The sequence below is a fragment of the Cydia pomonella genome, chromosome 5, assembly GCF_033807575.1.
Source record: "Cydia pomonella isolate Wapato2018A chromosome 5, ilCydPomo1, whole genome shotgun sequence".
NCBI lineage: Eukaryota > Metazoa > Arthropoda > Insecta > Lepidoptera > Tortricidae > Cydia > Cydia pomonella.
The window spans coordinates 18,195,952-18,267,858 of record NC_084707.1 but is presented as its reverse complement, the minus strand read 5'-3'; the positions used below and the strand labels follow the sequence as shown (position 1 = coordinate 18,267,858).

The 71,907-nt window shown below is 38.0% G+C and overlaps 5 protein-coding genes and 1 long non-coding RNA gene across 7 annotated transcripts; 3 read left to right on the top strand and 3 right to left on the bottom strand.

Annotated features, from left to right (window-relative positions):
- The first annotated feature begins 2,130 nt into the window (after positions 1-2,130).
- On the top strand, positions 2,131-8,234 carry LOC133517945 (uncharacterized). The gene is made up of 3 exons (XM_061851429.1): positions 2,131-2,405; positions 3,463-3,591; positions 6,148-8,234. The coding sequence occupies exons 1-3, from the start codon at positions 2,199-2,201 to the stop codon at positions 6,211-6,213; spliced, it is 402 nt and encodes a 133-aa protein (XP_061707413.1). The 5' UTR covers positions 2,131-2,198; the 3' UTR covers positions 6,214-8,234.
- A 3,942-nt stretch (positions 8,235-12,176) lies between these two features.
- On the bottom strand, positions 12,177-27,804 carry LOC133517943 (uncharacterized). Of its 2 annotated transcripts, none has more exons than XM_061851427.1 (5): positions 27,684-27,804; positions 21,206-23,803; positions 20,880-21,115; positions 20,276-20,799; positions 12,177-14,046 (listed from the first exon to the last, which is right to left on the bottom strand). In XM_061851427.1, the coding sequence occupies exons 2-5, from the start codon at positions 23,794-23,796 to the stop codon at positions 13,711-13,713; spliced, it is 3,687 nt and encodes a 1,228-aa protein (XP_061707411.1). In that variant the 5' UTR covers positions 23,797-23,803; positions 27,684-27,804; the 3' UTR covers positions 12,177-13,710. The 2 variants fall into 2 exon arrangements, with proteins under 2 accessions (XP_061707411.1, XP_061707409.1); XM_061851425.1 differs by lacking the exon at positions 27,684-27,804 and adding an exon at positions 25,542-26,132.
- LOC133517944 (ATP synthase mitochondrial F1 complex assembly factor 2-like) lies at positions 27,413-32,181 on the bottom strand. The gene is made up of 6 exons (XM_061851428.1): positions 31,951-32,181; positions 31,590-31,783; positions 31,062-31,172; positions 30,535-30,715; positions 28,234-28,349; positions 27,413-27,837 (listed from the first exon to the last, which is right to left on the bottom strand). The coding sequence occupies exons 1-6, from the start codon at positions 32,027-32,029 to the stop codon at positions 27,691-27,693; spliced, it is 828 nt and encodes a 275-aa protein (XP_061707412.1). The 5' UTR covers positions 32,030-32,181; the 3' UTR covers positions 27,413-27,690.
- A 3,693-nt stretch (positions 32,182-35,874) lies between these two features.
- LOC133517941 (uncharacterized) lies at positions 35,875-37,368 on the bottom strand. Its single transcript, XR_009799428.1, has 2 exons — positions 36,505-37,368; positions 35,875-36,217 (listed from the first exon to the last, which is right to left on the bottom strand). It is a non-coding gene; the product is annotated as an uncharacterized LOC133517941 (long non-coding RNA).
- A 13,046-nt stretch (positions 37,369-50,414) lies between these two features.
- Positions 50,415-51,772, top strand: LOC133518234 (ATP synthase mitochondrial F1 complex assembly factor 2-like). Its single transcript, XM_061851866.1, has 2 exons — positions 50,415-51,314; positions 51,501-51,772. Exons 1-2 carry the CDS (start codon positions 51,233-51,235, stop codon positions 51,770-51,772), a joined length of 354 nt encoding a protein of 117 aa, XP_061707850.1. The 5' UTR covers positions 50,415-51,232.
- Positions 51,773-54,779: 3,007 nt separating this feature from the next.
- On the top strand, positions 54,780-64,823 carry LOC133517940 (uncharacterized). The gene is made up of 4 exons (XM_061851423.1): positions 54,780-55,415; positions 61,470-62,699; positions 63,404-64,134; positions 64,433-64,823. Exons 2-4 carry the CDS (start codon positions 61,478-61,480, stop codon positions 64,733-64,735), a joined length of 2,256 nt encoding a protein of 751 aa, XP_061707407.1. The 5' UTR covers positions 54,780-55,415; positions 61,470-61,477; the 3' UTR covers positions 64,736-64,823.
- Positions 64,824-71,907: the final 7,084 nt, after the last annotated feature.

Sequence of the window (71,907 nt, the reverse complement as noted above, 5' to 3'; positions counted from 1 at the left end):
TTTTCACGCCGCGCGCGCATCCCAAAAATGAGGCGCGGAGGGCTATTTTTAACGTTAAATTAAAACTACAACGAATAGAGTTTAGAGTACCTAGAGTTGGTTTTTTATTGGAAAATTTTCTCTTCTTAATAGTATTTTTCAAACGGGAAGGGTACGCTGATAGATATCATCTCCATACAATTTATATCCTAAAAGCTCCACATCTCACAAAATTGTATTGAGATGACATACAACTTTGCGAGAATGAGAATCTATCAGCATACCCTTCCTGTTTGAAAAATACTATAGGAATCTAACTTCTGCAATTTTTTGTGCTAATAAACGATTCGAATTCGAATACCTTTTTTCTAGACATTGTTTCAATTCCAATGAGGTATTTTTCAAGTATTTTTATTTCTTTTTTTTGACATTTTGAACTTGTCGACTAATAGTTAAAAAAAGTTAGTCTACTAATAGTTCCTTAAATGAAAAGATTACTCTGCCAAACGAAATTCATACAATAATTGTTCTGCCAGTGTTCTGCTAATTAACACAAAAGCGAATTGAACGGTATGTGAACCAAGACTAGCAAATGTCGACTAAAAGTTAGATCTACGAATAAATCCCTCTATGAAACGTTGACCTGCGAAACGTTGTCTGAGAATCGGGTATCTGCGAAAAATTTATAAGGTAGCCCCCTAATAGCCTTGTGACGTCACACTTTCAGTCTATTGAGATCGGTAGTACGATCGTTTAAGACTTGCAAGAGTCATGATTGTTCATGAACGAGTTCGGACTCCGACTCGCACTTGGCCGATTTTCGAGTGGCTGTGCTGTGACCACAACCTTTTTTGAGGGCTGGATCCGCGCCTGACACAACCCCGCTATAAAAGCACACGTACATAGCTGTCTCCACTTGCAATGCGATAATTGTGACTGCCCTTCTATCGATTTTGTAGAGGAACATATGTACATTGGTCATTTAATTGACTGTAGATTTAATTGGCAACCGCATATTGAACACGTAAGTAATAAACTTAGATCAGTATTGGGACGTCTAACTATTCTGAAACATAAATTACCGTACAAGACATTGAGAATGTTATACCTAGCTCTGGCTGAATCGGTAATACGGTACGGTATCAGCAGCTACGGACGATCGTATAAAACTAATCTTTCTAATATCTACAACCTACAGAGAACTATTCTAAAAACAATAGTTCCGAAAAATATAAAAGTAGCATGTAACAATAACTACTCAAACCTCTTTGAACACTGTAAGGTGCTTCCCGTACAAAATATAGTTAAATTGTCCATTCTTAAAGAAGAACACCTACACATAGATAAATTAAATGAATATCACAGAACAATGGATTAAGAAATATCCCTAATGCACCTAGATTCATACTACCATCATATAATAATGTCTACGGAACGAGAACTAATAATTTCATACTTACGAAAATAATAAATAGCCTTCCGAAACACATACAAGATTTATACCTATCTAACTCTTAATCAATTAAAAAAGTTAAAAATTATTTCATATCAAATAATTACGACTATATTTTGTAAACATATATTTGCTTTGTTATATAAATTAGTTTAATAAGTCCGAACCCTTGCTGTAATTAAGCCATTCATGACATTAGCAGTAAGTAAACATGGAACTCTGTGAATTTTTTTTAAACTAATTGGAACTTTAATAAATAAATAAAAAACAACTATAAATGATATTGCGTAACAATTGCGTAACACACTAATATAGTGTGTCACCTATGCCTGTGTATACACAGACGCTAAAATATGATATGTGATGAATATTTCACTCATTAAAACCATTTAAGTCAGCTTTAATTAATCTATCTGCGTCTCCTCAGATACTGCTCCAAAAAATACCTACTTAAGTAATACTTGAAACCTAACAAGATTCTATTACGCCATGTTGCGGATTTTCAGTGGTACTAATTTATTTTACTGGCTAGGAGTACTCTTTGCAAATATTACTATTACGCAATTATACGATATTTACCAAAAAAATGTTTACCAAACATACTATATATATTATAATGATATATATTTACATACAAAAGTCAAGGATTGCATAGCATTCCATTTAACATTTTTTTTTCAAATTAATTGAGTGATATGGCCGGTAGATATATTTTATTTGTAAAGACGCTATCTCAGGGCAAATAGATTCTTGTCAAGCTTTATCTATGGAAATCAACATTCTAAGTGTAAAGCGGATGGTGAAAATTGTCGCAGCTTCCGGATACCGCTTGGACCGCGCCATGGTGACGGCGGCGGGCATACTCGCGCTGTGCCGCGCCGCGCCCGGCCTCGAGCACCTCGGCGTCGCCGGCAACGGGGACGTCACGGATGCCACGGTGGCCGCCGTGGCAGCCGCCTGCCCCAAACTCGAGGTAACATGTATAAAGCAAGATCCCAGGGGCCCCAGACATTAATTATTTTCTCATGTACAAAATGTATGGGATAAAGTAAAAGTGGGGGGGTCATTTCTCCGGTACCAGATGTTAAAGTTCTTAGGTAAAAATAGTACCTACTACCTTTAATTCTCAGAGCTGATTTTTATGTATATTTTAGAAAATATTGTTATAAATTAATAATCAATATTGTCAAACAATTTTCGCTGGCGGTAACTTTTACCAGACGCTTTAAAGCTGTCAAAAATTATTATCACTTATATTCTCACGCTTGATTTATATAGGATACTCAGGGAACTGTTACAAAACAATTTGTAAGCAGCTACAATTATTTTGTAGCAAAAAAGAGTAAGTGTAAAATAAATAGAGCATAGACGCTAGTTGCGACACTTGCGACAACTGCGGGGTAGTTGAACTTCAATATGTTGATGTGGTGCGAGGGGCTTGATTACTGACACTATCTTCGGAAATAGAAATCGTAATATAATTTCCACATTTACGACCTTAACTGTTACCAGGGGGGTGACACTGGCAATGTACATAGTTAAAGTTATTAAAGATAGTGGTGATTTCTGTTATTTTATTCCAGACAACCTACATTTACGTAAAGTTGTCTTCCGATTATGTAAACTACGTCACTAGATGTCACTACAAATGGATATAATTTGAAAGCATGATACAACATTAAGAAGGTTCAAAAAAAGAATGTTCTAATAAATTCGTCAGAATCTTTACGTAACTTCACAGATTACTTGGAGACTATAAAACCGAAAACGAAAATTCTTATACGAATATACTTTCTACTTGTTAATCTTCCTAGTGAAGGATCTGATGTCGGGATCCTGGAGGAAACTCCTCAAATGTATACTGGTATACCTACCATACGTACCTATGGCGACTTTTTTTACTTCGAACCCCGGCATCCGAACACCAGCCAGCCTTTGTCATCTCGGACATATTAATAAACTATAGTCTCTGGTATCCGTGTTTAGCTTTTAATCTGATTCGTTTACTTATATGTTATCCCTTCTTTCAGTCTGTGGACTTGCGCGGCTGTGCGCAGATAGCGCAGAACATCGACATTTTGACGGCGCTGGCGGCGCCACAGCGCCGGGCGGGGCCGCTGCGGCTGCGGCTCGCGCGCACCGCCGCCAACACATACCAGGTAACGTGACGTCACCTAGAGTACTTCTGTGGGCTACACTATACAGACGGAGGTAGTACAGGACTTTAACGTGTCGACGGCGCTGGCGGCGCCGCAGCGCCGGGCGGAGCCGCTGCGGCTGCGGCTCGCGCGCACCGCCGCCAACACATACCAGGTATCGGTACCTTAGCTCCAGTAGGTAAAGGACGGATTAGTGCGGCTCAGATACCAGAATGGAATGAAAATATAACTGGAACATTTTTTCCTATAGGTTTGAGAGAGACAGAGCAAGAGAGAACGACGAGCGCGACTTTGAGTAGAAGAGAAAATATGAAATATATTACAACGGGTCACTCCCGTATTTTATTCCCCGTGCCACATTAAATGTCCTGACTTTAGACATAACTCTATTGCTTCCATGTACACGGCAGGCAAATTAGTCTGACTCACGAGGTTAGAAATAATCCCAATAGTCTCATCCACCGGCACATTGAACAGAGACGTAACGTCAAAACTCACCATGAGTTCGTCCTCCTTTAGTTGGATACCCTGTAGCAGGTTGACGAAATGCTTTGAATCCTTTACATAACTCGCAGACTTGCCTGTGAATTCCACGTGCAAGCTTATAAATTGGCGAGTCAATCTGACTGACTATAGGTCTTAATGGCCAATCAGGCTTAATGGATTTTAGGTAAACCATAGATTTTTGGAGATGTCGGGTTCAGAGGACGCAGTCGGCTACCTAAGTTTTTGTCCGGTAAGCCTAGCAACAACTTGTTAACCTTGGCCATCACTCTAGACGCAGGGTTGTATTTCACCTTCTTATAAGTGGATCACTCAACAAGTAAACCAACTTATTTTAAAGTACGGGAGGCTATCGAAATTAGTCGTCATCCGAATTTTAACCGTGATGATTGTGGTTGGTCAGTGCCTCCGAGCTGGAAAACTGTGTTGGGTACTACGTCGGTGGACAGTGTGGACGAACCATTAGCGAATGACGTGGTGAGTGTTGTGTGCAACCCATTATTTAATAATAATGCCGTAAACGAGGGTAGTTTCTCGCCTCCCTGCCGCCACCGGCGCCCGCGCCGAGTCATCGGGCGCGAAGGGCTGCGTCCCGCAGTCTGCGCCGGTCCGTCAACCCAACCTCCTGACGACACTACTCGGAACGGAGTGAAACATGTCGAGCGTTTTTCGACTTAAAATACGTGAATTACCCGTTGTAATATATTTAATATGTCTGTGTCTCTCGGAAATTTTGTTATTAGAAAAGAAAATGTTTATAATCTAAGGAAATAACTGCCGAGAGGAGGGTGCGGGTGAGGGACGATTTATAGACGAGCCAGGAACAATTTCTATGACCAATCGCCTCCCGGCTAAAAACTCGTGTAGTGGTTAACGGCTAGGTATGATGAACCCTCGTGAACGTCAGCTCGTCAGCCGGTTATATCGCGGTGGTAAGAACATCAGCTGGTCGCATGAACATGTGAAAAATAAGCGCTACACCTTTTATGATAGCAAAAAAAATCATGAAACGTTGCATGTAGCATTTCATCAGGCGTAATCGCCTAAAAAGCCATCAACGGATTACGCAATTTACACATTACACATACTTTGCCGCACATAAAGTGGTAGGCGCATATTTTTTACATGTTCATTTTACAGCTGACGGTAAATCCACCGCGATAGAACCGGCTGAGTTTTTTAAGTTTAAAACAGCATCTAAACTATCATCTGACAAAGTATCAGCCGGGAGGCGATGACTGATGAAATGTGCTCCTGGCCCGCGGTCTATTATAAATAGAACAGCCTAGCAGCCTACTCCCTACTTATCCAGTAACTTTATACATCAAATGTGTTTGCGTCAAATCCGGTAGTTCTGATGTATTGCAGTCTTGTTTATGATGTTGGCCCAATGAATAATCCAAGTTTGTGACCTCGAGCGCCGAACGCAACTTAATCAAAAATCGAAAGTACCGTGAAAATTTCGTTTTCTTTTTGATCGATTATAACCCTTTTTGCTAGTACCTTCTCAGTAGACGGAGACGTCTACTTTTTAACGTTGACTAAATTTCCTCTAATTTAGAGTACTTTTTAAATTAGACTAAATTTTCTACAATAAGTGACTAGAATTGTCTCTGTTAGACGTAATAGTTTCGGAGATAAAGCGTTTCCAAATTTATAATATTTTTGAACTTGTAAGTGCAGTGAGTATGGATTGGCTCTCCAGGTCCAATCTATATGCGATATTTCTTCCTGCTCTTAGCTACTAGGACAAGGTGAGCCTCCCCCCCTCCCCCCTTTACTGGGTCAAATCAGCTTTGTTTGACTAAGCAGCACCGCCTGAGACAAAAGTGCATACTCACTGCATTTACTTACACTACTAATTCAAGATCGAGAAACTGTTAGGTCCACAGAGTCAATTCTAGTCTCGTATTGTAGGAAATTTAGTCTACTTTAAAAACGCCCTAAGAGTGAGAAGGTACTATTAATAACTAGTCCTTTAGGGTTATAATCGCCCAAAAAAAACAGGTTACAGTTTCCATACGCAAATAAGTAATTTTTTTTTGTTTTCAGACACAGGCAACACAAGGACTGATTTTTGACTTCGTAGACGCTCCGAGATTGTTCAGATTAGTGTAAACAATACACAAGAAACTGTTTCAGGGAATTTTCCCAATGCAAGTTATTAATAAGATATGTACCTAAAAGCTGAAAGTCGATTTTAGAACTATGATACTATGCGTTACATAACTTTAGTTTTATAGCGTAGATAGGCCAGGCAACGAATGCTCAAAAAAAGGTATACACAGAAAAAAAATAGTTCTCCAGCCAAGTAAATACTCTTGTCAAGACATTTTGTGTTTCCTATATAAGGAAAAAATAAAATTCTTGCTTCATACCCATGGGATATGAACTAAAACAAATATGTAAATAGTCATATAGTTATATATTGCCTACTTGATATGTTTAAATTTTTTATGAATGAATATTGTTATTGAAATAAATAAGCTCTGTATTTATTTATTTATTTAAACTTTATTGCACAATATATGAAGAGTACAAATGGCGGACTTAATGCCGGAAGGCATTCTCTACCAGTCAACCATGAGCCAAACCGAAAGATCCTAATTGGTGCAGGGTCAGAATACAGAGTAAAATGACAAAAATAATATCACAAAATTATACGTACATAAATAATATGTGAAAAGGAATTTAATTTTAGATTAGATTTTAGTTTACAAGGGGTCAAAGTTGTTGTTTAACCGCTCGTGATATATTGATACCCGAGCTTAGCAAGTGGTTCGAAAAGCGGAATCTTGAGCGTTAGGAGGGTTTCTAGGCACGACGGTTAAACAGATTTTGCCATGGAATGAAACACAATTTTTTTCACCACACCAATGCGAGGAAAATACTAACTGTAAAACATCAAACAAAATCAAACCAAGTTAAATCCATCATTTAAAAGTCAATTCAACCAGCCAACATGAGGAAACTACTCAACATTTTCATCAAATTACTTTGCCACTCATGGATAAAATGCCACTATCTCATCAGTTTTTGAACAAGCACTAGAGACACTTCTTGGTGTGGTGAAAAAATACTTCAAACCATCTGTCATATGCATCTGTCAGACTGGTGGCCAAAAAATTAGTTGACATCAAGTTTTTTCACGCGCAAAAAACGTTCGTGTAGATCCCGTAATTCCCGTACATCAATTTTTTTATTCATTAAATATTTTGATTTGTGTTTTCTAAGTATTCACACTACTACCAGCCTCCGCGACTGGGGCTTTGGGGCTGCCAGTACATAAATCTAGATTATACAGTTCAACGTTAAAAATTATACGAAATTCGATTGCATTATACGCAAAGGATTAGGTATACCCGATTTTTTTATTAATTACTTCAAAAACCGACTTGTATTTAGTAAGTAGTAACTAAAATCTCTTAATAAGTAGGGCCGAAACACAACACAAAAAAGTAAAACACATCTCACAGATTAACAAACACCTGTCATATAGAACACCAAACCGATCAAATGGTCAGAGGGTCTACCGCGACCCACTTAAAATCGAAGTTCGTCAATTGCGGGCATTTTTCTCTGTCACTCTAATTACGACTTAGTAAGAGTAAAAGAGATCCCCGCAATTTGCGATTTTCGCGGTAGGCCTCCTGAGCCTAAAGAGGAAAAGCACTCAAACCGTCACCGTATCATATTATCCCGTTGCCCATAGATTTATAATTAGCATAGATGCCTAGTCTGTAAATCCCTAGTGAAGCCATTTCGAGTACGACATTATGTCGCACTCGTGTCATCGTAGACGCGAGTTTGTTTGTGTACACCTCCCGGTTATAAATTAAAAAATACAAAAAGATGGTTTTTTTGTGCGGTGAATGAGTGTCACAACACATCAGTGAATAAAAACAAACCGCCTGATATAACATTTCACGAGTAAGTATCGAGTTTAATGTGATATTTTTACGTAATTGTAAATACAAAACTCCAAATTTTCATCAGCCGCCATTACTTATAAATGTTGCCAGGTGATATTGAATATTTTTTTCCTCGAAATGAGGCATGACGATTACATTGATAAAAAAATTAATATGCTTACTTTATGTTCCTTGTATGACTATAGAAAATTATATTCTTTTGCAGGATTTCATTTTTTTATTTCAAATTATGTTTTGTCTTTTATAAAATTACAGTTTAAATTCATATTTTTATTTTGTGTAAAATTCATTTTAGATTTCCGACTAATCTGCTTCTATCTGCGAGATGGACGGAAAGTTTCAGCTACAGTTTCAGGGCTATTGATATGTTGCTAACCGAATTTTAAGGTCACTCTTTATAAATAGGCTCAGAAAATTATTATTATTTTGTGCACATTTGTAAAATAAAAAATAACATTTATTTATTTAAACCATTGACATATATATGTAAGGACGGGCCTTACGGGCACTAAGAATGGCGCTTGTTCAGTGGTGTCACTCTCGAATTCGAGCCAATCGTGCAGTCTAACGTAACTAGTTGCAACCAATCGCGCGCGTGATGCGAACTCGTCAACCAATCGCGTTGCGGCGTTAGACTGCACGATTGGCTCGAATTCGTGTGCGTGACACTGCTGTACTGGCCCCATTCTTAGTGTCCGTAAGGCCCGTCTTTAGATTTATATGTCAATGATTTAAACCTTATTTCACAAAGAACAGAAATGCAAAGTCCATAAAAGAAACCTTGAAAGCTTTTGCTACAAATTTAATATCTACATACACACTTCCAAATGATTGATAGCCAAGTAAGGATGTGGTTAAAATCCCTCTACTTTGAGGGGAATAAATGAACACTGGACAACCCATTTTTGTATATATGTGTGTGTCGCTGAGCGTAAGACACGAGCGTCGCACACATCGACCGTGTTTCGGCTTCACTTTTGGCAGATTAGCCTTATGAGGACTAACTGTCTATGTATGATAGGTCAGTGCCGTTGGCAACCCGTCTCTGTTAATCCCGTGTTTAAATAAAAAGGCGAAATAACCATTCGTGTTTTTTCGTATCCAATAATACCGAACGACTGCCTACACATAATAGATACGAGAATCAGTACGAGTATACAAAATTCGTATCGAATTAAACGATCTGGCAGCCAAAGAGTAAAGTATATCACTCCTGGCACGGCACGTCACCGAAGTGTCAAAACTGAATTTCAATTTTATGCATGCCTTCCCGTAGGTCTATATTGCTCCGTGGACAATGACGGATTAATTACGACAAACACACTTGTACTTTGAAGTTATGGAGTGGTTCGTATCAAAATAATCTGCATACTTTCAGGATCCTAAATTGAGTAAATCATATCACAAAGCTTGGTAGTTGGAATGTCATGTTCGCCTAAACATAAAAATAGAAGGAAAAAATCTCAATGTGCATACCGAATTTTTTATATAATTAATACATGATTGATACTCTTTTTTAGGGTTTCGTAGCCAAATGGCAAAAAACGGAACCCTTATAGATTCGTCATGTCCGTCTCTGTGTCCGATTCTGTCACAGCCACTTTTTTCCGAAACTATAAGAGCTGTACTGTTCAAACTTAGTAAGTGGATGTATTCTATGAACCGCATTAAGATTTTCACACAAAAATAGAAAAAAATAAATAAATTATGGGGGTTCCCCATACTTAGAACTGAAACTCAAAAAATCTTTTTTCATCAAACCCATACGTGTGGGGTATCTATGGATAGGTCTTCAAAAATGATATTGAGGTTTCTAATATCATTTTTTTCTAAAATGAATAGTTTGCGCGAGATACACTTCCAAAGTGGTAAAATGTGTCCCCCCCCCCCCCCCGTAACTTCTAAAATAACAGAATTAAAAATCTAAAAAAAATATATGATATACATTGCCATGTAAACTTCCACCGAAAATTGGTTTGAACGAGATCTAGTATCGTAACGTCGTTGTGGGGTATCTATGGATAGGTCTTCAAAAATGATATTTAGGTTCCTAATAAAAATTTTTTCTAAAGTGAAGTTTGCGCGAGAGACACTTCCAAAGTGAAAAAATGTGTCCCCCCCCCCCCCCTGTAACTTCTAAAATAACAGAATGAAAAATGTAAAAAAAATATATAATTTACATTACGATGCAAACTTCCACCGAAAATTGGTTTGAACGAGATCTAGTAAGTATTTTTTTTTTTAAACGTCATGAAATTTAAAAATAATTTTTTTTTTCATTATACCCATACATGTGGGGTATCTATGGATAGGTCTTTAAAAATGATATTAAGGTTTCTAATATCATTTTTTTCTAAACTGAATAGTTTGCGCGAGAGAACCTTCCAAAGTGAAAAAAGTCTTACGTGTGGGGTATCTATGGATAGGTCTTCAAAAATGATATTGAGGTTTCTAATATCATTTTTCTCTAAAATGAATAGTTTGCGCGAGAGACTTCCAAAGTGGTAAATTGTGTCACCCCCCCCCCCCCCCCCGTAACTTCTAAAATAACAGAATGAAAAATCAAAAAAAAATATATGATATACATTACGATGCAAACTTCCACCGAAAATTGGTTTGAACGAGCTCTAGTGAGTAGTTTTTTTTAATACGTCATAAAATTAAAAAAAAAAAATTGTTTCGTCAAACCCCGTATGGGGTAGCGGGTAACGTCGTTGTGGGGTATCTATGGATAGGTCTTCAAAAATGATATTTAGGTTCCTAATATAATTTTTTTCTAAAGTGAAGTTTGCGCGAGAGACACTTCCAAAGTGAAAAAATGTGTCCTCCCCCCCCTGTAACTTCTAAAATAACAGAATGAAAAATGTAAAAAAAAAATATAATTTACATTACGATGCAAACTTCCACCGAAAATTGGTTTGAACGAGATCTAGTAAGTAGTTTTTTTATTAAGTCATAAAATAAAAATATTTTTTTTTTTTTCATCAAACCCATACGTGTTGGGATAGGTCTTCAAAAATGATATTTAGGTTTCTAATATCATTTTTTTCTAAACTGAATAGTTTGCGCGAGAGACACTACCAAAGTAGTAAAATGTGTGTCCAAAGTGGTAAAATGTTGAACGAGATCTAGTAATCATGTAAATGGTCGCGTACTGTTTAAGAGGAATTTCCTCCCGCGAACGCTTCGGCTGTGGAATGAGCTTCCTGCCGAGGTTTTCCCGAGGGGCTACAGTATGGGGTTCTTCAAAAAAGGAGTGTACAGGTTTTTAAAGGGTCGGCAACGCGCATGTAATGCCTCTGGTGTTGCAGGTGTCCATAGGCTACGGTGACTGCTTACCATCAGACGGGCCGTATGCTTGTTTGCCACCGTCGTGGTATAAAATAAAAAAGTAAGTAGTTTTTTTTTAATACGTCATAAAGGAACCCTTCATGGGCGAGTCCGACTCGCACTTGGCCGCTTTTTTTTTCATTTAAGTTATATTTATACATGTATTTTATAGCCAAAAGAGTAAAAATAAGATACATACATTATTTTAATTAGTCATTGTATTAGAATTTTTATATACCTACTCGTAAATATATTTTGTAATAAAAAGTACAAAATTCATAAGTATTTTAATAAAAATCATAACACACGTTGCAACGATATACCTAATATTTAGTTCTTTTTTTATAAAGATAGTTATTTTCTTTATTAAATGTTAGGGAAGGTCCCATTTTGTCGCATTATTAAACTTTAGTAAAATTAACGTGTTTGGTATATTATTTTATTTTTAGCTTTGTTATTATTAATAAAATAAGCTTTGATACTTTTGTCATTAGTTTCTAGTTTTAATACGGTATCAAAAGTGTACTTTTTTTCAACTTCAAACCTAGGGTCCCACTTTGTCGCTTACATGGTCTATACACTTAAAATTGAGAAAAGATATAAAAACTAGGTTACAATGTGTAGCTGTAATGTTTTCTGAATAAGTAATGACATGAATGTTAATCTATAAGGTGTATGCGGGTAATTTCGGAAATTGGGTAATCCATTAAATCATTACTCGTTGTAATAAGAGTCCCTTTTCGAAAATATCTGCGACGTTTTACTATTTATTTTCCTTTAGGAACTACCCGAAATGAAGAGAGTAAAGAAAAACGTAACTTAGATTAATTATATTTTTATTACAGATAAATTGACATTATTAAGGTATTCAGAAATTATATTTGAACATGAATAAGTATTAGTTAATGACTTAGTCCGACCGAGATCTCGGTCTCGGCATTCTCGGCCAAAAATCGAGCCGAGATCTCGGTCTCGGCTCTCGGCCAACATGGGCCGAGATTCTTGCCGAGACCGAGACTAGGCAATGAGTTATCATTCGTGAATTTGAATTTTCCGCGCACGAGCGCCCCGCCGGGGTCTAAGCTACCCGCTGGTTGCATCGCCCGGTTGGTGTGACGTTTTTTGTGATTTTGATTGGTTTCGTACCCACATTTTAAGCCAATTACTTATCAAATAAAAGTGTTGGGATCGGATAGGCGCGGTTGCAAGTAATGACTTGTTCATGGGTCTTTTCATTTTGTGGTTGTTGTTATTGGTGAATCAATGAGTGTATATTGTTATCGGGATGTACAGGGCCGGATTTAGGGGAGGGCAACTGGGGCTACAGCCCGGGGCCCCCACAATAGAGACTTCGGAAAATTTACCATTTTATTTGGAAAATAATTTGGGGCCAAGGGGCCTCCACTCCTTTATTGCCCTAGGCCTCCAAACCTCTAAATCCGGCATTGGGGATGTAACTTAGATTAACTTGTTGTAAGTGGAAGATGACACTGGATATTTTGATACTAAATATATTTGTGTTAACGGGAAAAAGCAAAGCAGTACGTAAGTACAAAACGACACCTGTGGCGGATATTTTGGGTTACAATATAGAACTCTTTAATATTTTGATTATTATTGTTGTTCTTCTTTTTGTCCACATCCGTACTGAAAAAACCGGCCAAGTGCGTGTCTGACCACGCATAATGGAAGATTCCGTACCTTCATACAATACAAAAAAGCCGTACAAGCAAAAGAGCTTATGTTAGTGGCACTTTCGTGGTTTTAAAAAGATCAGGTTTTTTTTATAACTCTTAAATGGCTTAACCGACCATACTCAAAATAATTTTCCTGAAAAATTATTTGCTTATTAAGCTTTAGGGCCTACGCTAGCTGACGCGAACGCCCGCCGCGTGCGCACGCACGCGGGTGCTATTTGTAGGTGAAATCCGCCGCACGCGTCCGCTTCAGTTAGCGTTGCTCATACTATTTTTCGTTAACCCGCTCGTCCGCTCCGTGCACCCGCGCCAGCTAGCGGAGGCCCTTATTATTTAGATATTTTTTAATGGTTTTGCTCTCCCGGTTTAAAAGTTAGAGGGGATCACACTATTTTTTTTGGAGCGTTTATTTCCAAAAGTATTTACTTAATCAAAAAATTTTTTTTAGCCAACTTTATGTATTTTCAAAGACTTATCTAATGACGAGCCACATGATTTTTTTAAAACTTAGTTACACTTATATGGAGTATATATTTAAAAAAAAATCTTTCGTCTTTTTTTGTATTTTATAAATTCTCGGTCTCGGCCGAGAATCCCATTGAATCTCGGTCTCAGTCTCGGCCGTGACAAAAAAAGCGTTCTCGGTCGGACCTTAGTTAATGACAATAGCCACATGAAGGATGGCACCGCTTCCCGTCGACGCCGCAGCGGCAGCCGGCGCTGGTGTCGCCGCGGCCGCCCGGGCCCCAGCGCCGGCCGCGCGTCACCCAGCAGATCTCCGTCTTGCAGGCCGAACATTTGATCCAATCGCAACCCCACTTCTTCGTTATTATTGCACTGCACTCCGGACACTCAAGAGCTTCCCCGCGCGATATCAGCGTGTTGAGGAATGCCCTGGTTCCTTCGTCAGTTTCTTCCGGCTCCCGGTTGGCGGCTTCGACGGCTTGCTGCTTTGCGCGATACTGTTCACAAGTGTCGCCCTCGTGAATGGCCTGGAAATAAAGTAAAAATAATGTGAGCACAGTTGTCACCTGTTTCAGTTTGTCAAAAAATTTCGAACGAGTCACTAATATTTATTCTACTCGTCGACTGTAGGTAATGGTTGAATTAAGACTTCGTGAACCAAACTGAAATCGCATCGCATACCTAATACTTTTCACTATGGGCACAGACTAATAGTACTACCGTAATGGGCTCCTGACTCAACTGAAATATTCATAAGCCGCTGTAGTCAACTATAGTTCAAATTGATTATTTATGAAACGGGCATATGACACCCTTAAAATAGCTATATCCATAGAATACGAACACCTCTTAGTTCATGTTAGTCTCCATAGGCTACTGTGGCTAAAATCGAGCAAACAATCTAACCAAAACTTGACTTTAGCAAAGATCAAGTAACAGAGCCTCATGAGTTACGAGGTGTCGTTGACGCCGGGCGTCTATGAAGGTATCGCGGCTGCTCGCGTATCTTAGCTGTAATCTTTTTACTTTTAAGTATTAGTTAGTTGACTCATAAAAAAGGTATTGTATACAATAAGTGATATACTTAGTTAGGTCATAAGTTCCGTCACACAGGTTTTGACTGATAAAATGTAATACAAAGCTTTTAATAAAAAAAGTTAACCATGATTTGAAAGCTTGTTTTATACTGATCAAAACGTAATATAATTAGTTTAAAATTTAGATCGCGTCTTTATTTACTATTTGTTTACTTCGGGATTTTCGTTAGACGCGAATACGCGGCTGGATTGTGAAAAATTATACTTTTCTCCAATATACTCGGAAATGTTCACCTTATTGTAGCAAAAGTAGTACGGGAAGTTCTTCGTTATGGTCAAACTCAAATTAAAAAAAATTCAAACCATTATTGTCGTGTTTAAGCGGACGGGAAGTTATTACTGGGCTATAACCGCGAAAATCGAAGGTCGTCAATTGCGGGCATTATTCTCGGTCACTCTAATTACGTTTTAGTGGGAGTAAAAGAGAAAGATCCCCGCAATTTGCGAATTTCTGTTTTCGCGGTAGGCCCCCTGTATTGTTTTTTACTTTTTAAAAACATGTATCCACTAAGAAACACGCAATCAGCCAATTAATTATATAGCCGCGGGCCGCGTCTACACTCTTGTTCACGCCAGCACTGCGTGAAGACCGGATGACGATTTCGGGCTGCGGGACGCGGGGCGCAGCCGGCACCGGCGCCGCAGCGGCGCGGCTGCGGCCGCCTCCCACTCCACCAACGACGCACACAACAACATGTCGCGTCCGCGCATCAAGCGCCTTTATTTTTTACATTTTTTTAATATACATTTTTACTGTTTTCAGGGTTGTTTTTGTTGCTGCTCCGTCATCAGCCCCAATCCTGGACACTCTACAACGGTCTTACTGTAAGACCGTCGTGTATGATCGTGCAATACTGCTTGATAAAATCAAAGACTATATAACTTTTATATTTTTTTAAAGATCTCGTGCGTGCTCATACAGCTTATATTGCACAATTATATTGAATGAACGAATATTGAATGGTACTGAATGGCAGATTAAGTTGTGCCTTTAACTTTAATAATTGAAGAGAGAAATTGTTTTGGACGTTTTTGGTGTGAAGGTTCGATTTGAGTGCTGGTTGATGCTTAAATTATGATTATTTTACCTTATTTCCTCGTATGTTTGGAGAAAAGCACTATAAAGCCTCGGCTGGAACAGCAATTCGTGGATTCGTCTTCTTTGTCGGACTCCGCGTCGCGTCATCCGACAAATTCGAGACTCATCCTCGAATTGCTCTTTCCCGGCCTCTGCAATAATGTACTATTATAAAAGGCAGTAAAAATCAGTGTCATATTAATGACATAGGTACAATTGTTTATTTGTATGAACCTACTTTAATAGAACGTTATTTTGTCACCAGCATTTAGTTCTCCGACAAGTCTGTATTTCAGCTATTACCCTTCAAACTTAAGGTACTTTTCAGTGACACGCTAATTTTTGACTGCCATCCAACGAGTAGGTTTGGTAAATCACGTACATGCCATTATGGCAATACAATATACATGAATTTTATTGTAAATAATTCAGCATTAAATACCCTTTCAACCCATATATATCTTATACCTTTAAACGAGCAATTCTTGTATATATATATGTATATATATTTCTGTGATCTCGGAAACGGCTCTAACGATTTCGCTGAAATTTGGTATATGGGGGTTTTTGGGGGTATACAATCTATCTAAATTAGTCTTATGTTTGGGAAAACGCGTGTATTCGAGTTTTCATGCGTTTTTCTTTCGACGCAGAATATGGTCGCTAATTTCGTGTTGCCGGCCTTTGTTCGTCTGGTCCAGCGGGTTAAGACGCGGACTGCTAAACGAGTGTTACGGCTTCGAATCTCGCCCGGTGGCTAACTTTTTTTTTTATATGTTCAAGTTTATATATAATTTTTTAATTTTTATTGTTTTAGACAAGTTTAATTTAGTAAAAAAATGACCTATGTAATAAGAGAAATTGACAATAGATGGCGTTACTCTGTGACAAGTGATGTAAGGTTAAAATCGATTGTAAATAATAATAATTGTCAGTTCACATTTTACTTTTTAAGTTTATGTAGATTATCACCTATACACCACCATATTACAATAAATAGTTATAACCGAGCAAAGCTCGGTCGCCCAGGTACTATGACAATAAGGGATCTGTACCGATAGCTTTTTAACCGACTTCAATTTCATAGAATAGAATTTCATAGGTTCTGTATTCGGTTGTGGCTATTTTTTTTTATGTACGTTCACCGACTACTCCGACACCCGTGGTCCGATTTCAGTAATTCTTTTTTTGTTTGAAAGGAGTTACTTCCAAGTTGGTCCCATTTTAATTTGGTTCTGATCTGATGATGGGATCCATGAGGAATGGAATGGAAATGGATGGTATGGTGATTTTGGTGTTTTTCTTGCAAATCGAGCAGTTCCTCTCAAATACCATCAATTTGATGAAATGGATCTGATGATGATGATTTTGTTTAATGACAATGATGAAGATTTTTTTGTATGTACGTTCACCGATTACTCCGACACCCGTGGTCCGATTTGAGAATTCTTTTTTTGTTTGAAGTAAGTTACCTTCAAGGTGGTCTTATAATATTTTTGGTTCTGATCTGATGATGGAATCCATGAGGAATAGAGGGAACTCCTCAATGTTTAAAGGCACAGGTATGGTGATTCGACTGTATTCTTAAGAAACTCAAGCATTTCCTCTCGAAAACTACCAATTTGATGTAGTGCAACTGTAGCCTTACCACGAGTTTGACTCTACATATTAGCTGACGTGTTCGTAACATACTTTCCGATACATCTCGCTCGCACTAATAGGATGCCAGTATGAGCGAGATGCATAGAAAGTAAGTTACACTAGCGAATATGTCAGAGTCAAACTCGTGGTAAGACTAATTACTGATTATGAAGACCACGGGCGATATGTGGAACTTCCCTCTTATAATTGGGTATATTATGATTTCTGATGTAGGTAGTGTTGGAAATAAGATGTGAGGGGTAGATGTGAGAGGTTTGTGAGGTAGACGGTGGTAATAAAGGTAGACGAGGGTCTGAGGTTGGGGGTTGTGGGGTTGGGGCTCGAGTCAGAGTTTGAGAGGTTAGGGGGTTGAGGGGGCGGTGAGTTGATGAGTCGGGGAAGGAGGGGTTGGGAGTTGAGGAATCGGGGGGTAGGAGATGAGTGGCCGGAGGTTGGAAGTAGAGGAATTGGGGGTTAGGATTAGGAGTTAAATGGTCAGGGGTTGAGGGGTCGGGGAATGGTGGTTGAATGTTCGGTGGTTCAGGGTCAAGGGTTTCAGTGATCAGTGGCGAGGGGGAGGATCGATTTAGAATAGTAGTAGTAGGAATGAATTCCCGAGGAAAATCCTGATTATTTATGAAAGTTAACGACTTAAGTGTAAAACATGATTGTGATTTTCATTCATGCGTCACGCGTCACTCATAATCTTAAAATTAACTAAAAATGGTAAAATAAAAACTACGCAATGCAACTACGGCAAAAATACGATCTATATCCATTCGGATAGCCAGGCGGCACTCTTAGCCCTAACCTCTGATGTTACTACATCAAGGCTGATCGAGAACTGCAGGCAGCTACTGAACAACCTTGATGGAGCCAGGAACAAGGTTGTTCTACGTTGGGTCCCGGTCCCGGGGCATGCGGGTATCGCTGGAAACGAAAAGGCCGACGAACTCGCGCGAGCAGGGGCTAAGGGAAAGAACTTCAGTCCTGAGCCTTTTTGTGGTATTCCCAAAAGCCTAACGCGCCTCACCCTAAAGACCTATACCCTAATTTATAATTAAATTCCATCAAATCTACCAAGAAATGTCACTGTCACAATGACATCTGTCAACGTCAGTATGACAGACCAGATGTCATCAACCTTTTTGGAATCATAAAAAATATTATTACGAACATAATAAACCGTTTTTGTATGGAATACAGAAATTACGTCAAAATATGTGACCGAAACCCGGTTTCACCCGGTCACTCCATTTTCTATTCCTTTAAGGAAACGCTGCCAACTACATAAATGAAGGGTTTTTGTTAAATGTGTCGCCTATATTTCGACTCCTAGATGTTTGTTATGTTAGTTATGTATATAACTAAATATTTATTCACTATACGTACAAAATTACGCACTTAATCTTTAAGCACTTATAATTTATACAGTACAAGCCTTACTCAGTTGGGGACTAGAGTATTTTTAAAACATGCTGGGTGAGGTGGTATCTCCATACAATTTCTTTTTAAAATGCCAAATTTCGCAAAATTGTATTTAGATGACATCTGTTCTTTTCTGATTACCCTTTCTGTTTGAAAAATACTACAAGTAACAGACGTCAGATGCCAAATGAAGTGACAACTTGACTTGACAAGTGAGTATCGTGGCCGGCGTAAATCTATCATGGTAACTATGGAGTGTGGAATTAAGAGGAGTGGCATCTCTTATGGTAGAACTGTTGCAAAGGTGTCCAGCTGTCAGCTATAAATAATAGTTCCAAATCTCTCCAGAGTAGCGCTAGAGTAGCTAAGAACCTAGGCTCTATTGACGGAGTGAAGTGCGCTGTCTATGGTTTGATTTTATTGTTCAAGTATTCTAGGTATTGTAGCGCCACCTATTTAAAGTTTTTTGATGACTCTTTTTGGTATATGGAGATTTATTTCCTTACATCCACCTTCCGTAATGGTAACCATAACGGCGTATTACACTATTCTATAGTTGTCGTTTTCGAATTTACGTTTTAAGGTATAGAAATAATACTAATACTACACATCTTAAGACGATAATGTTATTATATTAAAACGGAATACCTAATGTTGTTTAGACCTGAAGTATTGCCATTTCAAAACGAACATTTCTACCTCAAAATAGTTTAAATTCAATATTAATTTATGGGACTGCTTTTTTAATAAGTCTAATTATTTGAGCTTAGCATTTAAGTGTTGTATTTCAAATTAGTAGTAAATGATTTATTTACGTGCATTCTTTCGCCAATAATATATTTAATATTTATGGACCGTTTCATTTTACTGGCAACACAGTGGTAAATATGATGGAATTTAATTATGATTCAGGGTATACTGTCACTACAAAACCATTCAACTCTGGAGAGAAACTACAGGCTTGAATTATTCCAAGGCGCTTATCAAGGCCTTTAGCAAAAAGGCGGCCTCGAACGCCTTAGCGCCGTCTAGAAACCAACTACGCAACTTGGTAAGGGTGCTTACTAGGCTCTGCGGCCTAAATAAGCACATGCTCACTATGGGGAAACGTGACATGGGGCGGTGCAGACTCTGTATGGAGGCAGAGGAGACGCTTTTGCACATCCTCGCAGAATGCCCTTGCCTAATGCGCACTCGTGACTCAATCCTGGGCGGACACTTATTGCGTCCGGAGGAGTTAGGGTCTCTCGAGATCAAGATCCTGCAGCTGTTTGAAGTTGCAGGTTTGGATCGAGAGTTGTAGTAGGTGGCGACCACAATAGATCAGGAATGGTCGTATATTTAGGCTGTAGAGCCTTACATAGCCCCTGACAAGGAAGAAGAAGAAGAAGAAGGCCACTCAGCTAGCTTCGTGTACATAACACGGTACTATAGAGCCACTCGATGAACTCACAGCCTAAATCGATTGCACGAATTGAATTGATTTATATAAATGCAATGTTTTGGTTATACCTGACATGAAACGCAGTTTGTCCGCTTGCAAACAGGGCAGGGGAACCTCGTAACACCCGGTTCACACAGCGCCCATCCCTGGCAGTCGGCTGTTCGACAGTGGAATGCGTTTCGAGTGCCGCTCTCCGCGGCAGCCAGTCCTCTCGCCAACCATCGCTCATATTCCTCTAGAGATACAAGTGCACGGATTTCCCGCTCCTGCAGAAACCCAGGGCAGCCCATGGCGGGGCATGAAACTGCTGGCTCCTCGGAGTGCTTCACGACGTCTGAGAGACACTCCATGCAGAACATGTGAACGCATTCTCTTAGAACCGCCCCTTTGCCGGGTTGGTAATTCTCCATACAAACTCCACACTCAAACACTTCAGCATTCGGAACAAGAGCGCGGCGCTCCAGAAGGACTAATTCGGCATATACATCAGTTGCTTTGTTTTCTCCATTTGGTTGGTCTACGTTCTGATTCTTTCCCTCTGTTTTATTATTTGAAGAAGATCCCAGGCGCACATCACTTTGCTTATTTGTATCTGAAAGAGAAAAGTAAAAATCTTTGAAAATCAACAGAGGAAAGTTATGAAAATTCAATTTAATTCAATTATTTGCTTACCTGGCTCCACCAAGCAGAGATAAAACGGCGCGTCAAACTTCGGGCCAGCCAGCGTATTGAGGGGCGTGCTGTCGTCGGTGCATAGAGTCCTTCCCACGATCCACCGTTGTAAGTGGGCCGCCAGACCAAATGACGCGTTCGCTTGACGCCGCAAATCGCCCATTACGGATACCCGGGGCATATTAATCCGTATAGGCCCCCTAGCCGCTTCTCTATCTTCAATCCATACTTCTATCCTAATTAATGAAATAAGAGTATCTACTTAGGTTTATTTAATTATCTAGGTACCTTATCATTACAGGAAAAGCAGGCACAAAATAACTTACGAAACGTTATCATTTCCGGCTGCATCCTTTTTATTAGATGTTGAGGGTTCGTTTATTTTACGTTCGTTATAGACTGGTATATTTTCCAATACTTCAGATTTAGGCTGCATAGGGGCTGGTTTCTTTTCAATCAGAGTTTTACTTGATGATGCTGCAATATTATCAGGCGATGTGGTGTTTGATTTCTTAGGATCATTTGGTTGTGTTGTGTCTTCCATCTGTGTCTTGTTAGAGACAGAATCATTGGTTTTCTTAATTGGGTCAGTTAATGATGTAGACGGTGCACCAACAATTTGTGATGAAAATGACAGTACGGAACAGGATAGTCTTAATTGCGCTAGCTTTGCGGCGGCATCAGCAGCCGCTCTTTCATCTCCTTTAGCGATGGACTGTTCAAGCTGGTTAATCAAATCTCTTCTTCTTGAATGGAGATCTAATTTCGGTATTTCACCGGATACTTTATATGGCGCATTTTGAGAGAGTGATTTCTTCTGCTGGTTTCCGATATTATCAATATTCATTCGTTTATCATGTACAGACGGGCCAGGAGCTGAAAATGTTTTTGTTTGGGGGCCAGATGAAGAGATTCCAAAGGAAGCTGAACTTGTGGGAAGTAAGGGTGTCCCATTATTTATTTCTGCATCAGGTTTTAAACTACTTAGCTTATTGTTAACATCTTGGTCTTTTATAATTGTTATATTTCGTTTACACTTAGCAGCAATATCAAAAACTACATTCGAAGAAGTTTGCGTTGTACTGGTTGCTTTTAGCGGTTTTTGCGTTGTTTGTTCTTGAGTCTTATGCTCAGCTTTTTGCCCTGAAGTGGCAGTCGCAGCAACTAAGGGTTTTGCTTCGTGTTCTGCTGTTGTTGTTTGGTTACTATAAGATCTCTGATCCTGGGTTCCAAATTGTAAGTTGTGTGGTATTTTTTGTAATTGTTTTTCAATTGTTGGGCTTGAATTTAGTAATGAGGATATTTTTAATGGTACCTTTGAAGGAGCATTGCCAGATGTGGAAGAATCACTGTCAATCTTATATTTACTTTCAGGGATAATCGAGTGTTTTGTGGCTGAATTTGACTTAGTAATAATATTTTTATCGTCGAAAGCAGTAGGCGAATTCATACTTAATTTTCCTTGTTTGGTTTCCGCAATTCTAAAATGTTCTAATTTTACTATATCCCTGGAAGGTATATGTTGTAACACTATTGGTTGTGTTACTACAGCTGTTTCCGTGGCCGATGTCGATACTGTGTTGGTAACGAACATTGCATCTTTATTTCTACTTTCTTCTTCGATATTTACTGATGTACTGTTGGTATCGTGTATTACTTTTTCTTCTTTTATTTTAGTTCCTATTCTAAGAGTAGGAGCTTCTACAACAGAAGGCTTTGAAATTTCTTTATGATTATTTATTTTATTATCATTAACCTCGTGTTTAGCTCTCTTAGGTAAGGAATTCTTAATCTCTTTAAGCATTTCTTTTAATTTTTGTTTTTCTTCAACTACGTTTACTCCGCTCGCCGAGGCAACATTTGTCATTACTGTTTGTGTATTACTAGAAGCTCTATTGGCTAAACGACGATCATTGTCATTTTTGTTTAATTGTATTTTCTGTTCAGTTATACAATATCCGCATGTTACGACAGAATCATTATATTTTCGAAGACACCTTGTGCAGAACCACATGTCTCCTTTGGACGGTGTCACTAGTTCTCTGGACGTCCCCGCGGCCCTTTCATTACTTCGATCTAAAGCTTTTAATTTACACGACTCTATTATTTCAGCGGCCTGCTTGTCCAGCTCACTTATACTGGGCAGTATCCTTTCAGGAACGGTGTCGACGGCCGAATTCCTCTTTCTGCCCTCAAAAATCTGTTTCAAGAAACTTTTTTCCGTTCGCGGTTTAGAATCTTTATTTTCTTTCTTAATATATTTTTCTGGTTTGCAATCCATGCTTTCGGTTCTCCGCAAAGCGGGATTGACTAAATCTGTATCTGTTTGGACTAGAAGCGGTTCCTCGGGTATCGGAGCGTTCCTGCCGAGCTCACTGAGCGGCCGTCGAGGAGGCTGTGGCGCGGGGCGCTTGCGGGAGCGGCGCGGCGCCCCGAGGGTGGCGGAGCGGGCGGGGGGCGCCGGCGCCCGTCGCTTGCCGGGCACGTGCGCCGCACGCCGCTGCACACACTCGCTTGTGGCTCGGCGCTCCCTCTCCTTCCAGTTGTTCTCGCTGGATTTACGCGCCGGAGGTAGGCTAAAAGCGTCGTAACCGTTATCTCCCCTGAAGAGTCCGTATTTGCGATGGAGCGTGAGATCGCGGTCGTGCTGCAGTCTGGAGTTCCTGTCGCGTAAGCGCTTCTTGTAGGAGTCGGTCGGGGGACCGGGCGGGGGCAGGAGAACGGGGGCGGCGGGGTGGCGGTAGCGGTCGGGTGATAGAAAGGCGATGCTGGCGACGGTGCGGTCGGAGCCGACGCTGGAGAGGCTGTCGCTGGAGGCGCCCGAGTCGTCGCGGCGTAGCCACGAGATGAGCGACCACAGCCCGCCCGACAGCGGCCGCGCGCGCCCGGCCTCCGCCTCCAATGCCGCGCCGCTCATCACACCACTGAAAAACAATAGGTACACATCTTTTCAAATGATGCTTGAGAATAAATAAACGAACTAAAAATGTCAATCAATTACAACAATATATGAATCGTTATAATATATTATATATGAATCGTTTAAAATATGTATAATTATTGAAACTTTAAATAAAACAATTTAAGCCGGTTATTTGTATTGATATACCTAATTAAACAAAATAAAACCGGCCGAGAGCATGTCGGGCCACGCTCAGTGTAGGGTTCCGTAGTTACTCTTCCGTCACAATAAGCTAAACTGGAGCTTAAAGTATGGTAGATTGTTAACCAAGGGATGAACTGTGGGTGTACGTCTTTTTACTATGAAGGGGAAACTTTTTGCGATAACTCAAAAACAGCAAAACTGATCATATCCGCTATAGTTTTCATTTAATGTCTTTCTTAAGCTCTACTTCCAAGACTTTTTTCATATTTTTTGGACCTATGGTTCAAAAGTTAGAGGGGGGGGGACACATCTTTTTTTTCTTTCGGAGCGATTATCTCCGAATATATTCACTTTATCAAAAAATGTTTCTCGAAAACCCCTATTAGTTTTGAAAGACCTTTCCAACGAACCCCACACTCTAGGGTTGAAGCGAAAAAAAAATTTCACCCCCACTTTACGTGTAGGGGAGGTACCCTAAAAAAAATTAAATTTTTAGATTTTATTGTACGACTTTGTCGGCTTTATTGATTTATATATCCATGCCAAATTTCAGCTTTCTAGCACTAACGACCACGGAGCAAAGCCTCGGACAGACAGACAGACAGACAGACAGACAGACAGACAGACAGACAGACGGACATGGCGAAACTATAAGGGTTCCTAGTTGACTACGGAACCCTAAAAAAGGTAATATCCCGATATTCTCTTTTTATTACCTACTCATTTTCAGAATTCTTTAGTCTCGGGACAAATTTCTGGATTTTTTTTAATACCACGACGGTGGCAAACAGATATACGGCCCGCCTGGTGGTAAGCAGTCACCGCAGCCTATGGACGCCTGCAACTCCAGAGGTGTTACACGCGCGTTGCCGACCGTTTAAAAACCTGTACACTCCTTTTTTGAAGAACACTATACTGTAGACCCTCGGAAAACCTCGGAAGGGAGCTCATTCCACAGCCGGAGCGTCCGCGGGAGGAAGTTCCTCTTGAAACGCACAGTACGCGATCATTTAGGTTCTAAGGTGTGAGGATGAACACCCTGCCGACGGCGACCGGTGCGATGATAGAAAGTGGCCGTTGGCATCATGTCAAACAATTCCTCAAAGCACAGGCCATTGTACAAGCGGTAGAACACACACAAGGAGACAAAATCTCTCCTTAGGCTTAATAGGTTCAATACCGCTTGTGAGTTTGGGATCGTCACTTTGGACTGAGTCAAAGGGTCCAAGCTGGCATGCAGGTGCTCCTGCCCAAAGGTGACAGCAATACTCCATATGGGATCTGACTTGCGATTTATATAGCAGCAGTCTTTGCCCCGGAGTAAATTATCGCCTCGCTTTATTGAGCACACCGAGTTTTTTGGATAAATTATTTAATTAAAATAAGTAGGTATTTTAATAACTATTATAAAAATATTAGGTACCTTCACTTCACTATTACCTATGCAATAGTAACACAATAGAAATGATATCGTCATAAATGAATAGGTACCTATTATCGTGTTGAAATAACAACATAAGCGTTTTATTTTTGTAGCAGGAAGATCTAACACTTACCGACGAGCCGAAGAATGATGCACGGATGTAAATAGGCAAACTTCGAAACTAGAACATATTAGCCCCGTTTTCACACATCACGTCTAACCTCAAAGCAAATCCTTGAAATTAACTTTATCACTCCCATCACTTCAGTAATTACTGTTTTTTGATATTGTGATGCAAAGTAAGTTTTAAAGAGTAAAGTTCGTCAACAAAGCGGTTGGAAAGCTCGTAGCTTTGAACAAAGCATGGCGCGCGCGCTCGCGCTGCACTGGCTCGCGCCGCCGCCCGCCCAGGGACATTGTTCTACACGCTTACATAACGTAGCGAGTTTGGCGGCTTACGTTAACCATTATAAGCGCGCTCTTCGATTACGCACAACGACTACTGACGTCGCGATCACAGCAAAACTGGTCCGCTGAGCGTGCGACTCGGTAAGCGACGGAAGCACGCGGTCAGCTATATTTAGCGGAACTTCGCGAGTGTTTTTGCTATTTTCATTTCATTCTTCTGCGCCCCGACCTCACTTAAATTTGGCTTCCTGCCGATTTTTATTCGACGTAGGGGATTGTTTAAAGCGGTCAAGCTACTGCTGAATACATTATTACAAGTTAGATTCCAATGCATTTTATGGGCATAATTTATTATGTAGGTACAAAGTAACATTTTGATTTCTAATATTTTCTAGGGCCATTTAGTACAGACAGTTTTTTTTTACCTATGTCGGAATTTGTACCTCGAGTATTAGTGTCCCGAATAAAGGTGATCGTAGAAAAATAATTTATCTAGAAAAAATGTCACTGACAGAAACAAAACACGTAAAAGAAATAGGTACCTATCTCGTAAAAAATCTATTCTCGGCTCATAAATACATTCATGATTACTCCTAAAAAAAAACAATACCAAAAAATTACATCCGTCTGACCCAATTATTTTCGACCTTAGATGCGAAATGATGTGTCACACGTTGATATTGACTGAAAAAATTATTTCACTTTTAGTTACATGTATGGACTGCCCCCCTTAAAAACACATTTTTAATTTTAACTTCTAAATTTAATAGCAAGTCACAAAATACACCTGTTCCAAATGTCATTCTAATATACAAAATATATAATTATACCTTAGGTTTAGTTTTGGAGATAAATAAATGCCTGCAGCCTGTGACATACCTACGGAATTACGGACAGACGGACACGACGAAACTATAAGGATTCCATCTTGGACGCCGAACCTTAAAAAGGGTTACATTTGAATGTGTAGTTCGTGCCTAAAGACAGCTTTCAAGATTGTGAATTGAATACTGATTTCATAAAATGTGGACGGCGAGGCGGCGACGACAGCGCCGTTTTCTGAATGGAATTATTGGTTTTGTGGTGAAACAGGCCATCTGCTAGCGAAATCAACATTTTAAAATAACAAAAACGGATTTGTTGACTCACAAGATTCGGACTTCCGTGCGCAAATAACTTTTTTTAATAAAATTTCCTGCACTGTTTAGATACATGCATTATGGGGCGACTATAGACGTACCTATCCCGTAAAACTAAAAAACCGGCCAAATGCGATTCATACTCGCGCACGAAGGGTTCCGTTCCGTATCATCATCTATAAAAACGGCAAAAAATCATGTTTATTGTATGGGAGCCCCCTTAAATATTTATTTTACTCTGTTTTTTTAGTATTTGTTGTTATAGCAATAGATCATCTGTGAAAATTTCACTGTCTAACTATCACGGTTCATGAGATACGACCTGGCGACAAGCGGACGGACAGCGGAGTCTTAGTAATAGGGCCCCGTTTTACCCTTTGGGTACGGAACCCTAAAAACGAATATCAATGGTCACAAACCGTATTATAAATTCGTAAGCAAAAAGTAAAATCATAAGTAGGTAACAAGTATTTATATTTTTTACACATCTGTACGCACTTTGATCCAGGACCCGGGACACGTTTGACCTCATATTTACAGTTCAAATGCGGTATTTACAACCAAGTTATATTGCTTTTTCACTAGAGATGTACGAGAAACGAAACCTCTTACGAAACTACTGCTAAGCAACCTCTTTTAAAGAAGTGCTTGACTGATTGAAATCGAACTGTGATCACTACAAAGTTAATATTTGACTCGCTAAGACCATTTTGGTCGTGAGCGCTCACGGCAGGGCTAGGCGGTCTCGGGCGGCGCGGCCTTGGCGCGCGCGGAGTGCGCCTCGCCCGCGCCCGCCACCGCCAGCAGCGCGGCCGCCACGCGCGCCGTCAGCTCCGCCTGGCTCAGCTCGTGCGCCCAGGGCACGCGGCCCCACCGAGACAGCTGCAAACAAAACTACTTTTTATCTGACTGAGAAATGTATGAGAATATTTTCGAGTGTACGTATTAGGAACTTATTCAGGTATGTGCTCCTTAAGGTGTTTGTTAGGGCTAGTAGCTTTGCGAAATTAAGTTTAACCACATTTGATTATTGTGGAATATTATTGTTATGTATTGTTGTTTGTGGGAATTTTTAATTATTAATAGTTTCATTGTCATTACTTTTTGTATACGAGTAGGTGCTAATATAGTCTAAGGAATTGTAACTAACATTTTTCTTTATGGGCCCCCGGCCTGAAATAAACGAATAAGTAGAACTTAATTTAATTAAGTAGACACTTGTTACATTTTTTTTTAATTATTTTATGCTACTAGAATTTCTCGTAATAAAACACTAACCTGGTACTCTTCCTCGAGGCGGCACAGCAACACTGCCTCTTTCGGCTCCAGATGACGCTCCACGCACGCAATCATCAGTATGGGGGACTTCAGGGCTTCTACGCCGAAATAAATTGCTACAACAATATTTGTTAAAAACTGTTACAACTGCTACAATTGTTAAAACAATTCAAATCAATAGTTTCCAAGACAATCTACTATAAATATATATATATGGAACCCAAGAAGTGATAAAAGTGGCAAACGAGAAACAATTTTTGTCTTTTTAATTATTGTAATAAAGTACACCCGCCATTCTGACTGTCAGGATGGCGGGTGACCTGTTTTTTGATGATAACTTTAAGTGGCAGGAAAGAAAATATATATAAAAATTACATGTTTTTTTACGCGTTTGCACCAGCATTAGAGTTAGACCAATATAAGTCTGCAATGATTTTGATACCATAACTCGTGAGAATCAAGAGTGGCGGGTGTAATTAAATAAAATCAAATGAAAAGCATACCATATTTTTGTACCTAATTTGTACTATTTAGTACCTCGTTTAAAAAAAATTGTAAGTACCTCACGGTACTTAAAGTTATCATCAAAAAACAGGTCACCCGCCATCCTGACAGTCAGAATGGCGGGTGTACTTTATTACGCTATGATCCCGTGGTTATTGATAATTTCTATAAAAGCCAAATTTTTGTACCTTTTTTGTACCTTCACATTCAATTATAATATGAGCCATTTTATTTGTTGTTTCTAAGTTTTACTCATTTTATATTTTGCTTGCTATTACAATTTTGCAGGCGTTATAATTTTTCACGTTATCAATCTCATTTTTAAGAAAAACGCAAAGGTACAATTATTTTAATTACGCCAGGATTTAGTACCTTTAATGTTTAATCTGTTAAGTTCAAATAAGTCAGAAAATCATGTCTTAGAAAAGAGCAGGCGCAATTTCAAAGAAATCTTCCTAAGAAAAATCATGCACTGTTCAAAATGTTCGTTTTTCACTGATTGTTGTCGATTAATCAAATAAAAGCCGCAAATTATGCGTGTTTGTCGGAATATTATTGTGATGAGACTGATGGGTTCTATACTTCCTTGGGGGATATCGATGATGTCCTTACTTTGCTGAACAATGCAAAGTACCATATATATTTCTTCTATGACTACGCCTAGTGGCTCTGTGAGATGTATTCCTGGCGATAAGATCGATATGCTTAAGCATGTAAAAAAAAAGAGACTTCGTTGAGTCATTTTCACAGCGTACTCACAATGGTCTTAAGCGCCATAGACCGTAATGGCACTTAAGTCCTTTACGCTATTTTTCCACCATATTGAACATTTTCCAAAAAACGAAACGACAGAAAAAATATATGTGGCTATTGAACCCGCTTACAAAATTTCACGAGAAACGGTTGAGATCTATTTATTCTTCTTCTTCTTTGTCGTTGTACTCTTTGCCATGGTAAACTGATGATGATGATGATGAATTTTGTTAGCATGGGCACTGCGCACCATCATATAAATGGCAGCCGGCCATCATTGTTTTTTTTTCATTATTGTTCCGGTTCAATTTTACTCATCAATTCGTGACGTATACCATTTGCAAGCATATTAAATGTACTCATATTACCCATATTACCCGGTTGTTTAAAATCTGAGTCGTGAAATTAACAACTTTAAAAATATTAAAGAAAATGTTACATTTTTACCTAAGAGGTTTGCTTAGTGACTGATAATTTGAGAAAGAGTCAATATAGTAAATATAGGGTGAAAGTTTTCAGAATAAAAATTATTTATTAAATTTCTAAAATTACCTTAGATTTTGTTACCATACAACTATAAACATATATGCCAGGACTCCAACCGGGCGATACAACCAACTGGTGGCTTAGAAACGGACGCTCGTGCGCGGTAAATTCAAATTCACCAATGGCTAGCTCATTACCTAGTACCAAGTAGCCAAAATGGGCCGAGATTCTTGCCGAGACCGAGATCTCGGTCCGATTTTAGGCCGAGATCAAAACCGAGATCTTGGTCGGACCTTAATACCCATACTTATGTTCTACAAAAGATTTTATAATATGTGCTAGATGCAAAGCTATTTACATGGATACAGTAATAAATATGAAAGTTATGTTAACTTTTTCATACAGATTACAATGGGCCCTTACACCATACAATTTAAATGAATATCTCAGGAGTAATAATTGTGGGCTTAAAGGCATACCCATATAACTATTTTAACATTATATACCGCGATGTGGATCCCAAACCCTGATCATAAGAATAAGTAAACAAAGATATACCATTAAGTGCAGGGAAGTCAAATGACAGAAAGTATCGTGCCAATACTGCTCGGGTGTCCGTAGCCACAGGTGGGAGTGTCAAGCCCTTGGATGTCTCTTGGGTAACATTGAATCTCTTTTGAAACCATTCTAGTACTGGTGTCCATTTCTTTGCTTGCAGTGCTCTTAATTCCTCTTCTTCCTATAAAATTACAAGGACTTTCTTATTTATTATAGTAGCTGGAAATCTTTTGAAAGTAGGATAATTTAAGGAGTAGTATAAGAGAGAGAGAAAGAGAGAGTACTTAGGATTTTTTATAACAGATTACATACTAAAATATACACTTAGTAAGATTTTAAACTTAAAAATATTTTTAAAATTGCCCAGTTTTATATGGTATACCATACAAAATATTTTAAGTATGATATGACATTAATGTACCAGTGCTTGGCACTGCACTATTAGTTGGTATCTTCAATATTATTCATTTAAGTTGCCATTTAACCTTTTATTTTTTTAGTTAAAATGATACACAGAATTACTTTACCTCTGAATGAAACAGGAGTGTGTCTGTAGGTAGAAAGTCAAGTAAATAACTAGCAATGTCATGTGAAGTCAACTTCCCAGGGTTGTCTATGGCTGTATTGCACAAAGCTGTCTGAAAATAAGTAGAAGAGTAATTATTTAAGGTGTTTTTCATAAACACACTACAAGCCTCAATAAGTATGAAGGGTAGAGGTAAAGAAAGGATTAAACATTGATTAACTATCAATTAGTTATTAGTTTGTTTAATTTTATTCATAAAACATAAAACTGTGATACAAGTTTTTCTTTTTGTATGTAATCTAGTAACATGTATAAATGCCATACAATAAATAAATAATAAGGAGGTTAGTGTATTAGCTGTATAGATTAAGATGGATTGTGGTAGTGACGCCCCCTACACAGAGTTTTGTGTAATAATCCCTATTAGCGGACTGATCAATTTCACTCAGCAGAGAACTATGAATTTTACAGCAGAAGCAGTGAAATACGCCCTTATATATCATAATGCAAAGCACTCTTTAGACTTTACCAGGTGCATGGTGGGCTGTGTGATGTGTTCGAGCTGTGCGTCCCACTCGGCGGCGACGGCGCGCGCCAGCGGCTCGCTGCTCACCGACAGCACGCTGCCGTTCGGCGTCTTCAGTCGCCGGTGGTCCAGCGTCACTTCCCACTTGCTGTCGCTCTGGACGATGCCAGTGTTGCGGTAAAACCTCTTGCGGGTCACTATAATGGCAAATCACCAATATAAAATCCAGGCCAAAATGTAACATGATGATGATGTAAACTGATGCAAATTTATTTAGTGATTGTCTATTATTAGTCTAATCTAGATTATATTATATTGGAAAGACATATAAAGTGTAAAAAAGTAAATTTTTAAAAATTCTAACCATAATGTTGACGAGGGAAGAATTCGGTAAGACGCGCTCTAATTAAACTAGAGAATGACTTTGTTGTAAACGCCTGCATTTTCAAAATAACTTATTAATACTTTATGTGTAGAAATTATTTTAGTTGCATATTTATAAGAACATTTTTTTACTTGTAGCACAGACTCATAAGAGATACTGAAGAACGTAGTGACTATTTGCTTTTTGGAGATATTATGGCTATCTATAGTATCTATAATACTAATCGTAGTGACAGTGACTTAACAAAGTGTTGCCAGGTGAGCGGAAGAGAATTATCATTGAGTGTCAAAATTATCGTACCGATGAAAAAAATATCGTACGCCTATTAAAAAGGCACTACTCCCAAAATTTCTTGCAAAATAAGCTTACATGTCCAATGTATAATCAAACAAAAACGCAATTTTCGTCTAAATTGCGCAAAAAAACAGTTTTATATTTGTGTATTGTTGTGATAGATCCAAACTGTTTACAGGAAATTTCGATATTGTTGACGTAACCCAAGGAGCAGAACTTGAGCCGAACACCCAAAAAGTGCTAATTGTAGCCTATTTCGCAAGGAAAGTTTGCTTCAAAAACTAGACTTTTTTGGTGGCATCGTCTAAGGGCTGAAATTATCGTACTTACTTAATATAATGGTGAACGATTCATTAACATTTACAGATTTAGGCTGTAGGCCTGCCCACGTCTCATGATATATATTAACACTAAAATTCGCTAAAATATCTTCCGCACTCAAATTTATTTACGTAGGTATAATAGAGAATTATCTCTTTTTATAAAACTGCTACTCAATTTCTCCAAAATATTAAAACTAGACAACGTTAATATTCAAGTTTTCACTTCCTTTCTTTTCACTCCCGGAGTGCAACACGATTTTTTTTGCAATATTATACGTATCAATGCTGAAAGGCATCATTAACGTATTTTGAAAATACACGAAAATGGGCAAGAACGCGAAAAGTAGACACTGCTTCAAAGTTTAGTATCGATTTTTTTTTGCAGAATATCCTTTGGTATTTCGCTTAATATAATATCTCCAATAATTCTTTTTCCTGAAAATCGTAAAAGTTTTCACGAAAAAACGTTGTTTTTTGAGAAATTAGCAATTTTCTTGAAGTGGGCACTCATTTGGATCCTGTTCGTTACCGCTAGTTTTTGGTTCATTAGGATAATAAAAACGAAAAATATGTGCAAATTTTATTTATTACATGAAAGAAAACTTGTTTTTTTACATTTCAAATGTAATAATCAGTTCGCTTTCCTAGAAATTAACAAAATTTATCTACTTTTCCTATCCGGTACGTTACTTAAGGTATAAAATATACAAAGATTTGCATATATTTCTCAAAATTGACTATTCGGATATTTAACTATTTAAATTTCGTATATTTTAAGAAACTAAATTTTTTATTTAAATAACATTTCTACATATTTTAAACATTATATATTAATATCAACATTTTAGGAACCTGAGTTTAGGGTACAGTCTCGTAACAGGACATGCTCACAACGAACAGGACACGGTAAGGTCAAGTTTACATAACGCTTAAAATTAGGAAATATTTTTTATGAAAGTAGAGTTTTGAGGTAACCAACAATCGTCAAATATTAAGAGTGCTAAAAACAATACATTCTCTAAATGGGTGAAAATATTTGTGAAATAAAATAGTAGAAAAAGAACAAGTTAGCACCATGTAAACTTTGCTTTACGTGGTCCTGTTCGTTACTTTCAAGTCCAGCCCATACATTACCACTGCGATAGTAACGAACAGGAGGTAACGGAATTGGGTATTCCGATACAAAACCATAAGATTTCTACAATTCCTGAGTTATTTAACACACTTTTTTCACACTCAAGTAATCGTAAACAGTCAATTTACGTTATTGTAATAAAATATGCCTTGGAAACACGTTTTAACATAAAAAATCAAACATATTTACTTACCGGACAGTGCACGCAAAAACACAACCTCTCGCCACACGCCGAAAATGAAACAGATGTTTTCCGCAAAATGGTTAAATAACCATAGATATCCCTTTTACTTTTTTTTGTCTCATTACAATGTTGCTATTTACATAAAAAAAGAACTACCAAATCGAACAAAAAACCTCTAATGTATGGTAACGGAACGCGGACATGTCCGGCAGATTCATATGCCGGGGACAGGTTTAAATATTACTTATTTAGAAGAAATTCTGGCTATGGCAACAAATTGAACTTAAAAAATTATAAAATACCCGCCAAACTTCAAAATTCAACCAGAAGTTTGCCAGTGCAAATCGTTTTTCTTATGAAAAAGTGCTGCCAAATGCCAGTTTTTTTTTAGGGGACAGTACCTACACAATGAAATTGCAATTTTTTAGACAAGAATTTTTCTATTTTATTATAATTTTTTGCGTCATATTTTAGCAAGCATAGAATGCCTATTTAATCTAAAATCAAATGATCTGGTAACAATCCTCATAAACCCTATGAAATTTGAGAAACAGTATGATATCACCTGGGGACATGACAAAAAGGCCTATGTACAAATTTTCGCGTTCTTGCCCAAATACGTCGTCAAGTTGGGGATACCAATTAATATACAAAGTTACTACAATTTCTATCAGATTAAATGTAATGCTTTTTTTGTTTGTTTTATTTAGCTAATAATATTAACATCATAGTAGGGTTATTTCTATCTACAAATCTTAGGGCAAAATTGTGTCCCAATAAATTCTTAGGGACCATAAGAACATGTTAAGTTAAACTACCTTTGGTGGGTCCACCAAATGCTCATTAGAGGTCTCTAATGAGCATATTTTGGTAAATATTGAATTTAAAATATCTTTTAACACACGTCACGTGACCCAAGTCGAAACGACATTGAAGATTATGATGACGTCACAACTCTCGGTTTGACACTGGGCTATAACCGCGGTAATCGAAGTTCGTCAATTGCGGGCATTTTTCTTTGTCACTCTAATTACGTCTTAGTAACAGTAAAAGAGAAAGATCCCCGCAATATGCGATTTTCGGTTTTCGTGGTGGGCCCCCCGTTGTCTGTCCACCGCCGACTCGAGCCATTTTGGTGGTGGGCAATTAATTGGGTCTTTGATATCTTCACTAAAAATTAACATCATAGAAATGCTAATGGATAATGAACAAAGAATATAATACTCACTAGGAGAAGAACGCTAACTCCATACAAAAAAATGCCCCTTTCAAAAGTTCGTTTATACTAGTGGCGCTCTCTTTGTATCTCAGTACTAAAATTGACAACCGGTTTAGTCTGGCGGGTGTTGGTAGGTAGTGATCCAGTTCTAGCTAGTGGTTCTGGGTTCGAATCCCGGCGACGGAATTTCTTTTTGTGTTTTTTCATTTTTTGTTTTTGTTGGGGTGAGGTTTTTAAATTAGTATTTATCAAATAAAAAAATATTATGTCACATATTAATCAAAATCACAGGCATCTTTTGTCCTAAGAGATAATGATATCTATATTTTAAAGTTTTTTCTATATAAAAGGTAACAATACAGTTATTATTAAGTTATAAATATTTTTATTCCTATATATTATGATCAAAAGAGCTTAATTCGTTCGAAAAACATACAATAGGCAGGAAAAAAGTCATTTTCTATACAAATTTATGTATCGGACGGGGCTTGTTGAACTAACTGTGACACTTCCATATAATATCTACATACCTATATGAATTTTATTCAATTAAACCACAGGTCGGTAATTTCGGTTCATTATTGATGTGGGTACCAAATAGTTAACCTATCCTGTGCGTGTGATTATCTTTTGAGTTTTTTAAGGCGTTATTTATGTTTAGGTCATCTATTTTTAGCGCATGTTTTAATTCCCAGATCACCTTCATAACAATAAATAGAAGTCATTAAAATCTTCATGATAAAAACAATTTTATATATATATACATATACTATTTATTGCATTTAATATAGCTTTTTATATATCTAAAACATGATCTTTGGCACATCTGATTTTACTCCACAATTGCAATTAGTGTAACTTGTAATCATATCACATATATTAGCCCAAAAAACTAAAAATACATGAATATATGACAGACAAAGTTGTTATTACATCTATCCGATTGTCGGACACTTTCTGCTCCACAGCTCAGTGCAGCGGTCTTGTTGATGGTCACCGGGAAACTACAACTAGTCACAATTATGTGGCGGATCCGTGCCTTTCCAAGGAAATGATATGACGCCCAAGGATTTTTTGCTCACGTTCACCCTCTAAAACAAAACAGTCACATTTTAAACAATACTATAACCTATGCCCCTAATTACTAACCTTGCTATTAGCAAGGTATTATATAAGCTATTAAATAGCTACCAGAGTTCTAAATTGCCAGCTAAAACAATGTTAGAATTTACTTCTATGATGAATTTAGATTCATTAGATTGTAATTTTGGACGCGATAGGGCGGCCGTGCAACTTAAGAGGGTGGTAAGATTAAATTTATGTATTTGAATTTGGCAATAGTACACTTATTTTATTTATAGATTAAAATATTTCTTACCTTGAAATAATTGTTGTTTCTTAGTTCAGTAAAATGGATTAAACTTTAACCGAGTCTGAGCGGAGATAATGTGCGGTGGATTTTTAATTTTAAAAATTAATCAATAAATCTATTTCAAGAATATAAATCGTTATTTAATCATTTTATATGAAAACTGATAGTTTTGAAAATGAAAATAGTTTTGCGTCAATGACTTTGACTGCATTGACATTGCAGACTTTTGTCTATGTTCTAACCGGCCAGACCCAAGTGCAAGGCTTTATGGAGGGTATATTGATGGTGGAAAGCAGTGACGAAATAATAGGAATATATTGATGCAATATTGATTAGGTTTATTCAGAGAGAAAATCAACACATGTTACACGATCGATATAATGACATCAAAATAGAAAACCATGTCAAGAAAACAAATTCAAATATTCCCGCGATCATAGACAATATGAACAGCCAGCACTTTCCAACACCTTCTCCTGGTGGATGCTCATGTGGCTGCAGTATGGCACTATCCACACATTAACGTCTCACAGTGTCCAGCAAACTTCACTTTACCCAATGGCTTTGTCATTATGTCTGCTAACTGTACTTCGGTTGGGCAGTAGCTTATGTTGATCAGCCCTTGCACAAAGTGTTCGTGTATGAAATGGTATCGCACGTCTATATGCTTAGATCTTTTGTTGCAGGAACCAGATTTTACTAGCTGTATCGAGCTTTGGTTGTCGACATGAAGATTTATTTTTGCTTCTATATCTGTTATTTCCTTTAAAAACGATTTTAGGTATAACGCTTCTTTACAGCATTCTGCTGCAGCAATAAATTCAGCTTCTGTAGATGAAAGGGACACTATGGGTTGTCTCTTGGATGCCCATGAAACAGGTCCATTTGCTATCATAAGTACTGAGCCAGATGTGCTTCGTCTCGTCTTCGGATCTCCCGCATAGTCAGAATCCGAGTAGGCATTTATAATTTCTAACGGGCTATTTCTTTTAAACAGTATGCCCTTCTCTTTCGTTCCAACTAGATATCTGAATATTCTCTTCACTTTTACGACATCTTGTTTAGTCGGATTTTCAACATTTCTGCTAACTAAATTTACAGCCTGTGCAATGTCAGGTCTCGTTCTGGTCGATAGATACAGTAGACTCCCCACTGCCTCTCTATAGGGGTATTCCTTCTCCTGAGGAGTTTCCTGTGTCGACTTGGCATCGTTGCTTCCAGGTGTGTCACAAGATTTAGCATTTTTCATATTATATTTTTCCAGAGTATCGTTAATATAGGTCTTCTGTGTCAACCTTATTCCTTCTTTGGAGTTATGAATTTCCATACCCAGGTAAGTATTTGGATTTTCATTTCTTTTCATCTCGAATTTTGTTTCAAGTTTTTTCAATAAGCAGTCTATCTTTTTTCGGTCTTTTCCTATGACCAGTCCATCGTCAACAAACAATCCAATTATTATTGACTTGTCTTCGTTTACGAATACGCATCTTTCGGTTTTTATTGTCTTGAACCCTAAATCAAACATCGCTCGGGTAAAGGTTTTATTCCATGTGAACGGAGCTTGTTTTAATCCGTATAGTGATTTTCGTAATCGACAAACTTTTTCCGTTCCATTTTGGCCAATGTCATAGCCAACAGGTAGTTTCATGTAAACTTCATCTGTCAGTTCGCCATATAAGAAAGCGGTCTTGACATCAAAAATCATGAAGTAGTAATTTTTAGATGCGGCAACGGCTAATAATGTCTTTAGAGCAGATTGACTTACAACTGGGCTATTAATTTCTTCAAAATCCAGGTTACCCTTCTGCTCGCAGCCACGTACGACTAATCTCGCCTTGTACGTACCGTCATCTTTTATTCTAAATACCCATTTGTTGGACAGAATCTTGTGTCCTTTGGCTTCTGACTTGTCAACTATTACCCACGTGTTGTTCTTTTCGAGTGAATCCTTCTCAGATTGAATTGCCTTCTCCCAATTTCGCTTGTCCGTGCTTGTCACAGCTTCTTCATAAGTAAGTAGCGAGCAGTCAGTTTTATTTTCAGACGCAGACATAGTAACACAACTACTTAGCTCGTAATCTCGTGTCCATTTTGGCGGCCTCACTACTCTCTGTGGTCTTGCACTTGGAGCAGGGTCAGGTATCTCAAATGGCTCTGAAATTTCTGGATCAGCAACAACAGGTTGGAAAAAAGACTCTGAATCAGAAGAAAATTGATTAGGTTCCTGAAAAGGTAAGTAATTATTAGTTTTACAAGGTTCTAATTCAATTTCTTCTTTTTTAGATTCTGAACGTGCTCGTTGAATATTTTCATATTGTTCATCAGTATTAATTTTGAAATGCATCTTCTCCATTATTCGTACATCTCTGCTGATAACAATGTCATTTTTCGCCGGTATGTATATTCTGAAACCTTTTGCGTTTCTCGCATATCCTATAAACACTCCTTCAATAGCTTTCGCAGTCAATTTTCCTCTGCGATTTTTATTCAAAACAAACGCTCTGTTTCCGAATACATGTAGGTGATTTCCTGATGGTATTCTTCCTGTCCACTTCTCGTAGGGCGAACTTCCTTTCAGAGCTCTTACTGGGCTTCTGTTTATCAGGTAATTAGCAGTGTTCACTGCCTCTGCCCATAAATATGGAGGGACATTGGAGTCAAGCATTAGACATCTTGTTTTTTCCATCAGAGATCTGTTTTTTCTCTCGCTACACCCGTTCGATTGAGGTGTGTAAGGAGTAGTCAGTCTTCTGTTTATACCATACTCTTTGAGGAGGTTGTCGAAAGGTTTTGATCGGTACTCACCACCATTGTCTGTATGGAGGTTCTGTATCTTGGTTTTATGGAATAGTTCGACGTTCTTCTTATACTCCTTGAATTTTTCGATAACTTCACTTTTTTCTGACATGAAGTATACACAGCAGTATCTTGTGAAGTCGTCTATGAACGTGACGTAATACTTCGAACCGCCCAATGATTGATGCTCGAAAGGACCGCATACATCACTGTATATTATCTGTAGAGGCTCAGTAGAGAATATTTCACCATAGCTTTGAAATGGTAGAGTTGACATTTTACCTTTGATACAGGTTTCACATGGTTCAAGAGATTTTTCTTTGAAATCAAGTCCTCTTATCATCTCATTTCTTTGCATTAGTTTCAGGTCTCTCTCATTAGCATGACCTAATTTTTTATGCCACTTCATAATTTCGCTTTCTACTACAGGCGTGAAATTTGCTGTCTCCGTCGACTCTTCAAGTTCAAGGTAGTATAACCCATCTCTTCTCTTTGCTTTTAAAATTACACTTTCGTCTTCTAGTACACTAGCTTGATTCTTTTCAAATAAGACTTTAAAGCCATTATCTGTTATTTTGCTTACTGACATTAGATTATTTGTCAAGTCCGGAACGTAAAGCGTATTTTTTAAAATATATTCGTACTCATCAGCATGTAGTACCACTTTTCCTTTACCTTTTACATTTGCAGTATGCTTCTCTGACGCCAATCGTAATTTATCAGACACAGGGATTAGGTTTGTCAACAAATCTTCTTCTCCTGTCATGTGCGACATACAGCCGCTGTCTAGACACCACGATCCATTTTTGAATTTTGACGTATCAGTACTTTCAGTTGTCAGACATACATTGAAGCTCTTTTGTTGATTTTTGTTTACGTTTTTCTTTTGTTTTATCTTCGACCAACAATCTTCCGTTGAATGCCCTTTTTATTACAATTGCTGCACATTAAACTCTTTTTCTTTGCTTTCACATAGAATGCCTCTGAAGTTTGGGACTTAGATTGCCTCCTTGCTTCATGTTCTTCGATTATTTTTACCTTGAGAGTTTCAGGGCTAGGCAAAGTATCTCTCGACTCAATCGCCGTTCTAAAGCTGTCGAAATTTGTAGGCAGACTGTACAACATCATTATGCTTAACAGCTCTGAGTTGATAGTGACTTTCATGTCTTCTAGTTTACCTACGACATCCATGAAGTTGTTGAGATGGTCTCTTACATCTTCTTGAGGTGACATTTTCTTAAAAACTAATTGTTTTAATAGGGTAGCTTTTCTGGCTGGTCCCGAGCTTTGATAGATGGATACTAATTTATCCCATACCTCTTTTGACGTGTTGCAACCTTTAATTTGCTTAAGTTCTGCTGGAGATATTAGCAGTAGTAACTCAGACCTTGCTTTTCTATCTTCTTTTTCAAAAGCACTTTTTTCATCAGTAGTCGCGGTCTCCAATAACTTTTTTTCGCCGCTCGCGTATTCCCACAAGTCACTTCTTATTAAGATTGCTTGTGCTTGTAGGCACCATGTGTCGTAATTAGATTTCGTTAATGTTTCGATGTTACGAAAATTCGAACCCATTTTTCTTTTCTCACTTTTACACTTTTTTATTCTTCCATTTTATTTATCACTTTTATTTTACCAACCACGCTCTGCTACCACTGATGGTGGAAAGCAGTGACGAAATAATAGGAATATATTGATGCAATATTGATTAGGTTTATTCAGAGAGAAAATCAACACATGTTACACGATCGATATAATGACATCGTGTTAGAGCAAAGAGGATTGGACAATTGTTGACAGACTGGCTGGTTTGAATCTTGAGGGATGTTTTGAATGGAATGTGACGGTTCTCTGTCGAGCAAAAATTATAATTGTCAGCGGAGGCTGATTTTTGTATTGAGATTTATTTATTGTGTTATTTGAGTTATGTAATAGTAATTAAAGTGTTTAAATATATATAGTGTTTTCCTGAGATTAGTCTACAGGTGAGCGAAGTTCTCACAGGTCATGGGAAGTACGATTTCCAAAAATCTGATCGACCTAATCATGAACGAGGTACAACACTAGTGTAAAACACAGAGAATTAATATTTTGTTGGATGTAGAGGAGAACGGCGGTAAGAACTACCAACCAATAACATCCTACTAGCTAGAGTAACATAACACAATGAGTACCACCATGTCGAATGCGGGACCGGGACTCCCGAGCATAGAGAAATTGCAAGGTAACAATAACTGGAGTACCTGGAAGTTTGACATGGAATGCGTATTGATGCACGATGATTTGTGGCACTATATAGAGAAAGTTGCTGACACAACAGATGCTACCGCAAAGAGAAACGATCAGAGAGCGCGAACTAAAATCTGCTTACTGATTGAGAGTCAGTGTAAGGTACACGTTCGTAAAGCCACTACTGCGTACGAGACGTGGAATAATCTTAAAGTAGCTTACGAAGATAAGGGTATCAACAACAGATGTAGACTGTTGTCAAGGCTAGTGAGCCTAAAACTGAGCATGTTTAATTCAATAACTGAATATATAACTGAACTGATGCAAGTTAGCAATCAACTAGCAGACTTGGGAAAAGAAATCGATGACGAATTACTAGCAGCACTCATGCTACAAGGCCTACCAGAGGAATATGCGCCTATGAGATTGGCGCTGGAGAGCGCGAACATAACCTTAACTTCGGACTATGTAAAAACAAAACTGCTGCAACTGGATGAGAACAGAATGAGTGCAGGCCCAAGTAGCAGGCCTAGCTCGAGCTCCGCGCTCACTACATCAAAGCATCACAACAATCACAAGAAGCTTGTTCAGAGGAACAAAGAGAAGAAGACAGTAAAATGTTTCATTTGCGAGGGACCGCATAAAGCTTGTGACTGTCCACACAACCCACGTCAATCGAAGAGGAATCATATGGCGACGGCACTAACTAGTGTGAATCGAGAGAAGACTCATCAAGACGAGTGGATTATAGATTCGGGAGCGTCAGGACATATGAGTTTCAGGAAGGACTGGATGGATAAGTTTGTGAACTTTGACAAAAAGGTAGAAGTGAGTTGCGCGAATGGAGGTAAGGTTTTTGGAGAAGGTTTTGGTATTATAGAGAATGATTCACTTGATATTAGCATAAACAATGTGATGTATGTACCAGATTTGTCTTCAAATTTATTGAGTGTGAGCTCTATGGTTAACACAAGAAATAAGGTTGTGGTTTTTAATAAAAAGGGTTGCGAAATTTACAATGCTGATGAATGTTCTATAAAAGGGAACCCATGTGTAACTGGGAAGCATGATAGAGGAATTTATAAACTAAAATGTTCCTCAGAGGCAGTTGCACTGGCGTCTACAATTGGAAGCGAGATGGAGCTTTGGCATAAAAGGACGGCACACTTGAGTGTACGTAACCTGACTTTATTGAGAGACAAAATGGCAACAGGGGTAAGTTTTGATAACATTATTAACTCCAAAATGGACTGCGTAGCCTGCTTGATGGGCAAGCAGACTAGGCAACCATTTAAACGTAACCAGGCTACGAGAGCTGGAGAGCTCCTCGAGCTAATTCATTCGGATATTAGCGGGCCAATGAGTGGTAAGTCTATTGGAGGTCATAGATACTATATAACTTTTATCGACGACTACTCGCGAAAAACTTTTGTATATTTTCTTGAGGCCAAAAGTGAAGCGTTTGAAAAAATAAAAGAGTTTATAAATTTAGCAGAGAGGCAAACAGGAAAAAAGGTGAAAGTAATAAGAACTGACAATGGAACTGAATATGTAAATAAAAGAGTAGATGCCTTTCTCAAAGAACATGGCATTAGGCACCAGCTCACCATAACATACACGCCTGAACAAAATGGTGTAGCCGAACGTGCAAATCGCACGATTGCCGAAAAGAGCAGAGCAATGTTACAAGAGGCAGGACTTCCCGTCAGTTTTTGGGCTGAAGCAGTCAATACCGCTGTATACTTGAAAAATAGAAGTCCCACAATAGCTGTAAAGAAGATGACGCCAGAAGAGATGTGGACTGGACGAAAGACAGACTTACGTCATCTTAAGGTTTTTGGATGCAAGGCATATATGCACATACCAGATCAAAAGAGAACCAAGTGGGATCCGAAAAGCAGAGAGCTGGTATTTGTAGGATATTGCGAAGAGTCAAAAGGGTACAGGCTGATAGATCCTTCAAACGGAGAGCTGCATAGAGCCCGAGATGTAATATTTTTTGAGAACCAAAAATATGAAGGAGGCACAAGGGCTTATGATCCTGAGAAGAAGCAGCACGTTACTATCAACCTAGAAGAGAATGTACAGCAAGACGTAGCTCCAAAGCAAAGAGATAATGTTCAGCAACGGGGAACTCTACAGCCAAGAGAAAATGTTCAGCAAGAGCGGAGAATTCAGGTAGAGAACCTGGAATCAAATGATGGAGATCATGATGCTCATGCTGAAATATCCGATGGTGAAGAAAACTGGGCTTCGTCTGAAGAGAGACCAGATGGAGAAAATAGAGATACACCAGTAGATATTTTACCAGCTGAAGAGAATAGAGACACTCCTGTTGAACCTTTAGTGGAAGAAAGGAGATATCCACTCAGGGACAGAAAACCTGTTCAGTTACCTGATTACATAACCTACCAAGCGACATCAGAGTTTGATGATCCGCTTACAGTGCAAGAGGCATTATCCAGGAAGGATGCTCAACAGTGGAGAGACGCGATTAAGGAGGAGCTAGACGCACTGAAGACAAACGGAACGTGGACTCTAGTAAAGCCTGAACAAGCAAGCAACGTTGTTGATTCCAAATGGATATTTAGAATCAAAAAGGAGGTGGGGAATAAAACTCGTTACAAAGCTCGCTTAGTGGCACGCGGCTTTAGCCAGAGAAAAGGCATAGATTACGATGAGACTTTCTCACCGGTAGTGCGACACAGTTCAATGAGACTTCTCCTAGCCTTAGCAGCTAATCTCGGTCTACAGATTGATCACATGGACGTAAAAACTGCGTTTCTTAATGGAAGTCTTAATGAGAGAGTCTTCATGCGTCAACCACCACACTTTGAGGAGAAAGGGAAGGAAGACTACGTGTGTCTTATCCAGAAGTCTCTATATGGACTTAAGCAAGCACCACGATCTTGGAACTTGAAGTTACACACTGAGCTGGAGAGCCTAAACTTCAAACGATGCAAGAACGAATCGTGTGTCTATATGAGAAAAACAGATAAGGACATGATAATCCTCGCTGTTTATGTAGATGACATTTTGTTACTCTATAACAACGAAAATGAGATGAAAAAGGTTAAAGAAGAACTAAAAGCAAAGTTTGAGATGAAGGATTTAGGAAAGGCCGAACTGTTTCTTGGAATGCGGATAAAACAAGAAAACGGACTTATCCAAATTGATCAAGAGGAATACATTGACAAAGTCCTTCGCAGGTTTAAAATGGAGAACTGTAAACCAGTCAGTACACCAGGAGTTCCAGGCCAACGTTTCCAGAAACCACAAGAGCCATATACACCTGATAAAAGTATACCCTACAGAGAGCTGATAGGATCACTGATGTATATAGCTGTGTGTTCCAGACCGGACATAGCACACTCAGTAAATTTTATGAGTCAGTTCTGTAACTGCTATGAGGAAGTTCACTGGACTGCTACTAAGAGAATCTTAAGGTATCTTAAAGGTACAAAGAGCATGGGACTCAAGTACTCCAAGGAGACATACGGATGTATACAAGGATTTGCCGATGCTGATCATGGTGGAAACTTAGTTGACAGAAGATCATATTCTGGCAACGTCTTCACGATGGCAAAGGGAGCTATTTCATGGCAAAGTACAAAACAAAGAAGTATAGCTTTGTCAACAGCCGAGGCTGAATATATGAGCCTATCGGAAGCTGCCAAAGAAGCCATATTTCTTAAAAGGTTCCTTATGGAAATTATGGGAAAGGAGGAGTCTCCCATAACAATACACACGGACAGCCAATCCGCTATGGCAATTGCACAAAACCCAGTGCAACATCAGCAGACTAAGCATGTTGATGTTCGCTACCATTTTATAAGAGAAGCAATCGAAAATGGTGCAATTTCGCTGGCATACTTAGAAACGAAGCGAATGGTTGCTGATGTCTTGACAAAAGCCGTTGTTAGAGAGAAGCATGAGTTTTGTCGTAGAGAGATGGGTGTGTGTTGAAGGCTGTTCGTTAGTGAGAGTGAAAGGAACCAGGAGAGTTTGGATGAGGATAGAATGTCTGAGGGAAAACAATTGAGGAGGAGTGTTAGAGCAAAGAGGATTGGACAATTGTTGACAGACTGGCTGGTTTGAATCTTGAGGGATGTTTTGAATGGAATGTGACGGTTCTCTGTCGAGCAAAAATTATAATTGTCAGCGGAGGCTGATTTTTGTATTGAGATTTATTTATTGTGTTATTTGAGTTATGTAATAGTAATTAAAGTGTTTAAATATATATAGTGTTTTCCTGAGATTAGTCTACAGGTGAGCGAAGTTCTCACACATCGAAATAGAAAACCATGTCAAGAAAACAAATTCAAATATTCCCGCGATCATAGACAATATGAACAGCCAGCACTTTCCAACATAATTATATGTGCCTCTGACCTCCATAGATTTTATGAACATAGACAAAGACAAACTGAAATATGTAATAATTTATATAAAATAATAATAATTTACATATGGTAGTGTGACATAAATCAAAATATTTGATAAAAATGATTTTATTTGTTCCCAAAGTTGAATAGACAAAGTCAGATAGGAGCAATGTTGCTGTAACAAAATATTTTTATATTTATAACTGGTATCTATTTCCAGGAGGTCAGACCACACATGCGCAATTATGAAGCGTCATGTCTTTCTAAGGAAGTCGACAGGCCTTGATAATGAATACTTTAGAATATAATAAAATAATTCAATTATTGCAGAAAACATATTTTATTAGTTGGTTAAAAACCCACACGCACGCATATACAGCTTGCCCACCACCTAAATGGCTAAACGGGGGGCCTTGGTATTACGTGTGTATGTACATGTTATAGTTATGTGTCAAACCGTAAACTGTGACGTCACACAATTTTCAAAGAGCGTTTTGGGCGCGAAAGCATGTGTCAAAATATATTTTGTTAATTTAACATATTTAAAGCCGTTTTTAGGGTAAAAGTTGAATTTTAGGGCAACGTTTAGTTAATATAGAACGTATTACAAGCATTTCAAAAAATTGGAAACAACCCCATTATTTACAAATACATAATGTTGTGGTACATTTAATATCCAAAAACAAAGAAATAAAACTTTCTAACAACTTATAGGCAAGGTGCCTAGAAGGCTGGCCGTATTTCTATTTCCCCGCTGTATGGCGATACTTATACGCTGTACGAAATAGTGGCCAGCCCTCTGGTCGAGCCCCGAGGCCTCTATTAGGCGCGCCGACAAATCTTTAAAAAGCCGACGCGCACTTGGCTCCCATGGCCCCAAGGTTTCAACGCCAAACGCCGCAAACATGTAGCTGCTTCCTAGTGCTGAATATTTGCGGCGCTTGAGGCTTTCGGCCGAGGATGCCGCAGCGCCAGCGGTAACTTTGATGCTCGGGACATGGGACGGTGCCAGGGTATCAACGCATGTAGCGTCCCAAACTAGCGGCCGATCCATGCTCCAAGGCACCAGTGTCATTCCGTCGGGTCGCTTGCCATCGTCCCTGGCTAGACCGCTGGGCTCAAGTACTGCCGGCACTCTGGCACTAACAAGGGCCCGACGGATAACATCATTGATACTGGTGTGGCGGGGGATTCTTCCAGGACGCACGAGAGGCCATGGTGGCCTAGGATGTCCACCATGGCGCCGCATTGACAGCGATGTGGTTGGTTAGTTGATGCCCCTAAACGTAAGCTAGCTGCCAGGCGGAAGGTAGTGTCATCCAAAAAAGTGCCAATATTTAGAGAGGGTAATGCCTGCAGCCACAGACCCGACTCCCACTCCGCAGTCGCAAGAAGACGAGCTCGGTCTGTCGAACTAGTTGACGTATCTAAAAGGTTTTTTCGTACTAGTTGACAGAGAGGCTCGTCCCATTGCTTCTGCGAGCAAGGATTGGCAGGCGGATCCGTGTTGGGGCAGGTTATAGACCAAACGTTCTTGGCCTCGGAGCAATGTGCGGCCTCCATGGATCCAATGGAAGAATCTAATGTTTTCCCTATAAGTAGGGAATGCAATAACCGGGCGTTTTTCATTACCGGTAATTTACCGATGCGAGGTCCCACTAACCGGTTAACCGGTAAATTACCGGTTATACGTTTATGAAATAAAAAACATTGATTTTGCATTATTTTCGTCAGTAACCTTTAAAAGTAATCAACAGCACGTTATAGAAACATCGAGAAAACAAAATAATGAAAATAAACCATAAACATTAAACAAGATATATTTACTAATCATATTAAATAAAAAATCAAACATGTATCATTTCAAAGCGAAATGAACTTGTACATTAAATAAGCAACATCAAACTTTTTTAATTCTTTAAAAATAGCAGTAATCAAAGGGTAACAATATTATAACTAAAGAGTGACAGTCGTCATTTAAATGTCATACAAGTTTGCATTTACACATCTATCAATTTAATATTGTTATTAAAGTAACTGAAACCGTAATCAACATTCATTAAAATCTAGTAAATATAAGAAAAAAAAATTTAACAGCAAGAATTTACTTTAAAATTGCACTTTAAGAGGCCGTTATCGATTTTAGACGCAAAAATGTCAAATTGATAGATTAAGCGCATGAAATTGTACACCTTTTGTTAACTATTAAAAATGACAAGTATTGGTTTCTTTTAGCACGTCTTGTTATCTTTCAATAGAATAAATATATTTTTTTAAACAGACTCACGTAATTAGTAATGTTTTTTTTTCTGATGAACGTTTAGGTAAACGCGCGAAATGCAGTGATTTTGTCGATCTTATTTGTAAAGTTCGTTAAGTTTGGACTGCTAAAAATGGTAATTTTGTATTACACATATCCTGTACTTCAACTTTAATAAACTACATTTTTGTTACTATACATTTGAAGTAGTGTAAATGAAAGTTAGACGAAATCAATTTTCTCCAGAAATTACTTCAAAACAAGTGACAATTTCTCTGAAAATTGACTTAATTTCAACGTAATTTTGATACTTAAACAATCTACAACATTTGCTGAAACTGTTCTTATACATCATTTTGTATAATTTACTACCATAATTTATATGAATTTTTAAAAACTATCCCTTCTCGTTACCTATTACCGGGGACGCACGCTTGCGACCTCATTATTAAAAGGCAAGATGAAAAAACGTGCTAATAGAAATCAATACTTGTTATTTAGATATTACGTAACAAAAGGTGTACAATTCCAACGACTAAATCTATCAATTTAAAATTTTTGCTCTAAAATCGTTACCGGGCTCTTAAGATAGGAGTTGGAATCAGGAACATGTCATCATCAGATCATTCTGTTAATTATATATAAAATAATTGCGTTTGTTAAATATCTAGGCGATTAATTAGAACGTTGCTTAGACATTCGTGAACGATATCTTGAACACAAGTAACCAGCGGTAGAAAATGTTCTTTCGCATTCTACACTTGTCGGACACTACAGACTAAAACAAAGGACACTGAACATAGTAAGGCGGGTCGGGTAGGGGTGGCGAGAAGGGAAAGGGCGAGGGATTAGCGACCACTCAAAAACATTGCTTCCTAAATAGTTCCTACTCCGACGAAATCATAAGATGCAGAAAAGTAAGTATTTTAAGTGTCTCTTCGTAATCGTAAACCGTAGTAATTGTTTTTTTTTTTTGTAAGTACGAAGACATAGATGGGCTAATTCAACAGGTTTTTACATTTTTATTTGCCTATACAACGTTCGGTAAATTCCCGGTTACGGCTGGATATTACCGGTATTTTACCGACTGTAATATTGGTCAAATTACCGGGTAACCGGTTAACCGGTTAACCGGTTAGCATTCCCTACCTATAAGGCTCTGAGCACCACGCACCGAGGACAAGAACGCAGGTAGAGCAACACAGGAAATTTTGCGGATTACTTAAAAGATATTAGAACCGTAATTTGAATATAGCGCTAAAATAGTATAAGAAGGTCATTAATTTCAGTAGTATATTGATATTATTACTGCCACAATGGTATCTTTTTAACATTGGCAACATGTGCGAGTGAGACACAGGGCTCGGATTTTGCTATCTCAAGTGGACCGTTTTCTCTAGTCTGGTACGAACATCTTTTAGGCTCGGTGATAAGGTTCAATTTTATCCTCCCGAGTCCTGGATATAAAATGAGTACGCTCGCATAAAAGGCGAGAGTCCTTTTTAACACCTTCAACGTCAAGTCCTGGATAAAAAACGAGTCCGCTCGCATAAAAGCCCTTTATAACACTATCAGTGTTGAGTCTTGAACCTTCTGTTGCTTATTTTAAGGTTTAAAATGAGTTTGTCAGATTTTCGTTGGAACAAAGTTGATTATAGACTGTAAGAAGAATACTTTAAGCATATTTTTTTTACAAATTATTTGGGCATTATAATGGCCTCTCGGCTTTTATGCTACTAAGATTATATGATAAATGTAGGGAATATGTGTCATTTTGTATGAAATCAGGTGTATCTTTGAAAAATAAAATAAAATATTAGGAATTGACAAAATGCTATAATTATGAAAAATAACAAAAAACACAGAACCATTCTGTTAAAAAAAAACATAAAAACCTTTAATAAAAAATTAAACCTTTAAGTTAAATCAGTCTACTTCTCACATCACACTAGTTTCCTTATAACGTAACTTACTTACGTATTTTAACAACAATTGAAATAAACCTTTTGTAACATTATATAACTTATTAATTTCTCAATACAAAATAATGTCTTTGTGCGCGTAACTATATAATAAAAAAATATTCATCTATGTGTTTTAAGGAACCAACTTCAAGTAGCCACTTTGATACACACGGATCTAACAGAGTACCTCCTTTTTAGAAGTCGGTTTAAGTACTAAAACCTTCTTCTATTCTAAGTGTATCAAATACGTCTTTGAAAATCGATTCAGCCAAACGCAAGAAAATCAGGAAAAAACATACATAAAAACATAGGGGTCAAACTGAGAGCTCCTTTTTTTAGTCGGTTCTAGTACTGAACCCTTCTCCTAAATGTAGCGCATACCTCTCTGAAAACCGCTTTAAAATCGATTTAGCCAAACGCGAGCCAAAATCTAAACAAAAGTAACAAACAAACATACATACATAAAAACATACGGGTCAAACAATTTCTTGTATGCTTAAAATCACTACTCAACAATAATGTAAGTATAGCATATTGACCGAGAGTCCGTTAAGACGCCAGAAACATGGCGACCTACACTATAAACTAAGTCCATAGAAATAGGATAGTATAGAACGACTGTCAAACTTCAAAAGTGTGACCAAAAATGAAATGCAAGTGTTCGGCTCCTTAGTTTACCTCAACAATATCGAAATTTCCTGTAAACAGTTTGGATCTATCACAACAATACACAAATATAAAACTGTTTTTTTGCGCAATTTAGACGAAAATTGCGTTTTTGTTTGATTATACATTGGACATGTAAGCTTATTTTGCAAGAAATTTTGGGAGTAGTGCCTTTTTAATAGGCGTACGATATTTTCTTCATCGGTACGATAATTTTGACACTCAATGATAATTCTCTTCCACTCACCTGGCAACACTTTGTTAAGTCACTGTCACTACGATTAGTATTATAGATAGCCATAATATCTCCAAAAAGCAAATAGTCACTACGTTCTTCAGTATCTCTTATGAGTCTGTGCTACAAGTAAAAAAGTGTTCTTATAAATATGCAACTAAAATAATTTCTACACATAAAGTATTAATAAGTTATTTTGAAAATGCAGGCGTTTACAACACAGTCATTCTCTAGTTTAATTAGAGCGCGTCTTAATACCGAATTCTTCCCTCGTCAACATTATGGTTAGAATTTTTAAACATTTACTTTTTTACACTTTATATGTCTTTCCAATATAATATAATCTAGATTAGACTAATAATAGACAATCACTAAATAAATTTGCATCAGTTTAATAAATTTGCATCAGTTTACATCATCATCATGTTACATTTTGGCCTGGATTTTATATTGGTGATTTGCCATTATAGTGACCCGCAAGAGGTTTTACCGCAACACTGGCATCGTCCAGAGCGACAGCAAGTGGGAAGTGACGCTGGACCACCGGCGACTGAAGACGCCGAACGGCAGCGTGCTGTCGGTGAGCAGCGAGCCGCTGGCGCGCGCCGTCGCCGCCGAGTGGGACGCGCAGCTCGAACACATCACACAGCCCACCATGCACCTGGTAAAGAATGCATACATTCCAAATTTCCAACTTATCCTAATATCCCACATAAATATGACGTATGGTCACCCTAATTAGAACGAAATGCAATGCTCTGGTTTGACTTCTCATGTGGACACACTTTTTGGCCAGTGTACTGTAGCCATACTGTAGCTTATTATCTACGTCCGTGCTCGGGCCCGATAACGAGTCTGATATCAGGCCTGATAAAGTGTGGATGTAATTGGCACTATATCCACCCTTCCCGATAATCATTTTCGATTTCTCGGAATATCAGCACATCGTTACCAATATTTGCAATGTAAAAAATACGTTGTCTAATTGCCAAAAATGTGAAATGTTTGATATTTTTGGCATTATAGAGAAAAAAATGTTGACAGCGACATTTTTCGCTATGGTAATGTGTTGTGTTGTTTTGTTTGCTATGGTATTGCTGATCAAAGAGCATATAATCCCTACGTTTTAAGAGACGGGATTCCCATACTAGCGAGTGGAATCAGTTTGTTTCGCAAATCATTACCAACAAAGAACCATAGTACCAACATAAGCGATTTAAATAGTGTAGCTACACGCTTGCGTTTCTTATCGATATCGATAAAATGGGGAGGATTGAAACATAGACTCCTGTTTAAAAATGTTGTACTCGAAATCAGGTTAGGATGGAGTCCACATTTAAGTTGTATGTTATATAATGGATAGTTCTATGAGTGGACTAATACGCGGTAGGGTTTAATGTGGACCCGAATTTTTTTTTACAACACCTTGTTTGAAAGAAGATTTTTCTTCCCCACTAGGAAGGATCACAGTAGCACTTTTTTTCCATACTAGGAGGGATCAAAGTGACAATTTTCTGTTCTAGAACACGTTTACTTCTCTTTTTGCATACTTTTTAGGTTAAATTAAATTTGTACCATAATAATTTCCTCATAAGTGATGAGAAAAGCAGTTCGTAACGTTTATCACGTGGTAGCAAATATATTTCCACCTTAGGGTGGTATTCCACCTATCTAATTTCTTGGCCAATGTCATAGCGTCTCGCTCTCTCATTAAGCAAAATGTGAGACGCAATACACGTTGGACAAAGAAATTGCATAGGTAAAATACCACCCTTAGGCGTTAACACTTGATTCCCTCATTACGCTAGGATTCTATTTTACAATACCTCGTCACACTCAGAATGTAATTATAAAATCCTTCGCTATTTTTTTATTTATTAAAAGCTCTATTTCAAATTGATCTGCACATACATGTTTCAATAAATGGAACTTTTCTATGGAAAGATGTATCAGGTCTTCGTTCCCAGCAAACTTGACCCACTGCCTGCATCTGAAAACATTCAGCCATGGACAAACATGACTTTATCTACATTTTATATTCCAAGTATTTGTTAATGAGATGATCAACTCATTATTTAGCGCTAATATGCATCTATAAATCATGTATTTTTAGCATCCAATTATCAACAACCCTTTATCAATGCTCTAACTTTTTATGTATTTTTATGTCTTTGTCTGTTAATCATGAGAACCGGTCTGGCCTAGTCGGCTGTAAGCCGATGGTCCCAGGTTCAAATCCTGATACGGGCATTTATTTATGTGATGAGCATGAATATTTGTTCCTGAATCATGGGTGTTTTCAATATGTATATATCGTTGTCTAAGTATCCACAACACATGCCTTATTGAGCTTACTATGGGACTAAGTCAATTTGTGTAATAATGTTGTATAATATTTTTTATTTATATAAAAACAGATTAATTTACTTACATTTCAGGTTAATATTTTAAATAATATCTAGATACAAAAAATATATTAAATAATGGTCATTAATGCATAGATGATAGATAATTTTCCACTGAAAATCTTCGACGAATTAATTTTGTGTCATATTGCATGCAAGTTCTCAGGAAATTTCACATATTTTATTTAATTATTTACACTGATATTCAAATAAACATACAGTTATCGATAGTTTTAGTACATCCCTAGTTCACAACTAAAAATAATATAAAATATCTAATTTTCGATGTGTTTAAAGCCTGCTGCACCAAAATAAGGTCAAAAGTATATAAAGCAATACGTACCGGTCTTTATCCAAGGGAAATGTCGCCATAAAATTCCTTTTTTCGTGATTTTCTCGAGTGGCTCGCTTCAAGCTGACACGAAATACCCGAACAAAACATTGAAGCCCTCATAACAAACAAAACAATTAGGCTGACAGTTGACTTGATGTAAACTTGACAGTTTTATTTCTTTCTTCGTTGGCAAAGATTTGCGATACAAACTCCATACAAAACTTTTATTGTTCCTTGTTGCGTCAGCCTGTTGCTGATATACTCCAGGCTGACGCAACTAGGAACAAAATAAGTTTTGTATGGAACTTGTTTCGCAAATCTTTGCCAACGAAGAAAAATAAAACGTCAGTGCTATTTATTCTGTCAAGTTTACATCAAGTCAACTGTCAGCCTAATTGTTTTGTTTGTTATGAAGGCTTCAATGTTTTGTTCGGGTATTTAGTGCAATTTCTTTATTATTTAGTGAAAATATTGAAAATAGTGAACCGTGATCAGAGTAAAGAGCGACTTTGTTATAATGCCACCGAGAAAATGGTTTACTAAGTGTGAAATATGTGGCAAACGAGCCACTCGAGAAAATCACGAAAAAAGGGATTTTATGGCGAAATTTCCCTTGGATAAAGACCGGTACATATTGCTTTAGATACTTTTGACCTTATTTTGGTGCAGCAGGCTTTAAACACATCGAACATTTAATAGTTTATATTATTTTTAGTTGTGAACTAGGGATGTACTAAAACTATCGATAATTGTATGTTTATACACAAATAAATGCCCGTACCAGGATTTGAACCTGGGACCATCGGCTTCATAGGCAGGGTTACTGCCCAGTAGGCCAGACCGGTTCTCATGATTAACAGACATATAAATACATAAAAAGTTAGAGCATTGATAAAGGGTTGTTGATAACTGGATGCCGAAAAACATGATTTATAGATGCATATTAGCGCTAAATAATCAGTTGATCATCTCATCAGCAAATACTTGGAATATAAACTGTAGATAAAGTCATGTTTGTCCAAGGCTGTATGTTTTCAGATGCAGGCAGTGGGTCAAATTTGTTGGGAACGAAGACCTGACGATACATCTTCCCATAGAAAAGTAACATTTATTGAAACATGTATGTGCAGAACATTATGAAAATAAAGCTTTAAATAAAATAAAAAAACGACTTAAAAACTGTATTAAAATAATTCGGGTCCACATTAAGCCCGACCAGATATTAGTCCACTCAAAGAACTATCCACTATATAACATACAACTTACATGTGGACTCGATGCTAACCTGATTTCGAGTACAAAATTTGTAGACAGGAGCCTATGTTTCAACCCTCCCCATTTTATCGATATCGATAAGAATCGCAAGCGTGTAGCTTACTACACTATTTAAATCGGTTATGTTGGTATTATGGTTCCTTGACAGTTCTTTGTCGTAGATTTTGGTAATGATTTGCGAAACAAACTGAGTCCACTCGCTAGTATGGAAGTCCCGTCTCTTAAAACGTAGTGATTATATGCTCTTTGATATGCTCATGTTTTGAATTGTGTTATTTGTTTTGTTTTGACTTTATTTTGTTCGGGTCATTTTGGACTGATAATATGGGCATTAATTAATTTTACAGTAATCGAATTCAGTAACCAGCAAAGTAAGTTCATTTTAGGGAGATTAAAATTTATTCTTGATATAACTTAAGTATTTCTTTTAGACTTTTTATGTGCATGAAACAAATTTTAGGTTAAACTCATGTTAACATTGTACAATTTATTTTAATGTCGTGCAAAATAATAAACATCGACAACACTGTTTCGGAATTTTCGAACTAGGACAGCTATTATATATATTACATCTTAACTCATTCATGGCCAAGACCCGTCGAGCGTACACTATACGCCGGGCCACCGCACAAACCGTTTTTAGCTAAACGGTTTGACTCAACTTATGCGTCTCTGGGCCTGGCGCAGACGGTAAATAAATCGCCGGTTATGAAGCCGGCCAGTTGAACAACATTTTTATTAACAACCTTTTTTTCTGTACCTATCGAAAAACAATATTGCAGTTTGTAGGAATGAACATTTTTATATGCTGTGTTTGTTGTTGTTGTTTTGAGTCAAATCGTAACTAAATCATATTTCCCATATTACTCCAAAATACATTTCTAATAGGGGGGATGGTATGAATCACTTCTTGAACTCTTATGAAAAATACCATATGAAAGATAATACCGCCGCTCCGGTGCATTCTTTGATTATTGTCCAAGTAGGCCCAATAAGCTTACATCTGGTAGGTCATTATCTTTGTTTTGGTAAACGTCATTATAATAGTAAGTAAAGAGCACTTAAAAGTTATTAAAATTGTAAGATATGATGTAATTAGTGAACCTATTAAACATGAAAAGGTTCATTTTATTGACATCTAAAAAAACAGATTTCCTTCACTGACTCACTCACTCACTCATTTGCTGATGTCATCAAACCACTTAGTTCCTGAAGTTATGGAAAGCTGAAATTTGGTATGTAAGCTAGTATTAGTACACAAAACACAAAAAACTGAAACTTCTAGAACTGAAATTTTTCCCTCCCAACTAGGGATTGCAAACCAGATTGATTTTCAATCCGGCCGGATCCGGATAGGTATAGGGAAACTAAAGTTAATTATATAACATATCTTTCTAGTTTTTTGCGTAATATGTATTCCTCCTAAATCTATAATTTGAAGTTAATAAATAACTTCTTAACAATAAAAATTAATTTGCATTCAAAATAATTGTACAATACAAAAAACAACAACAACAATAAAATAGAACTTAGTAGTAAAAAGTGTTACAATATCAATATCACTTTAAAAACAAAATATGAAATCGGTCATTTCTTATATTTAACCATTCACAACTGCTCTAATGTTCGTTTACAATTATAAATTTGATTAGTTTCCAAAGCCTGATGATGGGATGTGGGGTGCGAATTGGAACTCCTTGAAAGGAAAAGTTTTCGAAACGTTCTTTGATTGAGTTCTTTGTAACATTGACATCCAGTTGCGGAAACCCAGCCCGCGAATACGAATAACGAAAATAACGAACATTGACATCCATTCTAGTAACAAAAGAAGATATCTTACTTTTAACCAAAATGATATTAAATGCGCTCCAATATTATCTTGCTCTCATTTTTTTGTCTGAGAAAGTAGCAGACTGTGTGATTTAAAAAAATTGAACTTTTTTTAATTTACAAAAAGTATATTGGGCAAATTATAGGGAACAAAATATGACAAGACGATCTCATGCAAAACATAATAGAGTGTAAGATTGAAAACCATTGTGGAAAGGGACTCCCTAAGAAAAGTTACATGGATCAAATAAAGAATTGAGTAGACATAGAGTAGCATGTACCAAGAGACGAAGGAAATTGCATAAGATTGGATGAAGCCCAACTCTAGTCGGTACCGCCGACTTAATCCTGCTCATTTGTTTAGTTTTAATCTCCTATCACAACATTATGACACAACATTAACCTTCTCTTTAGCATAAATTACAAATGCCTTCCATGGCATCTCCATCCTTTAATTTTTCCTTCTATTACAGTATTTATGTAATTGTCATATTGTGCCACCAACATGAAAGAAGAAAGAAATCCTCTTCTGTTCCCAGTCATTGTCATAATAAATAAACTTTTATCTTAATATATATTTTAGACTTTTTCATTAGTTTTTTTGTTCTGTTCACCTTCATACCTATAGGTACGCGTGCTGTATTGAGGCGTTTGTTTTATTTTGCTGGATCCGGTACCTCCTGAAAAGTGCTGGATCCGCCCGGATTACCGGATCCGCCGGACCGAATTGCAATCCCTACCCCCAACTCCTTAAACTAGGGTATGAAAATTTGTATTACTGTTTGAGGGTTGTTTTTTTGGAAAATGTTCAATATGGTGGAAAAAAATAGCGTAAAGGACTTAAGTGCCATTACGGTCTATGGCGCTTAAGACCATTGTGAGTACGCTGTGAAAGTGACTCAACGAAGTCTCTTTTTTTTTACATGCTTAAGCATATCGATCTTATCGCCAGGAATACATCTCACAGAGCTACTAGGCGTAGTCATAGAAGAAATATATATGGTACTTTGCATTGTTCAGCAAAGTAAGGACATCATCGATATCCCCCAAAGAAGTATAGAACTCATCAGTCTCATCACAATAATATTCCGAAAAACACGCATAATTTGCGGCTTTTATTTGATTAATCCCCAACAATCGGTGAAAAACGAACATTTTGAACAGTGCATGATTTTTTCTTAGGAAGATTTCTTTGAAATTGCGCCTGCTCTTTTCTAAGACATAATTTTCTGAGTTATTTGAACTTAACAGATTAAACATTAAAGGTACTAAATCCTGGCGTAATTAAAATAATTGTACCATTGCGTTTTTCTTAAAAATGGGATCGATAACGTGAAAAATTATAACGCCTGCAAAATTTTAATAGCAAGCAAAATATAAAATGAGTAAAACTTGGAAACCACATATAAAATGGCTCATATTATAATTGAATGTGAAGGTACAAAAAAGGTACAAAAATTTGGCTTTTATAGAAATTATCAATAACCACGGGATCATAGCGTAATAAAGTACACCCGCCATTCTGACTGTCAGGATGGCGGGTGACCTGTTTTGATGATAACTTTAAGTACCGTGAGGTACAATTTTTTTTAAACGAGGTACTAAATATAGTACAAATTAGGTACAAAAATATGGTATGCTTTTCATTTGATTTTATTTAGGTACACCCGCCATTCTGACTCTCACCGTTTTTGTCTACTTAGATCAGTGGTGGGCAAAGTACGGCCCGCAGGCCGGCTCCGGCCCGCGAAAGGCTTTTATCCGGCCCGCCGACGGTCCTATGAAATAATTAGTATATGGCATTGGCCCACGATAATCGCAAGTCATAATACAGTTTTGCTGCAATTCTAGCCCTCCTCTCAAATTTCTTAAACTTTCTAGCCCCCATGAAAAAAGTTTGCCCACCACTGATTAAGATTAGATAGAGAACAATTTTCATTACTTATTTAGGTTTTATAGTGTAAAAAATATTATTTTCAATGACTCGTAGAAAAAGTATTGTATACAATAGTGATATAATTAAGGTTTTCAATCTCGTACCTCACTTAGGCAACTCAGTAAGCTTCTTTGCTTAAACACGGTACTCGACTGAAAAGCTCTCTATTAGGTATATCACGATTGTATGAAATACTATTATTTATTTGGTTAGGTTGCTTGCATATTTTTGACATATTAAAAAAACGGTTGTTGTACAAAAAAGGAACATGATGTTGTCCTATTGAGTATTGAAAACCGATAAAATGTTCACGCCAACAAATTCAAATTTCGAACACAGGGAATCTGGGAGACACGATTTTAAAAACAAAGGAAGAATTTTTATATCAAACTTTTTCAATAGCTAATGCCCGCTCCACATTCTTGACAAATCTACACGGGACTTGCCAAATACGTCTATGTTCGTATTGGTTCGTGTTCTCGTCTCTCCGTTTCGTGTCGGTAATGTCGGTAACCATCAAAGGGCTCTCGTGAAGTTTCGTGTTTGCCTGAAACTATCCCTCCACACTCTTGTTCTATTGGGATTAAATAAATAACGGATAATGGCAGATAATTTATTTTTCGTTTCGTTGCGATGTATCGCAGTCATCCAACAATACCTTCGCCTATTCCAAGGGGAATCAGTAAGTAATTGTAACAAGCTACGACGCCTAATATTACAGAGACAGAAGTTTCGAAGATCTTGGATGAAAGTCCAACTACGACTGCGCAAGGCGAGAATGTAGTGGGACGCTCTCGGTTTCGCCCGATCTCGGCAAATCCGGTCTCGTGTAGGCTTAAGCGGGCTCCACATTCTTGACAAAACAACAAGATACGAGAGTGTAGACTAAGTATTCCTCTATGTTCGTATTGTTTCGCGTATATTTTTGTTGTGTCTCCGTTTCGTGTCGGTGAAATGACCTAACATCAAAGAGGTCTCGTAAAATCTTGTGTTTGCGCTAAACTATTCATCTACACTCGCTGCGCGCGTATCTGCGTCAGTCGGCCGCTGGCAAGCGCATAATACTGCAGCGACAGAGGTTTCCAACCAGTGGCGGATTAACCGAACAGCAGAAAAAGCATATGCTAAGGGCCCCGCGCCTAGGGGGGGCCCCGCGCACCGACCCTGATCAGCGATTTCGGCACGCGGAACCGGCCAGGTTCTAGTAGAACTCCCACTCCGCGGATCCTGTACATTTTATTTACAATGTATTTTTTTCGTAAGTCAGTAACAATATTGTTCAATTATTATTATCATGTCTATTTTTCTTTATAACGCTACGAAATCGTTTGGTCCGGATATTCAGCTTGTGGGGCTCAGCCTTCGTCCTTGTTCTTTGGCTCACTTAGCCATTAGTTCCCACTTCTTAGATCAGACTCACGTTTCACCTATTTTTACAAGCTTTTATTAAACTTAATAATATTGATATTGTTAAACAGTATCCCTACATGCTTTTATTTAACTTGCAATACTCGGTAAGTTGTTTTAAAATCTGCAAACTATTTTTTTGACCATTTGTCAAAACTTGTTGTTAAAAATTCACTTACTAGGGAAAAATCGGTGACAATACAATGTTATCGTGCTGATCTTGTGATGAAAACCGAAGGTAAGGAGGACACCTATATCCCTATATAGAAGAATTGAACTGTGATAAAATAACAACTTCATTAAGATTAGGCACTTTTATAATGGCTAAAAAAAAAATTTTTTTTTCTTTCGGAGCGATTATTTCCGAAAGTAATAACTTTATAAAAAAAGGTTTTTTGAAGATCGTTATTCGTTTTGAAAGACCTTATCCAACCATACGCCACACTATAGGGTCAAAGCAAAAAAAAAAAAACTAAGAAAAACATTTTGTATGGGAGGTACCCTAATTTTTTTATAGTTTTTATTTCATCGTTCTGTCGCAATGCGTGATTTATGTATCCATGCCCAATTACGGCTATCTAGCACTAACGATCGCGGAGCAAACTCTCGGACAGACGGACATGGCGAAACTATAAGAGTTTCCAGGTGACTACGAAACCCTAAAAAATACACTGCATACCATGTTAAAAACTAATCGAGAACGAGTCGAAAAAGATTAAGACAGCGTAAAAATGTTGTGATGGTACTGAATCCTCGGGGTGCGAGTCCGACTCGCACTTAATCATATTTTTTTTCAAACCAGGGGGCCCCGCAAGCTATTGTGCTAAGGGCCCCGCGCCTTCTTAATCCGCCCCTGTTTCCAACATGTCCACAACTGCACAAGGTGGGAATGTGGAGGGACGCTCTCGGTTTGGCGCAGTCTCGGCAAATGTCCCGGCAGATTTGCCCAGAATGTGGAGCGGCCTTTAGGCTAATTACTTAAAATCATCCTACCCTCGTATATGACAGTTCCTTCAGGTAGGTAGAGGCCGTCATTCGGCGCAAGATCGTGTAAAATGGCAAGCTGGTTTCTCACGCACACATACTCGATTATCGGATTTAACCCATTCGCCGCTCATCCCTCGAGTTAGAAAAGTGTCGTTATCGAAATCGGTGTTTTACGAAATCACATTGTGTTTAAATTACTCACCTAATAAATGAGATAGACCATGAAGTCATTTCAAAATAAAGGTTTTATTTTATTTTTGTCTAGGTAGAATAATGGCACCCGACACGATAGATGATAAGGTCGAAGAGCTGCCACAAGCGCATAACGCTCAACTTGAAGACTCGACTTCAACAGCGGGGTACCCGAGGGCTTCAGACGATGCGATTAATAGATCAAATGAGCAATGGCAATTGTTGATTCAAACTCAAAACGCCCAGATGATGGAATTAATGCGTATGATTAATGAGCCGCCTCCTAATGTTGGCAGAGGATCACAGTCTGCAGAGTCCATTACATTGCCCGAATTTAATCCCGAAGAAGAGGGAGCAGATGCGGTGGCATGGTGCAAAGTGGTTGATATTTGCCTCGGTGAATACCCGCTTCAAGGTGGTGCCCTCCTCATTGCCCTGAGCAAATCATTAAAGGGCAGCGCCTCGACCTGGCTACCCCAGTTGACATATGACGGCATCACCTGGGACGAATTTAAATTTAATTTTCTCGCGTGTTACGATTCCGAGAATACATGCGCGGCAACAATGATAAGTATTAACAACAGCCGCCCTAAGGAAGAAGAATCCTACGCAGCTTACGCCAGCCGGATAGTGAACTCATTTCTAACAAGATGGAAGGATTTAACACCAGAACAAATGGCAGTTTCTTTTGTGTTAGCTCACATTTCCCGATTTGACAGCAGAGTTCAGAGGATGGCTCATATGACAAATATAATGACACGCGAGAAACTTGTCCAGGAGTTGTCAGGATTTTCTTATTTGAAACATAAACTACAACCAGATCCGGATGAAAATAATGACCTAACCCCGGAAAAACGAGTTAAAAGAGTTTCTATTCAACGCCCTGCTAGAAAACGCAATAACACGAAACCTAAGAAGGCTACTGCAACGTCAAGTAAGCCTCTGGACGTTGCGCCCAGTTGTTATGAATTACAACCAAAGTCGGATAAAAATATACTTAAACTTAAATTAGTTAATAGTACTATTTCTATTGAACGGCCGGCCAGGAAGCGTAAGAGCACGAAACCAAAGACGGCTACGGCAACGTCCAGTACGCCAATGGATGTGATGCCTGAGATTTGTTATCGTTGCGGGGAGGGGGGTCACAACGCCATTGAGTGCCCGAAGGCGAGTGGCACTGCCAGCGCCCTTTTAGAGCCGGGACCCGGTAGCTCGGCCAGTGCACAGAGCCAAATAGACACCAGTAAACAGGACTGTGTGTGCTGTGGGTCACAACCTGTCACGAGAACCCTACGTCAGCCAGGTTAGTAATTTTATCATCTGCTTTTAAAAAACGCATTTGTGAACTTAGTGTATTCAAAAGTTTTAGTGAAAGTTAATTAAAATATCCGTAGTATTTTGTCTTATTGACTTGTTGACTAGATCTACTACCTGGTGTCGTGTTGGTTTTTGGGTTTGGTATGTACTGTAACGAAGGATACGGTCGAACTATGGTAGCGAATAAAAACGCAGACGTAGATTTCTGACATTATATATTTTTTTCTTTTTTTAGCAAAATCACACATCGACTACTTCTGATGGTTACCACCTTCCGAATGCTTTATCTGGCACGGTGATAGTTCTGAATTCAAATCTATAACTGCTGCTAGTTATTTAAAAAAAAAACTGTGAAGGTTTCCAACCTTCACAGTACCTATGTCGTTATCAATAAGGTAGCCAAATTTAAACACGAGCCCACCTTTTTCTATATCCCTTACAGTCATTGCCTGGCGTAAGATCACTAAGGTCAAAGAGACAATTACTAGACACAATAATTGTTTTGTCAAAGCTTTGGATTATGTTTTCTCTTCAGTTTGTCATAAACTTAACTTACTATTAGTAAGTATATATATATAAATAGGTTATACTTTTGCTTAAAGTCAAATAGGTATCCGATAGGATCAATGGATCCGCTTCGGTTATCATACTCGGTTTTACGTAAAGTTTAATGGTATTTTTTCTTTCTAGAATTAATAAGCCACACGGATTTGCTCGTGGGTTCGTCCTCGACAGCTACGAATGGTACCATATATATAAAGATTTCGACAGAAGGCAAAAACCATAACGTGCACCAGTCAAACGGGGAAGATGTGATGCCCGCAGTTTCACGTCTAGAAGATTCGTCGTCAGTAGCACAAAATAACATGGTATACATAGATTTAGATACAGAAGCAAATCAAGACTTAAACCAAGTAATCGAGGAGACTAAGGCAATTGACAAGTATGTCGAAGACATAAATCAGAACGTAATCCAAGCAAATGTGGAAAATGAGGCAAGCGATGTGTATGCCGAGTTAGTCCTTTTAGAGCAGCGCGCGCTGGTTTTAAATGCTGAAGAGATAGAGTGTGGAGTGTGCATGGACAATTATCAACCTGGTCAAGGGGTGGTTCTTAGAGAATGCGTTCACGCGTTTTGCAAAGAGTGCCTCTCAGATGTCGTGAAGCACTCCGAAGAGCCAGCAGTTTCATGCCCCGCCATGGGATGCCCTGGGTTTCTGGAGGAGCGGGAAATCCGCGCACTTGTATCTCCAGAGGAATATGAGCGATGGCTGGCGAAAGGGCTGGCTGCCGCGGAGAGCGGCGCTCGAAACGCATTTCATTGTCGAACCGCCGACTGCCAGGGGTGGGCGATGTGTGATCCAGATGTTACAAGGTTTCTCTGCCCTGTTTGCGATGTCATAAACTGCGTTATCTGTCAGGTATTTTAAAATAAGATAAATATTTCGTACCTACTGTTCACCAGTATTGATAATACGGTACATACATCAACCAAAGTAAATTTAAATGTCTGAGGACTATGAGGTCATAATTCTATCAGTGTCAATCTTATCCAGAGCATCAACTTTGAAACACTAGTTACCTTTACCTATTTCATTCAGTAGGTAAATAATTTACATCTGGATTATTTGTTTGTTGTTAGTAATTGAAAGATTTATCTTAAATACTTAGAACTGGACTACACCACAGCAAAGTAAGTAGTTATCCATTTTCTTACAGGCGATTCACGAGAATGAAACTTGCGAAGAGCATCTCGCCAAGCAAAAATCTGACGAAAAGACAAAAACATACCTCGATAGCTTGCTGTCGCGCGGAGAAGCAATGCAGTGTCCACAATGTAGTGTAATTATAACAAAGCAGTTGGGGTGCGACTGGATCAAGTGTACGGCCTGTAAGACGGAGATCTGTTGGGCCACGCGCGGCCGGCGCTGGGGCCCGCGCGGCCGCGGCGATACGAGCGGCGGCTGCCGGTGTCGCGTCAAACGGAAGAAGTGCCATCCTTCTTGTCGCGATTGCCATTAGTTTAGAATATTATAGTTTGACCAACCGTCGTGTTACTAGAAAGAAAGTGTGATATTTAAGACGGAGCGTAAAGCCAGGAAATTAGAAAGGATAAAAAAAATCCTTGGTCTTTCATGCAACGTTATACAACTTTGAACATTTTCCAAAAAACGATACAACAGAAAAAATGTATATTAATACTACCTAACCTGAAAAAAACTCTGAAAACTAAATCGACAAAAAAAATCTATTTAATTTTACAACCTGATCACAAAATTTCACGAGAATGGGTTGAGAAATGAAGAAATCAACCTGTAGATGAGAACATCCTGATATAACTCGAAAGCATTTTTGTCCAAGCTGAAACGGAGACTCTCGGTCAATTACACTGTTATGGTATGCCAGGTAACGATATACAGGTTGGTCGAGAAATAAGTCAACTTTTAAAATCTAAGGCCTAAGATACATTTAATAAATAAAATAAATAAATAAATATTATAGGACATAATTTTTAAAAAAACGTCTAAAAGAACACTATTTATCTCTCTCTTAGTCATGCTCCTTTCACTCATATCTTTTTCTTACCTGGTCGTTATTTTTCTCTTGCTTGATTTCTCATTATGTATTTACGTATTTAGTGTAGGTATATGTAGTGTATTATTGTTGCCTATATAATATATGTAGTTTATTTCTCATTGTTTGTAGTTTCTATTTACTTATTTTATAAACTTTAGACTTATGTAGTTTTGCACTGCCCAATAACTGTATTTCTAGCCACTGAATCGCTATCTGAAGGTTGTCTGGAAGAGGTCGCTTTTTAGCGATAAGTGCCCATACGTGTGGGGTATCTACGGATAGGTCTTTAAAAATGATATTGAGGTTTCTAATATTTTTTTTTTCTAAACTGAATAGTTTGCGCGAGAGACACTTCCAAAGTGGTAAAATGTGTGTCCCCCCCCCCCCCCGTAACTTCTAATATATGATATACATTGCCATGCAGACTTCCACCGAAAATTGGTTTGAACGAGATCTAGTAAGTAGTTTTTGTTAACACGTCATAAATGGTACGGAACCCTTCATGGGCGAGTCCGACTCCCACTTGTTTTGTTTGTAACAGGTATTTTTGTATGTAGTGCACAATAAAGTATTTTATTATTATAATTACACAAATAAACTAAGTCCCACAGTAAGCTCAATAAGGCTTGTGTTGAGGGTACTTATACAACGATATATATAATATATAAATATTTATAAATACTTAAATACATAGAAAATTTACATAAGTAGAGGCAAAGCTATTTGTTAGAATGAGATAATGATATTCATCTCTCATTCTGTAGTTGACCGAAGCCTAGCGTACGTCACGTTTCAAAATCGAATTTATTTACACTAGGGGTACTGGTCGCAATTCTCAACCGATTCGCGTGAAATTTTGTGACCATATTCTATGATTAAATAGATTTTTTTGTCGATCCAGTTTTTGGAAATTTTTCAAAATGGCGGAGTCATGGTACGTCGCGCCTAAACAAATAGCCGTATCCATATCATAAGAGTTTCTTCCTTGTGAGACATGTTTACAGAGTGATTTCCGAAAAATTCAGATATATTAGAACGCTGATTTAGGGGGTATTTAGATATTTAGGTTTTACTCGAGAATAAGTAGTCTAATTTTACCATGTTACGTATGGTCATTCGTGGCTCATTTGGTATACGCTCGCTTAATCACGAGGTTTCGGGTTCCATCCCCGAGTAATGAATTATTTTCTTATTTTTTTTGCACTTTAATTTTCTATTTTTGATTGATAAGCTTTGTAATTGGAAGAGGGAGGTCCCTGGATCTATCCCCTGAAATGTAACTTTTTGTATAATTTTTTTTTGTATTTAAATGCCGTATGGTTGTTAATCAAGCGAGCGCGAAGCGCGAGCTAAGCGTTTACTTTTCAGTTTTTTGTCTGAACTTTTTTCAGCCCGTTAAGTTCAAGGAGACGGACAGTTGCGCAGGCGAAAATGGGTGCAATGGTGGTGCATGTTCAGAATTTTTCGGAGCAGTTTTTGCACGTAGATTAATTTATCAACTTTCGCTTTTCTATACAGACGTCCTTGTAGATCGGAATAATGATATTATTTTAGGAACAGAAGTTTTAACGTAAATATATGTTATATTGCTTTAATTACTAAAATGAATATCATAGCTCATCCCCGTCCCCGGCAGCAATGTTTCGGGGTGGCTGTTGCGGCAGAAAGTTACGGTATGGCTCGTTGCACTATTTTAGACAATTTTGGTATAAATAGATTACTAACAGCCGGCGATGCCTGCTATAGATCTTGTCTACAAAAATGCAGCAGGTACATTACCAGTCAGGAGCCGCATAATTGTACATTGAACAGCTTGCTATATACCTACTTTGTTTTGCGGTATTTAGAGAGACTGCATTACTGACGCAAATGTCAAAATTGCGGGCAGCAGCACCAATTTTGACATTTGATACAGTAATTCAGTCGGCAATATTGTCGCGCTGCAATACTGACACCAGACTGCACGAATTATGTAAGTATGAAATGTATATGAACCATTTTATTTAGTTATCATGCGTCTCACTTACGCCAATACATGTACGAAGTACGAGCGAAATGCACAATACAATAACTGAATGGCATCTTTTAGATGCTAATGACATCAGTGTACGTTAGAATTGGCCTGTTAGGCAAACATTGATTCGTATAAGTAGTCCATCTATTCTACTCTACAGGTCGCATTTCTAAACCAATTTTCGTGACGGACAAAAGGATTTGGTTAGCGTTAAATACTAATAAAAACAATATAAATAGGGAGTGCTTTAATTAATAATTACTTAATTAAAAGTCCAATTAATTATAAGTTAATTGATTATTAGTTTATTTATAAGTCGATTAGTGTTTCAGTAAACTGCCTTAAAATTGATCATAAATATTAATACCGTTGCAAGTGCAAAAAAAACGAAAAAAATTATTAAGAGAGAAATTAAGTTTCGGATAAAATTAGAATTTATTTCTCTTAAAGAATATTACAGTGCACTTACATAGAAATACAGAAATACAAGCAATCAAAATATACATTATTTACATAGTGCACGAATAGCCAAAAATATATTTAAAAAAAAACGTATTTATTTCTGTAAGAAAAAGGGGGTACGTACGTACTGTGTGAATTGGCAACTGGTAAGCAAAAATACAGTACAGTGAAATTGGGGTTATTCCCACTAGTTACCACCAAGTTGTCACCAGTGGTAACTACTGGGATTCTTTTTCCCACCTTTTACCACTGGTAACTACTGGGATTTTTTTTCCCAGTAGTTACCACTGGTAAAAGGTGGGATCTTTTTTCCCAGTAGTTACCACCAAAATTTGGTTAGCTTTTGTCAAGTACGCTAACGCCTCACTGCGTAGCGCAGCGTTGTATTTATATAGGAGCATCGTTGGTAATGGCGTCAGCGCCCTCGACAATAAAGTCATTTTCAATAAATAACGTCACAATTATACGAACGAACAAATAAATCAGTCTAAAATCGATTTTTTTATCACTTTAAAGCAGTTTACTGAAATAGTAATCGACTTATAATGAAAGGAATAACTAATTAACTTATAATTAATTCGATGTTTAATTAATTATTGATTAAGGAACTCTATATTTATACTGTTTTTATTAGTATTGAATGCTAAACAAATTTTGGTGGTAACTACTGGAAAAAAAAAATCCTACCTTTTATCAGTAGTAAAAAATTCCCAGTAGTTACCACTGGTAACAACTTGGTGGTAACCAGTGGGAATAACCCTGAAATTGACATCGCGCGAGCGCGGGCGGACAGATCTGTCGCGCAGTCCAGCGTAACGTGACCGAGACATTGGTAAAGAGAGCGCGCCAGATACACGTTTATACTGGTTGGTCTGAGCGGTCAACATGTCCGCCGAGCTCGCCCGGTAGTAGGCGATAACAGTTCTACAACATGCATGGAGTTATATTACGTGTTATCTTTTAATCGCTACGCGCCGATAGCAATTGAATCAGTTTTTTGTTAAAATAATATTAAGATTTATTTTTACGTATAATAAATATTTTATTTTGTTTTATTTGGAATTATTACATTATATTAATTATTAGATTATATGTTTTTATTTTATTAATTGTAAATTGAATTAATTGTGACGTTATCTATGAAACCTGGATCTTTTGTTAAGGGCGCTTACGCTACGCTACGTAGCGCAGCGATGTATTTATATAGGAGCATCGTTGATAATGGCGTAAGCGCCATCGACAATAAGTCCCTTTCAATAAATAACGTCACAATTATACGAACGAACAAACAAATCAGTCAAAGACCGATTTTTTTATCACTTTTAAGGCAGTTTACTGAAACACTAATCGACTTATAATTAATTGAACTTTTAACTAATTATTAATTAAAGCACTCTATTTAAACTGTTTTTATTACTATTGAATGCTAACCAAATTTCGGTGGTAACTATTAGGAAAAAAGAAAAACCCACCTTTTGCCAGTGTTAAGGTCCGACCGATAACGCTTTTTGGGTTTCGGCCGAGAACGAGACCGAGACCGAGATTCAATGGCATTCTCGGCCGAGACCGAGACCGAGAATTTATAAAATAGAAGAAAAAACACGAATTTTGCACTAAAAATGTTTCAATATTCGAAATTCAACGATTTATCAGAAAAAAATTATCATAATCAATTCTTAGCGCTATTAAATAGTATTTTTGGGCTTCCGTAAAAACGAAACCCTTGTAGTTTCGTCACCTCTGTCTGTTTGTCCGTATGACATTTTACTCGAAAACTATACGATATATTTTATTACGAATTTGGAACGTAGGTGTATTATGTGAATCGCTACTTAGCATTTTAGAAAAAAAAAATCAAGGGGGCACTCCATACATGTAACTAAAAGTAAAAATTCAAATAAAAGTAACATGTGGCACATCATTAGATAGGTCTTTAAAAATAACAACATTGCTAAAAACGTTTTTTGATTAAATATTTTGGAAATAATCACTCCGATAGCCAAAAATAATGTGTAACCCCTCTAACTTTTAATTATCAACTATACATTTAAATAAAAACAAACTTAGAATTAAAACCTAAAAAAAAAACCATAACATGAGTGACCTAGCCCAATATGTTTATATTAAGCTAGATCACCCAGGTCAGAGCCCTGTGGAAGGGTTCCCATAAGGCTGGCTCACTGACCGGCATATATTTGTGGCTTTTGCAGGCGAAACTCTAGGACCGTGGTACCCAAGCGCTCATAAATTAATTCGGTAAACTTTCAAAAAAAATCATTGATGTCACGGGGGACCGTAGGGCTGGCTCCTTCCTCGCCCAACGGATCGGCATAGCTCTAACTTTTGAACCGGGAGAGCAACAAATCGGAAAATATTTAAATAATAAAAGCTTAATCATCTGATCTTCTGATTAAAACGACGCGATGTAAGTGCCACCAACATACGCTCTTTTGCTTGTACGGCTTTTTGTATTGTATGAAGGTAGGGAACCTTCCATTATGCGTGGTCCGACAAGCACTTGGCCGGATTTTTCAGTACGGATGTGCACAAAAAGAGGTACAATAACAATGATTAAAATGAAACAGTTCTATATTATAACCCAAAAAAGGCAATTTTTCAGCGTTACGGTCCGTTAAACTGTGATGTCGCTCGTCGTTTAACTGGCCAGCCTTACTAAAAAGTTGTTCGCTGGCCACATAAGCCACATCAAATGAAAACCAACCTATGACCCAACATCCCAACAACCACATCGCGAGTTTCCTCAAAATTGTATTGAATAGCATCCGCAAAGTTCGCACGAAATTATGTCTAATTTTCCACAACAGTAATCCGCCACCGGTATCGTATTGTACTCACCTACTGCTATGCTTTTTCCCGTAAACACAAATATATTAAGTATCAAAATATCCAGTGTCATCTTCCACTCACATCAAGTTAATTTAAGTTCCATTCGATAACAATATACACTCATTTATTAACTCTTCCGCAATAACAACAACCTCAAAACGAAAAGAACCAAATTAACAAGTCATTACTTGCAACCGCGCCTGTCCGATTCCAACAGGTAGTATTTGATAAGTAATTGGCCTAAAATGTAGGTACGAAACCAATCACAATCACCAAAAAAGTCAGATCAACCGGGCGATGCAACCAACGGGTGGCTTAGAAACGGACGCTCGTGCGCGGTAAATTCAAATTCACCAATGGCTAGCTCATTGCCTAGTCTCGGTCTCGGCAGGAATCTCGGCCAATTTCGGCCGAGAACCGAGACCGAGATCTCGGCTCGATTTTTGGCCGAGAATGCCGAGACCGAGACTGAGACCGAGATCTCGGTCGGACCTTAGCCAGTGGTAACTACTGGGAAAAAAATTCCCAGTAGCTACCACCAAACCGAGTTGGTGGTAACTAGTGGGATTTTTTTCCCCAGTAGTTACCAGTGGTAAAAGGTGGGAAAAAAAATCCCAGTAGTTACCACTGGTAACAACTTGGTGGTAACTAGTGGGAATCACCCGAGATGCACGACAACCGCACGCTGGAGAACATTAAAAACACGAGATTGCAATATTCTTACCCCCGGAGTTACACACAAAATAATTCTTAAATACGGTGACATTTCAAACATTCGTCCGCCATATTGACATTTGTTGACAGGTTAGGCATTGAAGTCTGTACCTTATCCGGCATCCAGTTAAATTAATCAAATTAAATATTTTTTTACATAAACAATTAAAATATATGTATTATAAAAGTCTGTATTTTAAAAGTAAAACTTATTTATACCTACTTGGACTGCATGAATTTGTAGTGACACAATTTAAAAAAAATCGGCTAAGTGCGAGTCGGACTCGCACAGGAAGGGTTCCGTACCATTATCTATAAAAACGGTCACCCATCCAAGTACTGACCCCGCCCGACGTTGCTTAACTTCGGTGATTGGATGAGAACCTCGAGATTGGAAAGAAATATTTAAAGCTTAGTTCATATAGAATTGGCACATAATTAGCAATGTTTAAAAAATAATAATTCCATGGCGGAAAAAAAATTGACAATTACACTTCAATCATCAACCTTCAAAGTATTAATGGTGAAAATGTAATTTTCCAAGCTTTATGCATTTTAAAGTTTTTGACCATGAAAGCTG

Excerpts from the sequence above, each read along its gene's own strand:
- LOC133517943 (XM_061851427.1), bottom strand. The coding sequence starts at position 23,796 with ATGAGCGGCGCGGCATTGGAGGCGGAGGCCGGGCGCGCGCGGCCGCTG. Across the intron at positions 20,800-20,879 it reads TCTCTGCTTGGTGGAGCCAG|ATACAAATAAGCAAAGTGAT; the intron begins GTAAGCAAATAA and ends TTTCTCTTTCAG. Across the intron at positions 14,047-20,275 it reads CAAACTGCGTTTCATGTCAG|GCCATTCACGAGGGCGACAC; the intron begins GTATAACCAAAA and ends CTTTATTTCCAG.
- LOC133517940 (XM_061851423.1), top strand. The coding sequence starts at position 61,478 with ATGGCACCCGACACGATAGATGATAAGGTCGAAGAGCTGCCACAAGCG. Across the intron at positions 62,700-63,403 it reads GAGAACCCTACGTCAGCCAG|AATTAATAAGCCACACGGAT; the intron begins GTTAGTAATTTT and ends TTTTCTTTCTAG. Across the intron at positions 64,135-64,432 it reads TAAACTGCGTTATCTGTCAG|GCGATTCACGAGAATGAAAC; the intron begins GTATTTTAAAAT and ends ATTTTCTTACAG.
- LOC133517944 (XM_061851428.1), bottom strand. The coding sequence starts at position 32,029 with ATGCAGGCGTTTACAACAAAGTCATTCTCTAGTTTAATTAGAGCGCGT. Across the intron at positions 31,173-31,589 it reads CACAGCCCACCATGCACCTG|ACAGCTTTGTGCAATACAGC; the intron begins GTAAAGTCTAAA and ends ACTTATTTTCAG. Across the intron at positions 27,838-28,233 it reads GCCTCGAGGAAGAGTACCAG|CTGTCTCGGTGGGGCCGCGT; the intron begins GTTAGTGTTTTA and ends TTTTGTTTGCAG.
- LOC133518234 (XM_061851866.1), top strand. The coding sequence starts at position 51,233 with ATGCAGGCGTTTACAACACAGTCATTCTCTAGTTTAATTAGAGCGCGT. Across the intron at positions 51,315-51,500 it reads CTTCCCTCGTCAACATTATG|TGACCCGCAAGAGGTTTTAC; the intron begins GTTAGAATTTTT and ends TTGCCATTATAG.
- LOC133517945 (XM_061851429.1), top strand. The coding sequence starts at position 2,199 with ATGGAAATCAACATTCTAAGTGTAAAGCGGATGGTGAAAATTGTCGCA. Across the intron at positions 2,406-3,462 it reads CCGCCTGCCCCAAACTCGAG|TCTGTGGACTTGCGCGGCTG; the intron begins GTAACATGTATA and ends CCCTTCTTTCAG. Across the intron at positions 3,592-6,147 it reads CCGCCGCCAACACATACCAG|ACACAGGCAACACAAGGACT; the intron begins GTAACGTGACGT and ends TTTTGTTTTCAG.